The sequence below is a fragment of the Leguminivora glycinivorella genome, chromosome 9 (genome assembly GCF_023078275.1).
Source record: "Leguminivora glycinivorella isolate SPB_JAAS2020 chromosome 9, LegGlyc_1.1, whole genome shotgun sequence".
NCBI classification, from domain to species: domain Eukaryota; kingdom Metazoa; phylum Arthropoda; class Insecta; order Lepidoptera; family Tortricidae; genus Leguminivora; species Leguminivora glycinivorella.
This window is the reverse complement of record NC_062979.1, coordinates 4,281,289-4,353,377: the sequence shown is the minus strand read 5'-3', so window position 1 is coordinate 4,353,377 and position 72,089 is coordinate 4,281,289. Positions and strand designations below refer to the sequence as shown.

Sequence of the window (72,089 nt, the reverse complement as noted above, 5' to 3'; positions counted from 1 at the left end):
CCGTAGTGTTCTGAAAAAGTTCCGCTTCCATTTTATCGATAAATGAGAACTGTTTTCGCCATAACGTAAAACAAAATAACTAATATTGACCAGTTATGTTCTCGTTCTGGTTTCAAATTCTTAACATCTAATATTTTGTCCTAATTGCGTTTTCACATTATCCGACCCAATGTCGGATGTCGCATCGATATCCCATACATTACAGGCGCCATCTTGGAATTTTTCCATTGAAATCCGATATCGGATCGGATAATGTGAAAACGGACTAAGAAGATAGGATGACGACGACTGCTTCTTTGTTTACCAAATTTCTAATTCTAAAAAAACGAGATATAGTCGATCGCCCATTTTTCGTTATTTTAATAATATTTTTCCTACTCAATTATAGCTTTAAATTGTCATATATAGACCGTCAACCAAATCTTGTCACTAGAAAAAGGCGGCAAATTTGAAAAATCGCGGGCTAGCAACACTAGTTTTGAAAATCGGTGGAAGTTCGCGTGTCATTTGTCTCTTATCTGTGGAAATCTCCGTCCTACCAAAAAGAGAAATAACTAGCACATATCCGTCCCTTTTTAATACATTATCTAATTCGTAAGGAAGGAGCGAGCCCCTTGGAAAAAAAATATCTGTGGCTGTTCGACGTAAGTACATTGCTGGTTTTTGTACGTTTCATAGGGATACCATACTTTAGTTTGATGTACATTGCTACTGCCAAAATTTGGTTGACAGGCTATATATTTACACTCCACGTTTGCTTGGCAGTAATCCTGTCGGCATTTAAATTATATCTGTAAATGTGTATGCATTGCATCTTGTTTTTCGTAGTTAGTGAATGCAAAAAACTTGCTCATTAAGACTTAAATGAATTTTCTCTTGGTGCGTTAATTTAAATTTGCAAGAGTTGTTATTAAAGTTACCAGATATTTATTTCAGTTTTATTAATAGTTTTTCTTGGTGATTAGCGTTTATACTTGCACAACTTTTGTTCCGACAGGTGGTCCCTTGACCAAACTGCGCAAATATGTTTCAACTACCCTTTACTGCTTCGCTCGCGTTATATTCGAGAATTCCGGAATGTTCCATACAAACTTTTACTCTCCAGTTTATCAAAATGGGGATGGGGGGTCAAAAAGAGACAGAAAGTAGCCTATGTCACTCACCATCCGAAGGGATGATTAAGTGAAGATAGTTGAAGAACTACCTCCACTTAAAGTCGGCATTAGTAGTAGCCTTTATTTTACCTATTCGTATTTTTTACAAACATCACATTCGTAAAAACTAAAGTCTTTTATAAAAAAGTCATTAGTAACTAATGTTCTTTTTCTTGAGCATCGTTAGCCGAAAGATGCATTTTATTCAGCGTTAGGCCATACCTAATTTACTTACATGTTTTCTTTTTCCCATTGAACGAATACGTACCAAATATTTCTTTATATTACCACTTTTCGCCAGTGGGCTATACCACCACAGTGACATTGACACTTGATAAGTAACATTTTCAATATTGCTTTATTAAACAGGAAAAGAACGGCGAAATGTCAGTGTCGGACGTCAATTGTCACTGTTGTAAAATAAGCCAATAGGCTGTACTCTATAGAAATCTGTTGTCTAAATTCAGACTAATCTATATATTCCCACATAATCTGGATAAGTCTAACTTCCATTATAAAATATCACTTTTCATACATCTTCAGCCGCATTAGCTATTCAAAAGGCGCGCACCATCCCCTACTCCATTAAGTATGATGTGTCACGTAAAACAATTTCCAAGCTTCTTAGCCCACCCCGTAATATACAATACAGACCAGCTTACTTAGACCCCCATATTTGTCTGCAGTTACCAATTTAAACCTATTAAACTTTGCTTAAAGGAAGGGTGACAGATCAAGTTACGGTGGACGCAAGTTTTGAAATGATCGGTGGAACTTGGTGTAAGTCTTCTTACACGCGAAGACGAGGGTTTCATACATTTGACTTGGATGTATTTATTAGTTATGTAAATGTTTTGCTTTATTTTGAGATGGAGGTTTATTAGGGATTTAAGAATAAGGTTCTGAAAGTCATAATTAATTATGACTATTCTAGTCGACAATCAGCAAGCTTTAAATATTATGGACTTATTTAGTGATAAATATTCGTGATAAAAATAAATGCCATTTTTGTCGCATCGCCATTATTCAGAATTCGAAGGAGAAATTTAATAGTCTGTAGCCATGAGTTATTTTATAATAAAAAAATAATTCTTGTGGCGCCCCCTATCCATCCCGGAGATAGAACAGTATGGTTAACACTCTTATTTTTCTTTATTTATGACATTAATTTCAGTTTAGATTTTTTTTAAGTTTATTAAGTCCATCCGTATCGCAGCACTCATTCTGCAATTGAAGCCAATTTTGCTTACTGAAATCCCAAATCAGTTTCATCGGTTTTAATTCAATTGGCATCGGTCGCGGTTGGTCGACTAATCGAGACGATTCGCTCCGGTATTTACGTTTTGGTAAAGTTGGGGATTAGCTTGAACTAGGATTTTTTATTTGGCATTTTTAAATTGGAATCGATGTTTTTACAACGTTTTTTAAGTACGAGGATATTAGCAAGATTCAAGGGTGGAAGATGACATTGATGCAACTACTGCTGGAGAACCATTCATCAAACCATACATTGTACAAAAATGAGTGTGATATCAAAAAGACGACAGGGCCGACCTGGCACAGAACCGCCGCTTACAGAACAGAATGGAAATCCATGAAAGAGGCATATGTTCAGCAGTGGACGCAAATATGCTGAGAAGAGAAGAGAAGAGAAGAGAATTACTAGCTTTTATTTTTCTATCGAACGTGGACACTCACAATTCTTTTTTCCAATTTTAAGGCACATTTTATGCGCCTGCGATTTGCGATAAGTACATTTCAGGCTATTGTGTTTACATACAATTGAGCATATTTATCAATCAAATTCCGAAATTTAATGATACTCGCACATTGTAAATGGGCCCTTATCCCCAAACTATATTTTAATGTAAGCCCGTATTTCATTTATCTAACTTTCAGTCTTAATACCTATCAACTTTTGTACTTACATAATAATTTGAATCTTAGATAAAAAAATGTTTTTTTGATGTTATTATGCCAGACAGATACCAGTTTCATTACTTTAATGCCCGCGGGTGTAATGTTTTACCAAAAGATATCTATTGTGACATAAAAACCTTCTTTTGAATTTTTTTTTCTTTTTTAATATTAACTCTTTATTTACATGAACATATTTACATAATTGAGGAGCGTCTTTTCAAAAGGGCTTATTTCCATTTTTTTCTTTTTTTTTAAACTATGAATGCAGTTTTTTTTAGTATAGAAAATTACGTGTTGTTTTGAGATTAAAGCTCATCTTTAAAAAAAAGAGTAATATCAAAGTTTAAAACACATTTTGAAAAATGTGTAATGATTATTTATGTGGATAAACAAATGTACTTATGTAGTACAACAACATTGATATCAACTAACTTAATACAAAATCCAAAAATAAAATAAAACTATTCTAAAATAATAACATTTACGCTACAAGGCCACAACAAAAGGGCTTAATTCCCAAAAGTTCGCATCAAAAGTGCTTAATTTTCAAAAACATTTATGGTAATCAAATATTTATTTAGGTACACCTGTAACGTTTGATGTAATCATAGCATTAACGTCAACTTACAATATTACAATTTTGCAAATTAAATATTAATTTCAAAATCAATACCGTGGAATTATGTTTTTCTCGATTTCCCAAAAAAAATTCAAAGGGGAAATAAGCCCTTTTGAAAAAACACTCCTCAATTATACAGCGCGTAAAAGTAGTAGTAGTATTCAACCAGGCGTATAATTCAATATTGTTATCATTAATTAAGAGGTGTTTTTGATTTACTCTTAATTTTCACCCCATAATGAATTTTTGAAAAAAATCTCAGCAGCAATGTAATGTAAACGTGGTGGCGATGACAATCAATGACAACTGTCAACGAGCGTTTAACGGGAGTGTGTTTGCATTACGTTGCGGGCCGGATTAATTTGTATGGATAAAAAAAATATTTTAATTTTAAGTAAAAGTTATCTAATTACATTTTATACGTCCTATACTCACCACCCTTAAGAGGTTCGCCCATATTAGGTTTAAACCCTGTATAGGAAACTAAGACTAAACTTAAAAGCTAGCTAATGTCTAAAATAGGCCCTTGAGGCATTGTACCAAGGACACTGGCGACATTTCCTCGCTCGACTCGACTTTTGAATTAACTAGTAGAAATTCCCGAAATGTTTGTATAATTATGATCACGTCTCCGATTTTGATAACAATGGGTATGCTGATAGAGTCCATGATGATGAGCAAGATCCACTAGGTTTCCCAAAATGTCCCAGATAGTTGTTATGGCATCGTCGCCCATGTATTTAAATGTACTATCAGCTGCAAAAGTGGATGGTGAATTTATCAATGAATTCATTCATAATTTCTCCATGCACTTTTGCAGCTGATAGTACAGTTTGCATTATTATCGGATAACAGGAGACATGTTATACCGGTATCGGCCATTGTATAATCGCTTAGTGGTCTACATGTTGGGGCCACGAAATGGGCGGGAAAATATAAAACTGTTTCTATTTCTCGTCGTTGCATTTGTACACGATTTTGGAAAATGCATGTATGTTAACGATTTTATAAAAGCGAACTTAACATTTGTTATAGAAAGTATTTATTTTAAGTTTTATCTCTTATGAAGCTAATACTCCTGGAGTGATACGGAAGCCATCAGAAGAAGACAAGTTTGCAAATCCTCTCATACTAATATTGATATTGCAAAGTTGAGTACAGAATGATGACAGAGGCTGGCAACCTGTCACATACAATTTCGTTTACTTTTAACGCCTTATATTGCCAAGAGTGGCACTGAAGTTTTAGTAGTTTCATGTGCTCTACCTACTCTTTTATGGGATGCAGGCGTGATTGTATGTGAGTACAGAATGACCAATGTGGCGCAAACACACAACCCTACTTCACGTCACGCCCTTTAAATTACGCGAATGTGTGATGCTAAAAAATATTCTCGTATCCCACGTAACTTGCGTAAATGCCCTTAATGTCAGTAAATTGACATTTTTGACTCCACGAGACAGGCCTTGCATATGGTGGTCAAAAGAAATTTTAAACGTAACACTTTCTTTTGGCAAATAAGCTATTACTATTCTTTACTTTTATTATTTAATGTCTGCATGTCCGCCTATCTAATGGTCACACATCGGCACAAGATGCCCCAGGTGCTCGGCGTCGTGTTTGGACTTGGCCGCACATTCTCACACGTTTCCTCACCTGCGACATAGAGAAAGTAAGAATATACCCACATCGTACATCAGAGCATCTATTACGAATTTTTGACTTTTGTGCGTTTGGGCATTTTCGCGAGAACAATCACCAAAAAAATGTTTTCTAAGGTAGGTAAATTTTATGTTTTTTCTTTCGATCTAGGACAAAAAAGAAGAGACAAAAAAATGGTCCAAAAATTTTCTATTATTTTACATACTTTCCAGTTTACTTGTACAAAATGAAAAATGGTAACGAAGTGGAATCATTCAATTTGGGCCGCTGTTTTACTAGTAGGATCGAAAGGGCTCGTTATTCTGAGCAGGAACAATATTCAATTTTCCTATTGTAGACAAAAGTTTTTGAATCTATTTTCGCGAAAATGCCTGTATCTGAAAAGCGTTAATAGTCACGGAGAATAATATTGGTTGTATGGATTGAATGAACCGCGCTTTCGAGCTATTGTAATGCGATCAGTTTATAACTTAAATAATTTAAATAGTTAATAAAACTTAATTTCAATTCAAAAGGCGCATATTGTATTCTCCATGTGCAAGTGGTCCTTCGAACCGGATCCATTTTATTTTTATTTTTCTTTTACACTATTTTCTACCTGGTACGCTAAAGGCTGTAATTATAATTTGATAAACCATATTTTTTAGCTTCATGCACTTCACTAAGTACTTATTTAGTAACTATTTAGCTATTAGTCGGTATTTATCTTAAAATATACCTACTTGATGTTTTTATCTGTAAGCTTTTAAAGCATAAACAATATTTTCTAAAAATAAATTTAATGATCAAAAGGAGAAATCATAATATTGTTTCTTTCATTAACGAAAAAGGTATCCGGTTGTAAAACAATAATGTCTAATTTACAATCTAACAATTTAAAAGAAATGTAATGAGATTTTAAAATTAGCATTTTTGGCACGTGCAACCACTCTTTGATAGCCTTTGATCGCGATGTTTATTGTTTATTCTATTATAGCTACTCATTTTGGTAGTACTTTATTTTATAAATTCATAATTATTAAATTAATAATATTTATAAAAACATTTTGGCAAAATGTCTTAATTAATAAATTACGCACCCACTTTTAAATGTAAAAATAACCATTACTAAATAAAATCATAACAAACCTTTTATCCTTTAGTATTGATACACTAAATCAAATAATATCTGTCAAAGTATTGAACAATATACGATATACGTAACGGAAAAAGTAAAATAATTTTGTGTTTATAATATCAAGGTCAATATATTAGTCTGTAACTCCACTGACACTATTTTATTAGCTATGGATTATTATCCGGAATAAAATTGTTTTATTTATTTTTCATATTCATTATAATTTATTCAGCTGACAAAAGGTTGGACAAATGGACAGCATTCAAGAAGGTGATGTCGACTTAATACGTGAGTAACCCGCTTAAAATATTTTTAAAGGTGATGTGTGGTTAAAAAGGACTCAATAAATCAAAACAACTCCATTTATGTTTTAAAACACTCATTTATTGCTCGCTCTCACTCGGAATAATCCAGGAGTCTCCCTCCCTCAAAGTGAGATGGAACTTCTTCCTGGTCAAACTTAAACCCAGGCCCGTCCAGTCATCCACAACGGAGTACAGCTCATACGTCCCAAACTAGGAAGTGGGTGCTCCTAGGATACCGATCCCACAACTCACAAAAGGTTGGACAAATGGACAGTGTAGTGTATAGGTGTCTCGAGTACATATGGCAGTCGGTGTCCGAAATAAAGGAAAATGAAACAGGACCATCGATAAATATTGTATTATGGAATAGATAAATAATGCTCTAATATTTTCGGGGCTGTAAGCTCTCTATACCTATAATGTCCACTTAGCAAGTTTTGTTGAAGTTTTGCTCCCATAATTCCGATCACTGCACATGTAATTAAATGTGTGAGTGAAACAGCCAAATTTTTGTTTTTAATTTCAGCAGTGGTCCCATAATAAAAGTTGTTCATTATGACCTCTAAAGTCACTATGAAACTTTGACGCTCATAAATATCTGAACACGGTTCCATTTTCAAGGCGATAATTCGTTTTCAGATATTTTTGCGCGCTCCGGCCGCTCAGATTTATCCAATCAGGTACAGGCTTTGTTTCACTGAATAACTTGGACAATACTCACATGCAACCAATGACCGACCCCGTGGCACCGTGTTGTCCATGACGGTCAATCCAAGCACGACAATGCCTGGTTCTCCTGCTTAAATGATAAACGCATGAGGCGTCACGAGCAGGCCTCTAACCCCCGCCCATCTGAGGGAGCATACACCTGCCGTGTGTGCAGACGAGGGATCCTCTCTCGAATTGGGCTATACAGCCACGAACGTAAGTGTCACAAGGATGCTGCTTGAATCATCTGTTATAGATGCTAAGGCCTGTTATTATTATTATTACTCACCAAGTTTCTATAGAGCCAATTCGAGTCTCTCATCTGGGCAGTGTATCTTGGATCGAATTAATAACAAGTCCGGAGGCAGCGTCTGTCGCCATAGTTTAGAAAGTCCCGTCTGCTCAACTTTGACGCAGAGGAGATATAAACAGATATTTTATTCTGGTCTCAGTCTGAAATTATGAAAGGTAGAATTTTGAAGGCTGTTGAAAGTTGGTTGATGATTGATTTTATCAATTGGAGGTTTCGCCATCATTATCATCCTCCTTGCGTTATCACGGCATTTGCCACGGCTCATGGGATCCTGGGGTCCGCTTTGACTACTAATTTCAAGATTTGGCGTAGGCACTAGTTTTACGAAAGCGACTGCCATCTGACCTTCCAACCTGAAGGGTAACTAGGCCTTATTCGATCCGGAGGTTTTACCATCTTTCTTTATAGTTTTGGTAAACGGTAAAAAAAAATACACTCTAAAATGTTGTTTCCTTTCAACTGCATATTACCAACATTGGCACTAAAACTTGAGCAGTTGCGTGTCCTTTACTGTCATTAGGCAATACAAAATGTAAGAGGAGAATGTAAAAAAACTGTTTATTCTTTTTCTTTGCGCTGTCCCGGCATTTTTCCGCAGCTCATGAAATTCAGGGATTGGTAACTAATTTGGCATAAGTACTAGTTTTACTAAAAAGTTTCTTCAGGATACATTGTTTTCAAATGGCGTAAAATCAATTGTCCATTTTTTTATTTGAAGAGTAGACCAGGTATTAGGCCTCAAAGATTCACTAGATCTAACAGTATTCCCGCTGCTTTTATGCCCTCTGTAGTTTCGAGTAGGTAACTGTGCTTAATGCAGTTTACCAAGTCCCTGCCTCGGGTGTGACAGGCAATACGTGTCCTGTTTTCTACACGATAATAAGATTATTATTTTTTTAAGTTGTAAGGTGATGGTTAATGAAACAACGACATGTCGGAAGTGTTCTTTATTGTATAGGTTCGTCTCACTCGCACATTCATGCTTTATACATATGTTGTCTCATTCATTCTACCTGGGTTATTACCTATCTAACGGTCGTATTATGGTTCGATCCGAATATCGACTTTTGCCCTTACATGCCCTTTGAAATTTAAATTGAAAATGATATTTATATTGTTTTTATTTTAAATTTCACATCTTATTCCTTACATGCCATTATTTCAAAATTGCAACAAACTATAACATTACTAAAAAAAAAATTTACTATTTACTTTAAGTTACATTAATTTATTTTAGGGCGGGCCTGAAACTGAAACTACTTTACATTACAATGTCATGACTACTGTTGATATTTCTGAAACTTATTACTGTTACATTTGTTATTTAAACTTCTATTATTGAGATTCATGTTACACTTCTTGTTGTAATAATCATCAGTATATACATAATGTACTTTAATTCAAAACATACTACATTATAAATCAACTTTCAAGCAAATTATATACAGCACTCTTTTATTTATTTATTTTTTTTAGACTTTTTATGTTTTGTGAAGCAATGTACAGCGTTAATCATTATTCTAATTCTAGTTATTATTTACAATTATTTATTTTAACTTATTCTACTTTTCATGCAATAGTTCATCACCTGTATATACAAATTTGAGAGAACTCTTAATGTACATAGATTTAAATATTACAAATACATCTCAGTCATTGGCTAGGAATTTTATAATTTATTCGGCAGTAAGTTAAGTTCAGTGTGTACTATTTACAGTTTTATTTCATGCAAAATTATATAATTTACAACAATTTGTTTTTTTTTATTTACCTCCTTAAGTTTTATTCTACTATACACGCCTATATACACTTAAAACTAGTTATGTACATATTTATAGCAAATTCTTTTTATTTACACTTTCTGGCGCTACGCAACTATCTTTTCATTCCCTTCTTTTTTTTTTTTTTTACATACTTTAAACAGATTTACTTTAAAAAAAATTATATTTACTTAACGTTTTACAGTAAATTTTGAGCAAATTTTAAATTATAGTTAAAGAAAAAAAAATTGATATCTAAGACCCTCTGGTACATAGATTGTATACTATCATGAAATATAAGTGAAGCAAATAAATATAGTTATATTGTCAAATCCGGTTAATAATCATACTTGTCTGGTTTCTCAGTGATGCGTCCTCTACTGGTTACATACTGTCTTCGGGCTCCACTTTGGCTGGTCATTCCAAACTCCCTGGTATTTGTCACGTCCGTGGTTTGAGGATCCTCCTGTTGCTGGTCGCTGCTGGAGTTTACATCCTCATTGTCATCATTGTCATCATTATTGTACTGGTTGCTACATACATGGTCATCAATTGGGTTATCTGAAAAAGCTGAAAAAGAATCTAAAGCGGGAGGTGGTTTCAAAGGTTTCAAAAATTGTACATGTACTATCTTCTTCTTTGAGGGTTGTGTGACATCCTGTATTTCATAACATACTGATCCAACTTGTCTGATTATCTTGAATGGTCCCTTGTACTTTGGTGTCAATTTATGGTCTTGCTGCTGAGGCCATTCATATAAAACATATTCACCTTCCTTGAAGTTATGGTCTAGTTTTCTGAGATCAAATCTGATTTTATTCTTGTAATGTTTTTCTTCTATATTTTTGTGTGCTATGGTTCTTGCATCTGATAATAAATCTAACTGATGTGTCCGGTCCATATTGTTTTGAATTGTGCCAATGTGAATTTCATTTGGTGGTATTCTAGGGTGATATCCATGTAGTAAATAAAATGGTGAATATTGTGTTGTTTTTTGTTTTGATGTATTTATTGCCAACAATGCGTTTGGCAACATTTTGTCCCATTCTGTACCATTTTCTAATGCCATTTTGGTCAGAGTTGTTACAATAATGGCGTTTCCGCGTTCGAGTAATCCATTGCTCTGTGCAGTGTATGGTGTTGTAGGCAGATGTTGTATTCCATATTTTGTGAAGAAACGTTGAGTTGCCTGACTCATGAAACATGGAGCTTTATCTGAAATGTAGGTCAATGGTGGTCCATATATATATATATAATGTCTTTATCTATGGTGTCTATGACGTCACTTGCTGATAAAGAACTTGTAGGTTTTGCCATCACATATCTAGTCGCATGATCTATATGTACTAACATGTATGTATTGCCAGAAGTAGTCTGTGGCAATGCTACTATATGGTCAGCTGATATTACTTCCATGGGTGTATGTGGTATTGGTCTTGTTCCCATTAATCCATATGCTAATTTTGTTCTTCTATTGGTTCTTGCGCAAACAATACAAGCCATAGTATATGCTTTAACATCCTTGTGCATTGTTTTCCACCAATATTTCTGCTTAATGCGTGCTAATGTTGATTTCATGTCCATATGTCCACTGTCATCATGTGCTAACTTTATTATTGAAGACCTTAAACTTTGTGGCACTACAATTTTCTCTTTGTTGAAAATATCTTGTTCATTGATATGTATGAGAATACCATTTTCTATTTTATACTGTTGTCTAATTTGTTGTAAATGATGCGTTGTGGGTTCTTGACTTAATTTTGTGCATATTAACTTAATGAAATTGTCTTTATTTTGAGCTTGTTGTAATTTTTCTTCATTGCTGGTGACTATCATCATACATAATTCTTCTAATGGATATCTTGACAAATGATCTGCAATACAGTTTTGTTTGCCAGGTCTGTGTACTGGTGTAAAATCAAATGGGGCTAAGTCTACAACGTATCTGGCGAATTTTCTGTTCATCTTTGACTTATTTATAACATATGCTGTTGTATAACTATCCGTGACTAACGTAAACTTTGTGCCTAACAGATATACTCTGAACTTCTGTGTAATAGCCCAATGCACTGCCGTTACTTCGAGTTCATTAATATGGTATCTGGTTTCTGTATCCTTCAATGATCTACTTGCGTATTCAATTACTTTTTTCTGTCCATTTTGAATTTGAAGTAAACATGACCCTATTCCACTGTATGAACTGTCTGTTTCCACTATCGTTTCTTCTGCATCATGTCTAAAATATGATAATATTGGTGACGATGTTATTAAGTTTTTAATTTCCTGAAATGATTTCTGTTGTGCTTCTGTCAATGTCACTTGTTTTTTTTTTAACTCTTGTTTTTTTTCTATAGACAAATTTGCGTTTCGTTTCAACATATCTGATAATGGCTTTACAATTGATGCATAATTTTGAATATATTTTCTGAAAGTGTTAGTGAAACCTAAAAATGATCTAATTTCTGATATTGATGTTAGAGTTTCATATTTGTTCACTGCAGCTGTTCTTTGTGGATCTGGTTTCTCTTCATTGTGGCCTATTATTCTTCCAAATAATGGCAGTTCTGTCGCTAAAAATACACACTTTTCTTTGTTTAACTTCAATTTCTTTTCCCGTGTTGCAATAAATACCTTTTCTAAGATTTCTAACAACTGTTCAATTGTGTGAGCGCCTCCAGAAATATCATCATAATATAAACGTACTCCTTGGTCATATAAGTGTCCATATGTTAAGTTAATTACTTTTGACATTATTGACGGTCCTCCAACCATTCCGAACATTACCCGCATGAACTCTACATGATGATCTTGTGTTATTACCGCTGTTTTATAAATATCTTCTTCCTTGATTTTAATATTATGATATGCATGGTAAATGTCAAGTTTAAATTTGTAAACAAACTGTGAAATTACATTTATTATATCTTCCATTCGGTCTATTGGTTGCACATTATTTTCTGTAATCGGGTTGATAGTCTTTGAATAATCTACTACTGGTCTAAAAGGGGTTGTACTATGAAATGGCTGTTCTACAACAAACATTGGTGCCGCATAGGGTGAATCTGAATGTCTACATATTTTCTGATCAATCCATTCATCTATTGTTTTTCTTAAAAATTCTCTTTCTGGTTGTGGCAGTCTGTATGGTTTGCATTTAATTGGTATGTTATGTTTTAACTTTATTTCTAGTTCTACATCCTTAAATTCTCCTATGTCATTCTTGTCACTTTTAAAAATATCTGAATACTTGTCAACTAAATTTGAAATTTTATTTTGATCATCCTGTGTAAATAAATTCTCCTGAGTACTGGTGTTTATGGTTCTCATACAACATGCAGTTAGGGTATTTTCCTGTGTCAAATTATCAAAATATTCTGTATGTGTAGGCGTCACGATACATACTTTACCATCTGGCTCATGAATAATTCTTGCATATACTGCGTTTTGCCAATCTTTTCCTATTATCATATCTACTGGTAAGTTTTCACTAATGGCTATCTGTGGCATAATATAATCAATTTTTCCCACCTGTAATCTTGCTGTTATCCATCCAATGGGTGTGATCATGCTCCCTGCTACCTTGTATGATCCTTTCTGCCATGGGTACACTTGCATGTCACTGGGAAGTAGCTTTTTATCCACCATGGTTACCACTGATCCTGAATCTGGTAGTGCTTGCATGTCTATGTTGCTGTTAAGGGTAATAGGTATTAATGTTACACTGGGTTCTTCATATTGTATGCAGTTTACTTGTTTTTCCTTACTTTGATTGTATTTCATACCTGTTGACGTACTTGGGTTACTAACTGGGGTTGAATATGGCTTTGTAGGTACTTTTTCTTTTGATGGCTGAACATTGGATTGTTGTGCTTGCAGTTCACAATTGTATGATACATAGCCTTTACGTTTGCATCGGAAACAGGTAACTTCTTCAATTTTGTCTGTACTGGGGTTATATTTTGGTATAAAATTGCTTTTAGACTTGTCAAATGATGGTTTACTTACAGTTTCTTGCTGCTCGGTCATCTTACGCTGTGTCCTCCTGATGTTATCAATTGCTGTTGCATGTGTGATGAGTTCCTCGACATTCTTACAGCAATGTGTGGCTAAAGGCGTTGACCACCGCATATCCTGTATTCCCTCTAGTATCAGCGATACTCGATCTGGCTCTGGAATCAAACTTGGTGACTTTTCAAGCATAGCATTTTTAACATAAATATACTCTGTGACAGTTTCAGTAGCTCTAAGTATCCTTTTACTTTGGTATTGTATGAATTCCGCAAATGACATTCTGATTTTAAATCTATCTATAAGCTGGTTTTTCCATTCGGACCATGATTCTATTTTCTTACCACAAACCGTGTTCCAATTGTATGCTGGACCCCTTAACCTCATGGATGCGTTTACCATAGTTAAATTATCCGACCAACTAGCTAATGCAGCTATACGTTCTACCTGCCTAACCCATTCAGTGGCGTTCTCAGTCCTATTGCCTCCAAAGAGTGGTATGGCATTGCTTGTGTCACTAGTTGAAAATACTTGGAATGTGGGTGACATTTTCTGAGCAATTATTTCTTGTGTCTGCGCTAACTGAGTTAGAACTTCAGCTAAGGTTACATTTGTGTTGTCAACAGACATACCTGGGTTTACTGCTGGTGACTGGCGTGCCTGTAACTCTCTAATTTGCTGCTTCATGGACTCTATTTCCAACATTTGTGATGCACGACGTACCTTTTCTTGCTTAAGCGACTCCATTGTACCGTCCTGAAGTTTTGACCTATTGTCCTCAACAAGTCTCGATATCAAATCTTGTTTCAATCCACTAGTTGCCAAGAAACGTAACATCAGTTCTTCACGCAACTGTGCTACCGTAAAACTCTGGAAATCTTCCTCGTTTGTCCCTTCCATTATGCCTTAATAATGAATTAGACCTGAAAAGCTGAAAAATATAAATGTTTTGCCGGTGTACCCAAACGTGGCACTCGCAATTAATCGTATTGCGTGCTATCCTTGTACGTAGGACAATCGCAATCCGGCTACATCCGTTTTATTCTTTACGATTTTGCAATTTTTCTTCGCTAATTATATGATATTCACTGTTCGTTAACTAAATATACCATTATTTTGAACTTTACTTTGGAATAACTACATATTTTTTAATTGATTTGGCCGAGCGCCATGTAAGGTGATGTTTAATGAAACAACGACATGTCGGAAGTGTTCTTTATTGTATAGGTTCGTCTCACTCGCACATTCATGCTTTATACATATGTTGTCTCATTCATTCTACCTGGGTTATTACCTATCTAACGGTCGTATTATGGTTCGATCCGAATATCGACTTTTGCCCTTACAAAACGACGGTCGCGCGAACGTCGCCCACGCAAGACACGGCGTTAGAATCGTTCGTTATTCAACATGACCATGACTATAATGAACAAAGTTTATTATGGGGCCATTCAATTATGCTGAAATCGCGAAAACAAAATTGGCTGTTCCATAGAAATGATTGGCCTCATGACAGTTGATATATGTGTAACAATTTTTTTTTTTGAGATTTCGGCAGTGGCCCCGTTATAAAAGTTGTTCATTATGACCTATAAAGTCACTATGCAAAGTTTGAACGGTCCTTTTTATGTCACCGTGTATATATTGGAGCGGTCAAGATGCTCATAAATATCTGAACACGAGTAATTCGATGGAGAAGAAGAAGAATCACATAACGGCGAAATTAAATACTAAGTATTAGTAGAAAAATCATTGGCTTATGACCCACCTCATAGATTAAATATAAGAAGATCATACCATCCCATACATCAAAATGCGACCGCCTAAGAACGCCACTTACTCGTAAAACTTACATAGATTCATGAAGATGAAGACAATGACTGTTTGTTGCATCACTTGCATCCCAATCACCTTTACTTTTTATTATATTATTCTCAATTGGAAAATAAACTTTGCAGTTTTGCTTATATTACCTACTAACGAACATACAGGTGGCCCAAAATTACGTTATATATATATTGTATATTTCTACATTCACCATGGATATTTCAACAGCATTCATGTCCATTTTGCAAAGTTTGCAATGTAGACCAATTGTGTAAAGACATTTTTTTAGATTCATAAGTTCGTTACGTTCCAACGTACTTACGTAAATTCACCTAACTTAAAACTATAAATTATAGTTTGTAATCAATCTTACAACCCTAACCTGTTTATTGATTACAAAAATTAGGATCTTTTACAAGCTATACGTGCAATAAGTTAGACGGAAGTCATAGGTACTAGAGGTGCAGCGGCATATCGTTAATTTTTTTTTCTAATATTTGCGTTTGTACTTCAAAGGATGATATATTTTGAAGACGATTCGATTTATTTGGTCAAAAATTATTATGGTTTCATATTTTAATTTGTAGGACGATCATTCGTGTAAGGACAGAAAAATAATTATACAAACATTTGTCAACGTATTTTTGGGCCACCTGTAGAAACACAGTAAGCTCATTAACAATTTTAAAAGTAAATTGGGCCAACTTAGACGCCAGTACCTTATCAATTGTTATCAAAGCAAATATTTTAAACCAGATTTATGAAGATAAAATCATTCTGAAGAATTGCTTAGATAAAAGAAAAAGTACTAAAACCGGAAATCGAGGTAGATCCTCAGTAGTGCTTGCTGCACCTGGCGCCTTTGACTTTGTGCAAGTTTTTTAATTTTTTCCGATGTCACAGCCAAGACTCTACTAAGTTGTTTGTAAATTAGATGTACCAAGAAATCTGTACCAAGCTAGTTCGTAGTAACTAGAAATGTAGAAATAGAAAAATAGTTAAACTGGGAAATGAACTGTCGCCTGCGATGTTTCCGGACCAATAATACATTTTTTATACTTTCAAGAACAGTAAACGCTTCTGTTATGATTTAATATAGAAAATCCTTATCTCTTGCCTTTTGCATTTCAAACGCAACAGAAACTAAACACTATGACGACCGATCTGGCTCAGTCGGTAGTGACCCTGCCTGCTAAGCCGCGGTCCTGGGTTCGAATCCCGGTAAGGGCATTTATTTGTGTGATGAGCACAGATATTTGTTCCTGAGTCATGGATGTTTTCTATGTGTACATATAAGTATGTATTTATTTATCTATCTAAGTATGTATATCGTCGCTTAGCACCCATAGTACAAGGTTTGCTTAGTTTGGGGCTAAGTTGATCTGTGTATATAAGGTGTCCCCAATATTTTATTTATTTACTAGGTATATGTATTATAAAGTATACCAATAGGTAGGTATAAAACAATAGGTTGCCAATAGGTTGACAACGTGCGTAACAGCTATGATTATAACAAAAACTTGCAAATACATACGACTACACGTCATCATAATAAATATTATGGACACATGATGAAGCTCGGTGTACTTAATAGAGCGAGGGGATACTTTACTCCGGGGCAAAGACTGCTCTTGTTCATGTCACAATCAGAACCCACATGGAGTCTTGATGTCACCTTTGGGCTTTCTGTGGTAGGACACAGCACAGCGGATATCGTCTCGCTCGAATCTGGAGCAGAGCCCAACTGGGGAAGTACCTCCGCCTTACAGAAGACCGCAGCCAAATAGCACTAGACCCTACTCATAGTGTTGTGTTCCTGCCGGTGAGTAAGGCTGCCAGAGCTCAACGAGGGTGCGGGGTGCTGACGACGGGAGGACTTACGGAACTAATTTGTTCCGTCTATTGTCCTTTGAGTCGTCGGCAACCCAAACCCTCATTTGAACTTGTGCACTCCTTTTTGCTGTGTACTTATACTTAACACAGCAAAGGGGAGTGTACAAGTTTCTAATGGGGTGGCAACGCGCATGTGACACTCTTTGAGTTGCAGGCGTTCATAGCATAGCATCATGCTTGTTTGCCACCGACGTAGTATAAAAAAAAGAGCACCTGGATACTAGCTTGGACCCTTTGACTCGGTCCATGCGCTGTGCGAATTGTCCACGATCCAAAACTTACAGGTAAGTATACACAAATAATTTCAATAATTGAAATTGAAATTCAATAATTGAACCGTTAAGTCTGAGGAGAAACTTCGCCTCCACTTAGTTAAAAATGTAATAAGAATTAATTCTTTTGAAGACACTTTTTTCCTAACTCTAATACTTATTTCAAAAATGAAGAAAAACCGTAAACCGAGACCTATTTCGTGCTAAAAGGGGGTGCTGCGGCAGGGGGACGGTAGGGGACGCTAGTGTGCGCAAAGTACCTTATCTTAAGGTATCAAACCGCATTTCTTATTATTTGGATTTATTTATTTTTTATTTTTTTCAAAAAACACTGACCGAATCGATTGAGACGTCTATTTGTGTAAGATGTCTGGTCTGTATTATTTATTTATTCACTGTTTTTCTTCTTCTATTAGGTACTTTAATAGTGTTGCAGGTGGTAATATCACACATAACGCAAGGCAAGGTTGATCGTATATTCCCGGCAACGACGGTTCATGACCAAAACTCTAGTCGGGGATTTACGTTTATAAACCCCTTTTTTATTTGCTAGGGTGTTCTGAGAATGTCAAGAATATAGTTTCCACCACGCCAACTGGTAAAGTCTCTCTTGAAATCAAATACTGACATAACAAAAAAAAAATGAATTATAGAAAACGGTCACTACGAAAGGGGGCAAACTATAAATGTCAAGTTACTAGGCCAAACGGGGTATCGTTAGAAAGAGCTCAAATTGTACTTACTACAAAGTTTTTATTACTTTTTTAGTTGGAGAATAATATACTTCAAAAAAATACATGAAATGGCCTTCAATCTATAGATTATAGGAAAACCTATTAAAATCAACAGTCAAGCGTAAGTCGGTCTTAAAAGAAAAAAACTCAAATTACGAATTTCGCTCACTGCCGCTGCAAGGAGTTACCAAATCTCTTGAAATTGCGTGAGCGCGTTTTAATATTACATATAAATTCATTTCTGTTTCGGTTTTTTTAGAAATTGATCAGAATATCGATTATTCGCAAAAATGACTTAAGTGCCTTCAAAAAAGGAGGCGCTTAAGCCCTTCTTGAGGTGTATGGAACCCTTGCAACGCAAGTACAACTCGCATTTGGCCGGTTTTTTTATTTCTTCCCAGACCACCCTATGAATTTTATAAATTATTAAAACTCCCTCGGTTTTATTGTACAGGGCGCGTAAGTTGCGTGAATACACATACAGAATGAAATGTGATTTTGTTTTGGCGCGTTACAGACTTTCGTTGCTTTGGGACTCTTCCGTGTTTGTCAAATGGATTCACAAAGAAAATATGAGGGCTCGGCATAAAAGTTTCGGAATCATTACTGTTTATTATGATTCCTGAGTGTTTTGGATCGAGGTAAAGGACTGGAGTGGAAAGACAGCACACGATATGAAATAGGTATAGACCAAGATTCAAGTTCATCTTGCGTTTATTAACTTATATAATCAATAAAGTATTTATTATATGCGTGTAATATTATGGCTTTAGGTATTTATCAAATCTATGTAAGACCTGGTAAACTACCTAATTAAAAGTTTCATTTTTTTTTGGCGTTTTCAGTATTTTTTTTTGATGTAATTTTCTTCACTCGCTTTGTGTAACGAAAGTCTTAGCAAAAATATTTTTTTTACCAAGGACATTTCAAATTTAAAAAACCTTCTTCAGATTTTATTATTATTGACGTTCTCATTTTTCTACGTCACTCGTGTGTACGTAATTGTTTATTATTTTACTTGAATCAAAGTCACAATTGTAAACACAAAACACTTTTAATCCGAACCCAGAAATAAAAAGGGCGCCGTCAAAAGCATCCGATCCGATTGTCATAATTTGTACAACCCTGTTAAGTATTATCACAGTGGAAACCAATACAGAAAGTCCGATTTATAAACAAACAGGTCAAACGTGGGCCTTTTTAGGGTTCCGTACCAAAAAGGTACAACAGGAACCCTTATGGTGCGACTCTGTCCGTCTGTCTGTCCGTCTGTCACATTCCTAAATATCTCGAGAACTACTAATGCTATCAACTTGAAATTTGGAATAGTTGTGAACATTGTAAACCTCTACAAATAGAAAGTATAATTTTTTTTAATATATTAATTTTAATTAAAAATATTTTAAGCGGGTTACTCACGTATTAAGTCGATATAGCGTTCAACATGTTCAGGTTCTCGAAATTGAACCGAAACATGTTGAACGCTATATCGACTTAATACGTGAGTAACCCGCTTAAAATATTTTTAAATATGTATAAGTCTCACGGGAGTTTTATAATTAATTTTAATTGTAGAAAATGGCCAAAATGAAAGGGGGGCAAACTGTAAATTTCAAGTTAATAGGTCAAGTGGGGTATCGTTGGAAAGAGCTCAAATTGAACGTAAATAAGCTATTTTTTATAATTTTTTTGTTGTGGAAAAAAAAAATTTGAAGGAAAATGTAAAAAAAAATACTTTTCCCCCCTTATCTCCGAAGTTTACCAATGAAAAATTATGAAAATTTTAGTAAACATTGGTTTTATGCTATATATTACAGGAAAAATATAACCGTGTTTGTATTTTGAAACTTTTCAGATTTTTACTTTCAATTTACCCACCCTTGCGGATGTATATCGTACTTCAAATTAATACGAGATGTTACGTAAACCATCTTCTGTCCAATAAAGTAAAAACTGTTTAAATCGGTTAACATTATAAAGAATTATCCCTGAAAAACCAGGTCGCGCAAATTAGTTAGCAAATTGACCGGGAGATGGCGCTATACACTATAATACTCATTAGTGCCTATACTTTTGTCTTCTAGTCAAGTCATTAGAGTTATATGAAAATATGAGATTATTTTTACTAGGTAGTTTGAAAGAAAGTTTGTACGGAACCCTCGGTGGGCGAGTCCGACTCGCACTTGGCCGGTTTTTATTTTTTTATTTCAAAGTGGTCCATCCCACTTATATTGGATTTGGAAATTTTTATGTGGTTTCCACTCAGAATTGCGAGCTTTTTCAATCCTAATAGGAGAAAAAAAGTGTCTCAAGATTTCTGTCGATCGGCGTCAAGCGTCAACGTTTGACATTTCGGCTAGGCCGGCTGTACCGGCGAGCCTACTGTAACTTTCTCCTGTAGTTTAAACCAGTGTTTATCGTTCATTTTATTATCGAATCCCCAGTTAACAGCAGAGACCAACGTAAACCTCGTTTACACCAAACAACTCGACAGTTTGACAATATCTCTCATTGTCGATGCTAAATTGTTGACAGTTTGTATTATTTTGTTGGAAATATTATGTAAGGTTGCGTAAAAATCTCGCTTGTTACTGTTTAATTTCGACGGCGATGCGACGCATACGAAATCAAACCTCAAATATGGAAGTAGCAAATGATTCAGGGCTAAAATGGACGGCGACGGTCGCGCTGACAAGTATGTCGTGAAAAGTATTTCATATAATTGAAATTGCTTACATAACATACCTAACCGTCGATTATATTGTTGTTTATATCATAGATTAAATATAAGAAGATCATACAATCCGGCCTAAGAACGCGCATACACTACACCACACATAGATGGCGCCACAAAAATGCCTTGCTGCCATCGATTATTTACAAATTGGCGTTAAGTGTCACTTTCGAGCCATAAATCTATGTCAAAAGTGACACTTAACGCCATCTACAAGTATAATCAAAAGCTACAAGACATTTTTTGTGGCGCCATCTATGTTTGGTGTAGTGTATACAAGCGCGTTCTTAGGCGGTCGCATTCTTATATTTAATATATGGTTATATATATATCAAGGGGGAAAATATGTGTTCAAGTTATAAAGAGTTTACAGTGAGTAGTATCTTATCTTGCCTTATAGCTTTGTATTTACAAAGGACAGACAGAATAAAGTAAATTTTCTACTTCAAAACGCGTAATGACGGAATAGGAAAAATCCGTATAAGCATTTATTATATTTTATGATATGACTTAAATACTTGCGAGGACCTAATTGCGATGGTATCTGCAAAACCACATGGGAGCGTTGCACAAAAGTTGGCACGAAACCTAGAAATAATCATAAATTAGAACTACTGCGACTTGTTTTTTTTTTACATTTTCAGAAATATTGGTTTCTGAGTTATGCATATAAAATGTTCGTTTATTTTAAATATCGTTGTTTGAGTGCAACACAAGCTTTTGGAGCTTATAGTGGACCCCAATCAATCTATTTGAGAATTCCCTAAACTCTTTCTTTGTTCATTTTACCGACACATAACACTACTACTCACTATAAATAGATGGTCCAACCAAGTTAATAAGTTTTTAGCAAAAATTTCATTTTTGGCACAAGCTTTTATCGCGGACTGTAACATTCTTTCAACAGCCATCTACTACTCTCTGAGACGTTTCTAAAAACTTTTTACTCGATGGGGATACGACGTTTTATGACAGAGTTCCTATGACCACCTTTCTGCTCCATCATCAGATCTGCTCCATTATACCATAATATTACATTGCCAAGTGATTTACATAAGTGTGCAAAATTTCAGCTCAATCGGAAACTGGGAAGTGGGTCAAATTTAGCTTCTACGTTTTGACGCACACTAACATACTAACAAGGCAAGTTGAATAATAAACAATAATAAAAGCTTGTAAAAAGGAATACTCAGACAAGTTCCAACAATCGGTCAATGGAAAATCGAGGCCAATGAAGACATAAAACTGGAGCTGCAGTGCTGGAGGTCATGAGCAGAAATGATCCCTGATAAAAACACTTAAAATTTGGCGTTTTGTAGGTACGTATTTAGTTGTTTTAACTATAAAACTCCCGTGGCTCAGACAACAAAATCAGTCGGAAATGGATCGAAACCCGCTTAAAATATTTTTAAATACATTTAGTTGAATTAGTTCGTTCCATAAATAGGTGTACCCGTTTCCCCTGCATAGTTGCCTATAGAAAATTTACATTTATAAGGATACCCTGAACACAAACCTAAAGTGTATCAAAATACTTACACAAATGACGCATCTGACAATCTAGCTACCATAACTATAAAGTATAAACCCGCTTTTAGTTATGTTGTCCAGTGGTGATGTACCAATTCAAAGATAATCATTCTTAACTTTTTTGAAAACGCTGGTGGCTAGCATTACGAGAGAGACTATAATCCGGAGATCGCGGTTTCAAACACCTTAAACTTTTTCGGAACTTATGCACGAGATTTTATTCGATATTTGCCTATTGTGTTTTGTTAATGGAAATCTACGTAAGGACTACTCCCCCCTAGTATGAGTAAAAAAGGTCAGATGATATGAAAAACAATACGCAGACACGTCCAAATCCTGGCATTAGTTGTCAAAGCGAAGAAACACATGAACAGTGGCAAGATGCAGAGGTAAGATAACGTAAGTAACTAGAATTATAAACTTTTTTGCTTCGTAAAAGCAAAGTTGCAAAAAACCCGCAAAACACCTGGCTCGCATGACCTAAGCTGACAGAATACATCAGCAGGAACGAGCAAAGTTTGATTGCGAGCACTTCAGAAATTCATTAGGCGGTCGGGCCGAGGAATTACGTCTGATAAAAAGTTTGCTTGGAGCGTGGCCAGGCGATACTGGTTAGTAGATATGTTAGGTAACATAGGTACTTAGTATAATGTATCGGCAATGAGCGTTTCTTTTTAACCCCGGACGCAAGAACGACGGGGTGTATAAGTTTGACGTGTCTGTCTGTGTGTGTGTGTGTGTGTGTGTGTGTCAACAAAAACAAAAAAAAACAAAAACAAAATCGGTTCATCCGTTAGAGAGCTACGATACCACAGACAAACACACACAGACAGACAAACAGGCAAACATATAGATAGGTCCGGATAGGCAGCAACCCTATTTCCCGCCGACAGATAGACAGACATGGTATGAAATAAATAAAGACTGAAAATAGTAACTTTGGACATCTCCTAAACGGTGAGTCGTAGCGCAAAAATAATTTTGCGTCTTTGATGGGGTTAAAAATTGTATGGGGCAATATTTTTACCTATTAAGGTTAATTAAGCTAGTGATTTTGAGTTGAAATAACATAAAATGTATCATGAAAAATTTTGGAAAAAAAAAGTGGCAAAAAGAAACTCTCGAATACCAATCTTTTTTATTCCATTGCCGCGGAACGAATACATGTTAGACAGATAGATAGATTTAATATCTTTATCGTCAATTTCTCACCCACAACATAATATCTAAAATGCGTAGAACGTTTTTAATGTTTACGACGAATAAAATATTTATTTACAAAAAGATACAAATATTATAAATATCAACAAACAGGGAAATTTATCAAGTGGAGGAAGGATTGGGTAGGGCTGCGCCATCATTTAAGCCAAAAGTTTTTAATGTTTACTGGCTGTACTTTAGATACATGTCTAAAGCACCAATGTGACGATATAACAACCTGTGAAATTCAAATAAAAACTTTGCAAATTTATAAAATTCAATATCTTACCTTAATAATGTAAGTTTATATTAATTAGTTACGGTACAACTTAAGGGCGTTTCTCCGGGGTAATAATACCTAATAATAAATATTGGGGACACTCTATACAGGTCAACTTAGCCCTAAAACTAAGCAAAGCTTGCATTATGGGTGCTAAGCGACGATATACATACTTAAATAGATAAATACATACTTATATACATAGAAAACATCCATGACTTGGGAACAAATATCTATGCTCATTACAAAAATAAATGCCCCACCACAGTGCCAATAAGTCACCATTATTTCCATCATATCAAGATTCCCCTCTCGAAATTACCCGAGCATTTCTGTTCTTCGAAATTACCCCAATTCACCCTACAAGTTATGCGAAGAAAATGCTAGAACGACTGGTTATGAGAAAATAAAAAAGCTAGTATTTTATGCAAAAGCTATAAAGTCAAGCTTTAAAATGATGTGTATAGTAAAACATGGAATATATCCTCTTTTACTGGACACGTATGAAAAACAGCCTTAAAATGTACAATATTAGCGACATTAAAGTTTACGCCCTTTTTAAAACGTAATATAATTTGCACTCCGCTAAATGTATGAAGGTAAATGTATAAAAATATGCACCCATTCCATTATCATAAAAAAGTGTCGGTTTGCTGTACAGGTGTGGTAGAATATAGATTCGAAGCAGTACGCTAATCGATTTAATTTTTGCACATAAAATATCTTGAAAAAAAAAAAGACTTTAAAATGTCCATTATTTTATTCTATTTCCATTTTTAAATGCTGATGCCCCGTTAGATTTACAGTATCTCGATTATGAATATTAACACTATGTTGAAAATTCAGATTTGAATTTAGACAAGATGTCTTCCGGAAAATCTAAGGACTTAAAATTAAATACGAAGTACCTACTAAGTACCTACTACTATTTACTGCGCTGGCCTAGCAACTAGAAGAGGATCTTGGTCCTAACGGTATCCCTAAATACTACGCGAACTTATAAAATAAATAATCCAAAATTGACGACCGGTCTGGCGCAGTCGGTAGTGACCCTGCCTGCTACGCCGCGGTCCCGGGTTCGAATCCCGGTAAGGGCATTTATTTGTGTGATGAGCACAGATATTTGTTCCTGAGTCATGGATGTTTGTATGTATATAAGTATTTATATATTATATATATCGTTGTCTGAGGTTGCAGGTAACACAAGCCTTCTTGAGCTTACCGTGGGACTCAGTCAATCTGTGTAAGAATGTCTTATAATATTTATTTATTTAATTTAATCCAAAATAAATTACATAAAAACTTCGCTGATAACGGAGGACCATGATTAAACCAATTTGTTATATTGTAAAGGTCTAAATGCCACAAACTCTAACGTCGATATTATGATTCTTGACTTTGACATATCGTCACTACTTTGAAAAAATCTCGTATCTCACGCTGCTCCTCAAAGTTAAAACGCAGTAAGTCTATATACATTCCATAGGTACATACTACAATTTTATTTTCATTGACAGACGAAGATACAAGTTTTTTTTTAAGTAGTGACGATATCCGATAAACGTACAGAGATAATAAAGTGAAAGTACTCGACGTCGAATACTAAAGTGCAGCGTCGAGCACTAAGTAGTACTTTCATTTTATTTGACGTTATTAAAATTCGTTTCGTGCCTTAAGCGTGCGCCATACCTTCAGTTTTCACCTTACTGCTTTTTTTCTCCACTGTGACATCGAGCTTTTGCCGCTCCTCAGAATTACGAAGAAATAAAACTTTTATAATACCTCGTCGTTTTAGGGGCAGGTTTTTCGTCGCTTCGGGAATGTTTGTCCTTGTTTATTTTCCTTGTCGGGAATGTCAGGATTGTCAGTAACTTTTACTATGCTAGATGACATAGGTATTTCAAAATTTTATTGGGCGAAGACTGGATGACTAAGCCTACCTAATAACTGAAAGAAAATAGGTAAGCTTATAATATTATACATACAATCATACAATCACGCCTGTATCCCATAAAGGGGTAGGCAGAACACATGAAACTACTAAAGCTTCAGTGCCACTCTTGGCAAATAAGGGTTGAAAGAAAACGAAACTGTGACATTGCAGTGACAGGTTGCCAGCCTCTCGCCTACGCCACAATTTAACCCATATCCCATAGTCGCCTTCTACGACACCCACGGGAAGAATATATATTTAGATGTATGATGTAATTGGTTAGTAAAAGATTATTTTAGTAGCAATATTTCTTTATAACTAATGTATCAATCTATTTTACATGGGAGGCATAAATGTAAAAAAATCTAAAAAACTTCTTAATAGAAACTTAGGCATGAAGTAAAGTATCTTTATCTACATATTTCATTTATATTTATGAAACAATTTCAGAGCATTTTCTTCGTATACACTGTTAAATTTGTATAACCTTTCGTTTGTTTATTCTCTGCTTTAGTGAAGTAAGTACCTACATACCTATTGAATAACACCTCATAATATAACCTAACCACTAAATTAAAATTTTGAAAAATCCCATAGTGGACCGATTTTCATAAAACATGGCTATGAACACTCCCGACTAACTCAGCTTTCAAAAAAAACTATTAAATCTAAATCGGTTCATCCGTTCGGGAGCTACAACGATGCCACAGACAGACACAGACAGACACGTCGGGGGTTAAAAATAATAATGTTACATTTATTTGGTTTTTTTATAACACCCCGTCGTTTTTGCGTCAAACGAAAACGAAACGGGGTTAAAAATAATACTACTTGTTACTTACATTTATTTGGTTTTTTCCTGATTACAATAAAATTCTAAGACAAATCCTTGATCAGTTCTCAAAATTTTTAACAAGCCTAACAAACTAAAAGGCACAAGTTACACGTAACCAAAACCCAATCAAATGTACTTGAAACGACAAAATGCTACTAAACAAAAGGGCTACTTGACCTCAAATTCTAGTTTATTCATAGTTTAGTGCAACCAAATACAACCCTTGTAACAATGCGATAAGGGTTTAAACGACTGATAAATAAGTTGGTAGTTCGATAACAACCAACTAGAAAAGGATGTTGAAATGTTAATTGAAAGTAATTGATGAAAAATGTATACTGCAAATTTAACTTTGATTGTTTTGTCTTAGAGTTTAAATTTGTATTAAGTAAGGGACAAGATACGAGTTTGTCAAAGTTTGTTATGTTATTTTATTTGTGTCACGTAGTGGATTTAACTTTTTGACTGATTAGAGGCAATATTGACTTTTCACTCGCTGACGAACGAGGTTTGCGCACTGATTCAATTTGTTTGGCGTCGGTTGGGCTCAATATTAAATTTAAACTAGCTTTGCCGGCGGATTTTCTTGCGTAAAATCGAACTCACCTCCCCACCCCTCACACTATTTTTTGGGAAGTTGTGGATTATAAAGCGACATAAACCAGCCTATGTCACTCTCTATCCCAAAAATCGATGGAATCAGGCGTTACTTTGCGGAAATCCATGTTAATCGTAAACTAGAACATTCCTTTGCTAATCCGCAAATTAATAACGTGCAAGTCAATCAGTGCTAACCCGTTATACTTACTTGCGTATTTTTTACATGCAATTAATTTTCCCATCCTCCCACCGCAAAAATAAAAATAAATACGCAAATAAATATAACAACCCACCACCAACCGTGTCGAGTTTTGTATTTTTGGTTGTGGGTTGTTATATTTATTTGCGTATTTATTTTTATTTTTGCGGTGGGAGGGTGGGAAAATTAATTGCAATTAACGGGTTAGCACTGATTGACTTTCACGTTATTAATTCCCGGATTAGCAAAGGAAGGTTCTAGTTTACGACTCTCTATCCCTTCAACTATGTCCATTTAGAAAATCACGTCAATTCCCCGCTCCGTTTTGCCGTGAAACAAATAGGCACAAACACTTTCCCATTTAGAATATTAGTATGGATCATTATTTTTAAAATCGGGACTTAATCGCGTATAACTTATATATTAAACTGAGCCTCCAACGTTTCAAGGACGGCGTTGAAACCCCGTGGTCTCGCTGAGAAGATGTGGGTTTTTGAAATGACATCTACACTTTCTGACAGCCGCGCGAATTTTCGAGTTTTCACTACTTTGCGCGCACTTGGTAGTTTGATTATCAACTTGAACTGTTTCGGTCGCACTAAGGATATTTACAAAGACTAGTCGACATACAACACGAATGAAAAATACGATATTGATGATCGATTTAATAATGATGTGTAATAATCGTGAAAGTTTAAATCAGTGATTAGTATGGATGTTCGACAAGTTTGTTTTGAAGTAAAAATCTGCAATTTAATTGGCAGCTGCTGATAATTTTCAATTTAATCAGGGACAATCTCCTTTCAAACTTTTCTATGTGATGCAGATATCTTGAATTACCATAGAATAAAATAAATAAATAAATAAGGTACTTAATTGATAGCTAATTAAGTCATAGTTGATAGTTAATTAATTGATAGATACTTAATTGATAGCTAATTAAGTCATAGTTGATAGTTAATAAATGTTCTTAATTGATAGCAATTCCCTTGTCAACTTTGTACAAAAATTCTTTTTAATAAAAAGTTAAATTTTTTTTATTAATTCCTATTTTGTTACCATAAAGATTTTTTTATTGATGAATTGAGATTTTATTCGCCGAAGTTTTATTTCGTCAGTAAGTGGAGAATTCTCTAGTATCTATAGGTAATTTACTATATTAATTATAACTAATTATCCGAAATTCTTGACAAAATGTTTTATTTGTTATATCTTAACGAAAGTAACAGCATTTAATTATATTCTACTTTAAAAATATGTTGGTAACATAAAAAAATAGGATCAATTAAAATTTTCGGACAATGTGATTCGTGGCGATTGTGACAAAAAGTTGACGGGAAAATCAATATGCTGAGTTGATAGTTAATTAAATGATAGGTACTTAATTGATAGCTAATTAAGTCATAGTTAAGAAAAAAAAATCACAATTCAGTGTTGCCCCATTATGAAAGTTGCTCAGTGTGACCCTCCCCAGTACCCTGTTCACTCCTGCTCACGACTCATGAATCATCCGGTATACGTCCCAATGCTAGGCTTCCAAATTCGTACCCGTGGGGGAGGGGGTCACGTGGTAAAGACCCAGGCCCCGGGGGAATTAATTATTGGGGGAATTTCATATACACCTTCGAATTCCTTCGCATACATCTGCAATTCCTCACGATAGTCATATTCCTTCACCGAAAAGTATCAATTGGGATCGATAATTACATACCTAGGTTTTACCACAGAATCTTTAATAGTACAAAGACAGAAGGCTCACTCCTTTGATGTTGGCAAAATGCCGCCATTCTAAATTTTCACCTACATTAACACACGAACCGCACCTGAGCAGCCGACCTTGAATTCTATTGCACCGCGCGAAGGTCGGCCACCACTGAACGGGCCGGGAACTCGCGGCCGCCGGCATGTAGGTACCTGTACCGCGGCGGCGTTAGTACTTATACCTGGTTTTACGTTACTAAGCCCGACGTAACAAATACAAAAACAAATAGGTAAGGTACAGCGGGGCAAATCTCGACCGGAGGACAAATGTAACTGGTCCATTTTTTCCATGTTTTACATTGTTTCCATTATTAAATAGAGTATCCACCAGTTACATATGGTAGGCGTGTTCAGTGGATACATGTAGAACTCAACATCATAATGTATTAATGGAAAAAATGGATCAGTTACAATTTCCCCCCAGTCGAGATTTGCCCCGCTGTACCTTACTTCTGAAAAAATACACACGAATGGTATTACTAACATTTCTTCTCTATAGCGGGCAAGAGGAATTACCCATTAATTTCAGTATCAAGCGACGGTTGCGACATCTATGTGCAAACTCCACGCAGAAATGTGATAACAGGATAGTCTAAGAGATAGTGATGAAAACCTTGAGTGTATGAGGTCTGTGGTAGGTAACAATAATGGTGCCTATTACTAGTATAACTTAGTCCATCGCTTTCACCCATTAGCCCCATTCATTTTTTATTCCATGAACCCTCAGATAGGTATATCTGCAAAGTGTCAAAAGGGTCTTTACGTGTTGGATTCGACTCAGCGCACTGCCGCATTTATTACGTCATATTGGGCCAGAAATATTTTTGTTTAATTTTAAAGTATGTTTTACGAACTCCCAGATGACCGGCTGTAGGCCTGTCGTGACATTCCTTGAATACCTCTTTCCGTAAAACTTCCGGTACTACTAGTTTCCACGCACTTAACTTTGGGTACATTTTCAAACTCATTTTCTTATACAACTGCGAAATAAACGTGGCGCGTAATAAATGTGTCGAGAAAAAATGATACTATCATTATATACAAGAGTTTCGACGAAGCAAGGGATTAACAACATAGACTGAAAAGTTTTAAGCCTCCACCATTCATGAGTGTAAAAGTTACAAAAAAAAGACATAATTATTATAAGTGTATGAAAACTTTAGAGAAACTTACTTATTGTTAATCTAATTTTACTCTGCAACTTAAAGTTAAGTAAGTTATTTTTGTGTAGGTTCCATATTGTTTCTAATTTCTACAAAATATCAAAGAAATCTAAATTCTAAGAAAACACGAACCTACCTCTTGGACTATTACAAATCAAGCTGCCTGTTAACAGCGTTGTCCAAATTCAGGACACTGTTACTATCAAGCTATAGGGCATTTAGTGCATATGCAATGCACTACGCAGAATACGCTACTGATGTGCAAGTTTCGGAAATTTTCGACACTTCGAGAAAGTCTTAATCAGTAAGAAGACCTACTATATAGGGTGCCCGGTAATTAATGGACAACCTTTTATCCATCAAGAGGGCACCTTATACTGGTCCAGAAAATCGACTTTAAGGTTTAGTAAAAGTCGCCTGGTTTTCGAGATTTTCACACTTTTTAAAATTTCAATGGATATTAATGGACAACCTTTTAACCACCAAGAGGGCACCTTATAGTGGTCCAGAAAACCGGCATTAAGGTTTAGTAAAAGTCGATTTTAATACTACCTAAAATTTTAAAAAGTGGGAAAATCTCGAAAACCAGGCGACTTTTACTAAACCTAAAAGTCGATTTTCTGGACCAGTATAAGGTGCCCTCTTGGTGGTTAAAAGGTTTTCCATTAATTACCGGGCACCCGGTATATTATTTAGGTTACCAGAAAACTTTTGAAAATTTTATAATGAAGAAAACCTATCAATAAACTTTAAATTACAAGTTTTAAAATAACTGTCTATAAAATACCGTTGACGGTAAACAAATTGTAAAAGTAAATATATTTACGTATTATTATGTTAATATTTAAATCGGACCTTTTTAAATTTCATATTTCCTGTGCGAGTGCTTTTACAAAAAAAAATCTAAAAGCCATTTTGAATTCCTCTCACAATATTCGAATGAAACCACTCACCGAAGGCAATTTCCTTTTTTCGAGTAAAATGGCTTCCTCTCACACCGGAAGTTTTCGTACACATTTATAAATTCAACTGAATTTAACATTATCATCCTTGCGCTATCCAAATAGCAAATGATATTTCGCACAGTTCCGAAGAAAACATTTTTAAAAGGGTTTTACCTAACCTACACAATAGAAAGTCACGTTTTTGGCGCCAATGAATTAATTGATCGTACCTGCCGGCGTATCATGCTGCCAATTTTATCACTTATCCACGTGGATAAGATATCGTCCCCTTACTGCAAATACCGACTATGTGCAAAAAAGTGATTTTGAGATAATGCGATTTTAATGTTTGAAGGTACGATTTCATATGAAAACATGAAAAAAATTACTATTTGTATACAGCATTCTACAGCCCGTATTGTGTTGTTTAATACTTAATCGTAAACAATATCCAGGCTTGATTTGATTGCCGATAAAACTACGATTTAAAAAAAATAGTAGCAAACTTAGTTGGTTTTTCCTGTAGAAATAAAAATTTGTATATTTCTCTTATTAATACATATAAAGCAGTGTTTCCCTTTGATTAAGCTTTGCTTTTAATACACTTTACTTATGATTTGCAAAAAAAGAAAAAATATACAAAAGTTTTGAACTTATTTCAAAATATATCGTCCCCTTACTGCAAATACCGACTATGTGCAAAAAAGTGATTTTGAGATAATGCGATTTTAATGTTTGAAGGTACGATTTCATATGAAAACATGAAAAAAATTACTATTTGTATACAGCATTCTACAGCCCGTATTGTGTTGTTTAATACTTAATCGTAAACAATATCCAGGCTTGATTTGATTGCCGATAAAACTACGATTTAAAAAAAATAGTAGCAAACTTAGTTGGTTTTTCCTGTAGAAATAAAAATTTGTATATTTCTCTTATTAATACATATAAAGCAGTGTTTCCCTTTGATTAAGCTTTGCTTTTAATACACTTTACTTATGATTTGCAAAAAAAGAAAAATATACAAAAGTTTTGAACTTATTTCAAAATATATTAAATATTCTCAATGACATAGGCGGTTTTAGTTGCAGGAAATATAGCTGCTCTAATTTTATGTTACAAAACTTCACTTATCATTGTTAATTTAACTGGTACATTTGTAATTAAAAGTTTTTTAACATTACTAACGATTAATAATACTTTATTTATGGTTTTGAAGAGTTATTCTCAAAAAAAAAATTTTGAAAAAATCCTCTTCAACCGGTTTTAGGAGATTTTTCACAAAATACTTTAACCGATTTCAGTAAAATTTAACAAGAAGTAACGCAATAGCATTCCCTTGAAATCACAAAAAGAATTTTACAAATCGGTTAATGCGTTTTTGGGTAATAGCATAATATGCATAGGTACTTACTACATACTAGTTCACTGTCTCAGCAATCCGAAGTCCGCCATAATTTATGTTCGAAATTTCACTATCTACACTGTTACATTTAGTATAGGTAAATAGTTTTTGTACGCTCAATAACCTGAAGTAATAGTTTATTTAAAGTTTTGTAGTATTCGCCAAAGTCACTAAAATGTAGGCGTAGATGAGGTAATAAGTAAGAAAAAGTAATGTGTAACGGTAATTACATCGGTTTCTGGGGCGATTTAAAGCAATCATGCTTGCAATATTCTTACGCCCCCAGTTACACGCAGTGTTTTTCATCACACTTGCAATAAAAAGATAAAAAAGTGTTTATGGTAGTCCAAAATACAAATTTAAACACTCTTTTGGGAAAAAGTTTTTTCTTTTACTCCTGATACGCCTTCGTGCGATTGCACACTTACTGCGCAAGAGTGATAAAAAGTTATTAAACAACATCTTCATCGCTGGTGGAATTGGATACAAACACGTCCGTAACACGGCTGACAATGCTAGACTAACTAGGTATTAAGTGATTGTAAGCACTCATGGTACTATTTAGTTACGATACCTTTGTCAAAAAGTCTGCGTAAGTCCATTTTCTTGAACGCAGAGATAGCTAGTTGTTTATCGAGCTTTAGACCGAGATAGAAATATGATATGATACATTAAGAGGTTTGAGGTGGTTCTACTGAACTGGAGTTTAATTTGTGGCGTTGATTTTCTTGCCTTGTGCTACGTCCAGATCTCGACATGAACTTAAGCCTAGTGCCCACTAAGCTCGCCGAGTCGAATCTCATTAATTCGCCTTCTGCATTTCTTATGAAACTACGTCCATTAGCGACGCGTCGAATCGGATTCATCGTTCATTGTAAATGTATGCAGGGCTCGATTCGACGTGCCTCGACTCCACCTAAGTGTCCTCAAGACTTTATTCAGCCTTTGTGGCAGAGATTTAATACCTAAAGGGTACCATGAGTGGTTTCAACCACTTAATACTGCAGTTGGTGAAGTGGTACACAGTTGTGACATCTGAAGTCTACTCGTACCGTAGGTATGCTAGTAAGTAAAGTAAAGTAAAGTTTATTCATTGTTAACTGTGTACATAAGATGGTATGATATACAGGAAATACAGTATCAACAGTGCCCATTTCGAGCGTACAATATTCTTAAAAACTACTGACTATATATTAGCTTACTGGCTAACTTATAATTATTGCCCGGTATATTTCAGAAAAAACTCATTTAGGTTGTAGAACATCGTATGAAAAACGAAGCTTTATTTAAGACAAACAATGGGTTATAATTATGTATAAAGAAGAGAAATATGCAAACATTTATTTCTACAGGAAAAACCAACTAAGTAGGTATTCGACTGTTTCATTAAATTGTATTTGATCATCAACTAAATACATTCTGAATATATATACGACAAAGTAGTAAACAAAAAAATATAGGGTTTAAAATGCCATACACATAACGTAAATTTCTTCATGTTTTCATATAAAACGTGCCTTCAAACTTTCAAACCGCATTATCTCAAAATCGCCTATTTACACATAGTCGGTATTTGCAGTAATAGACCGTTATCCTTTCCTTCGTCACACCACATGCAAAACCAATTATAGTCCCTATACAACTTTTTGGTAGAATGAAATTGCTGATGTTTGTAAACAAACATCTTCTGGAAAAACATCTTAAAGACATTTGGTGTATTTAGCCTGGCTTAAAATAAAGAATTTTGTTGATAGTTTTATTTGCAAAAATCAAATATGTACACATTAAACTTTTTTGTAGAACATAAGATGGCTACTTTAACAAAATGTTTAAATGCAAAAAAACACTATACACCATTAAAAGGTTCTACTGGGCGGATAAAGCATAAAAGTTTATATTAAATATTCATATTACATTCTGGCAGTTTATAATGCAACAAATTGACCATTAAATAACTTTATGCGGAAGCTATCTTTTGAATGCAGCGTCGTATCAATACATGGGTTTTAACATATTGTAGCCCTTGAAAACCTTATTCTATAGGTGCTAAAAACTCGATTTCGTCAAAAAGTCACTTAGTCGGTATTTGCATTAATGGGACGATATATTAGCTTACTGGCTAACTTATAATTATTACCCGGTATATTTCAGAAAAAACTCATTTAGGTTGTAGAACATCGTATGAAAAACGAAGCTTTATTTAAGACAAACAATGGGTTATAATTATGTATAAAGAAGAGAAATATGCAAACATTTATTTCTACAGGAAAAACCAACTAAGTAGGTATTCGACTGTTTCATTAAATTGTATTTGATCATCAACTAAATACATTCTGAATATATATACGACAAAGTAGTAAACAAAAAAATATAGGGTTTAAAATGCCATACACATAACGTAAATTTCTTCATGTTTTCATATAAAACGTGCCTTCAAACTTTCAAACCGCATTATCTCAAAATCGCCTATTTACACATAGTCGGTATTTGCAGTAATAGACCGTTATCCTTTCCTTCGTCACACCACATGCAAAACCAATTATAGTCCCTATACAACTTTTTGGTAGAATGAAATTGCTGATGTTTGTAAACAAACATCTTCTGGAAAAACATCTTAAAGACATTTGGTGTATTTAGCCTGGCTTAAAATAAAGAATTTTGTTGATAGTTTTATTTGCAAAAATCAAATATGTACACATTAAACTTTTTTGTAGAACATAAGATGGCTACTTTAACAAAATGTTTAAATGCAAAAAAACACTATACACCATTAAAAGGTTCTACTGGGCGGATAAAGCATAAAAGTTTATATTAAATATTCATATTACATTCTGGCAGTTTATAATGCAACAAATTGACCATTAAATAACTTTATGCGGAAGCTATCTTTTGAATGCAGCGTCGTATCAATACATGGGTTTTAACATATTGTAGCCCTTGAAAACCTTATTCTATAGGTGCTAAAAACTCGATTTCGTCAAAAAGTCACTTAGTCGGTATTTGCATTAATGGGACGATATCTGTCACTCTCACACTGAAATACTTGCTAAAGCGTGACGGATGATTTATCCACGTGGATAAGTGATAAAATTGGAAGCATGATACGCCGGCAGGACAAAATATATTGATCAAACTATGTGCAGTCAGGTGCAGAGAAAAGTAGGGGGGGTATAAAAATGTGTATGGCAGGGGGTCTACTTTTCTCTGCAGCTGACTGTACCTATCTTTCTTGTTCTACATTGTTTATGTTTATGATGCAGCCTGGCTCTGTCGCGCCACTACAGGGTACTTAGCCGAATGGCACAAACGCTTACGAAACGCTCGTACACATCTATCTCTATCGCTCTTGCGTATTGGCGCGACAGAGCCAGACTACCTTTCGCGGCGTTTCGTTTTCGTTTCGAGTCGCAGAAATGCCATTCGGCTACGGCACCAGAAGAGCCTCAGAGAGAGCTATTTCTGGCTCTCTCGCGCCACTACAGAAGAGCTATTTCTTTACGCGTACGATAACGATATTATCGCTAGTGCATTTGGCTACGTAATATGTAAGTCTTTTACGCTTCTTCTGTATGTTTTGAGCGACTTGATATTGACACTACGTCGCCATTGCACCGTAGCTTTCCGTGAGCGGTTTAGACTGTGGTCTAAGTACACACACATTCTCACTTGGTCGGGACATCGCATTAGCGATTTTCCTTTATTACCTTACACTGTTTACAAAACTGGACGTTTACATTCAAACGTTTAAATCCACCAACACTTGTATTGTTTTTGACTCGTTGCTGTTTAAGAGATCGGTTAGTTTCTAACAATTCTAAAGCTTCACAAAAAATATTTCTATATCAAGAATACAATGCTTCGGTGTAAACTCATCCGCCTCTTAAATGTCGACCCAACAAATGCTTGTAAAAATTGGTCCAGTTGATAATAAAAGGGCAGCGTGTGTGCCTTTACCTGCCCTGAATACCTAGCCGACGTCTCACCTGCTTACGTTTCATAGCTAGCTCTTCTTCGCTTTTCTGTAGAAGCGCGACAGAGACAGACTGCTTTTCAATCGCCAAGTAGCGTCAACGATTGTCATTTCTGCTAGCCTGGTTGCCCAGCACTCGAGTCACGATCCAGAACTTTTACAGTTGACGGCGTTTGTGAAGCTAAGTGGCTTTGTAGTTGTGTCGGGTAGTGCGGGAGAAAAGGGGGATGAATTGGTCAAATGTGCTAGTGAAAGTATGGATAAAATTTGTGGTCTACGTGAAACGCATACATTAAAACTGTATCAAACATGCATACTGGATGGTACCTAAGCAGTCAGAATATCGACGCCTGCAAATTGTTATGCATCTTCGCAAAAATGTGCACACTCCGGGTTTGAAACAACCCTGTTCCGTATTTTTGACAATTAGCGCTACTCTTTGTATGAATAGAGTGGCGCTGATTGTCATAAATATACATCATATGATGGGCATGCACAAGGTTAATGACGGCCGTTGGAACTAATTTGCTATCATACAATTTAATATGGAAAAGACGACAAAATGATGGCAGCCCCAGTTGGTATTGCATATACCGAATACTGTAGTAGTGCCTGAATACCCTCCAAATTTTTTTTCAATACAGCTTAAATAGCTGAAGCATCTGCAAGAGGAAAGGTTTTGGTTCTATGGTATGAGCACAGTATAATAAAGAGCTGTCGTACATTATGGCCACTCCCGCTCCCCGCTAAAAGTGTCCCCCACCGGCCCGCTCTCGGTTACCGCCTGTCGAAAACGCGAACACTCGAACAGTCGACCTGTCATATCTCACTAATACAAGCATGTTACGCGTTCACCTAAACGAGCTTAGAATGTGTGCTAGGAGCGCGCCTCTTTTATATATTTGATGATTGCCAGTGTCCGAGATGTGGTATGAGGATGAACACGCTGACGAAAATGGTTGTTAGATTATGTGAAACAATTCTTCAGAACACAGCTCATTGTACATACAAATGACATACAAACACGACACAAGTAAATATATTTACTTAACAAAAACCATACATCAGCTCAATCCAATTAATTTGTTACGCAATAAATATTCTAGTTAAGCCAAGAAAAGAAAACATTTTTCGCCTTTCTTATTATTATAGAAAAAAAAAACACTTATTATTCTAGACAACACTTACTTAAACTACTTTAGTTCAAGGAAAAAATTGGTCTAATACAATTGTATTCAAGGGATTTTAGGCTTTATCATTGAAAGGATACAGTATACTCATTAGGTCGACTATTGTCAAGCGAAGTTCTAAGAGATATCGTAAATCATCTTAAGTTGGCGTGAGGGAAACTTCGTTAGTATGAAAAACTGCTGCTTTTACCGTTAAGAGTTGCGGTATACACATTATCTTGGTAAAAGTTCGAGAATCATCTATCTATAGCATTGTGTTTGGTAGAAATTTACCAAATAAGCAGAAAATAGGGATGACGACTACATAAAAAAATGGCATTTTGTTTAGTCCGTCAGTCCGTTTTGTTTAGTGCAATTCCTCACGATAGTCATATTCCTTCACCGAAAAGTATCAATTGGGATCGATAATTACATACCTAGGTTTTACCACAGAATCTTTAATAGTACAAAGACAGAAGGCTCACTCCTTTGATGTTGGCAAAATGCCGCCATTCTAAATTTTCACCTACATTAACACACGAACCGCACCTGAGCAGCCGACCTTGAATTCTATTGCACCGCGCGAAGGTCGGCCACCACTGAACGGGCCGGGAACTCGCGGCCGCCGGCATGTAGGTACCTTTACCGCGGCGGCGTTAGTACTTATACCTGGTTTTACGTTACTAAGCCCGACGTAACAAATACAAAAACAAATAGGTAAGGTTTCCATTATTAAATAGAGTATCCACCAGTTACATATGGTAGGCGTGTTCAGTGGATACATGTAGAACTCAACATCATAGTGTATTAATGGAAAAAATGGATCAGTTACAATTTCCCCCCAGTCGAGATTTGCCCCGCTGTACCTTACTTCTGAAAAAATACACACGAATGGTATTACTAACATTTCTTCTCTATAGCGGGCAAGAGGAATTACCCATTAATTTCAGTATCAAGCGACGGTTGCGACATCTATGTGCAAACTCCACGCAGAAATGTGATAACAGGATAGTCTAAGAGATAGTGATTGAGATACATCTTACACACATCTTATCACATGATACATCTTATCGGTCGTAAACGCTGTATACTTTCTAGATTCTTTGTCTAAAGCTAGTTGGTAATAACCTTGAGAAAGATCAAGTTTTGAAAAATATATACTACCTGCAAGGGAATCTAAAATTTCTGTTATATTGGGTAGTGGGAACTTATCATCCTGTATCTTATTGTTTAGCTGCCTATAATCAACAACTAACCTCCACTTCTTTTCTCCTAACTTATCACATTTTTTGGGAACTAGCAAAACTGGGCTGGACCACTCAGAGGTGGTCTCCTCTATTATATCGTTATCTAACATATTTTTAATCTGAGTTTGAAGTTCATTACGTAAAGCATGTGGTATTCTGTATGGCTTTACGTATACTGGACTTGCATTATCTTTTAACTTAATTTTGTGCTGTAGCAAGTTAGTTGTAGTTAGCTTGTCGCCGGGCAGATGAAAAACATCTGCGTATTTTGCGCAAATTTGTTCTATGCTTAACTGTTCCTCTTTATTTAAATAAGTCTCTAAATTTAAAAGATCTAATAATGTTTTTACTCTATCAACACTAATTTTCCTTGAATCAAAATTGCAAATATCAAAATGACATAATCTGTGTACATTCAAACTTGATAAATCTAAACTGACTGGCTTATCTGTCGTATTTAATATTCGTACTGGTATTTTACCTTTCTCCGGTCTTGAAATGACACCTGCTACAAAAACGCCTTCTTGCATTTCTTCCGATAGTACTACACAATCATCGGTCAGCTGTGACGCGATGTGAGTCATAATTTCGCAGCGAGGTGGTATGTTTTGAATAAAACTACTTTTAGAATACACGTTCATAGGTATTGAGACAGTTTGACCTTTGTCCTCTAAAAATAATGCATTATGTTTATAACTTATGTCTGCATTGTAACGTAAGAAAAATTTTTCACCTAAAATAGCTTCAGCTGAGCATTGCAAATTCTTAAAAACATGAAACTTTCCTTTGCAAACGAAACCGTTAAAGTCTAAATCTAAATAAATGTATCCATCTGAAATTAAATCTCCACAAACTCCCGTAATAGTAATGCTATCTCCTTGCACTCGTTTAAGGAGATCGGGTTTGTCTTGCAAATATTCGTACCTAATAGCACATAGGCCTGCTCCACTGTCGGCCAAAAGTTTTAATTTATGTCCATTACCTACAATACAAGTTACCGTACTATAATTATTTTTGTTATAGTTAAATATCGCACTATTCATGTTAGTCACGAAAAAACTGCTTATTTGGCTTTACGTCCTCATTTGCCGATCGTATGTGTTGTGCACGTGAATGCGCGGGCGCGGGCCGCGGCGGGGTCGCGCGCGTAGGTCGGCGAACGCTGGATGCGCGGTCAGCAAAAGGCTGTGGCCGCGTAGCTCTATTTGTCGGGAAATGTTGCGAAATACTTGCATTACGGCTATTATTAGAATAATACCGTGTTCTAAATGTATTTCTGTCTGTATTATAACTTTTACTCCTATCGTAACGATTAGAATAATTATTCCGGTTCCCGTTATTATGATAATTATTACGAGAACGTCCGCGTCCGTAATGTAGGATCTGATCGTCGCGTGGTGACGAGCTATACTCATCAATGGCTGTCCTAATAGCTTCGGGCAAAGATGTAAATTGCCTAGAAGATATTATTGTGCTTAATTTTGGGTCTGAAAGACCATCTGCAAAGCGTTTAATAGCTGACTTTTCGTTCAGTGGACGCAGTACGTCATAACTACTGTCATTACCGTCGGCCTGTGAAATAGTCAAATTGACAAAAAGATCCTCAATTTCAGCTCCGAAAGCTTCTATTGTTCTCCTACCTTGTCTTGCTCTGTAAAGCTGAGCCTGAATTGATTCGGACGATTTTTTAGGAAGCAAAAATGTACGCATATCCGAAACGAGAGACTCTACGCTAACGTATGACGTCTTTAACCTGAGCTTAGCGCTAGACGAAAGTCTTGTTTTTAAAACAAATTCTATCAATGTCCGCTGAGATTCGGTATTAATAATCGTACTGTACATAAGAATACCATCTATTAACTGTTTAGTTGTATCCTCTTGCCCTGTCATGACGGGCAACAATGCGATGGCCGTTTTAACATCAAAACTAGGTTTAGCCATTTTTCCGTCTGTTTGGGAATCCGTATCAAAGAATTGTAACGATAACTTAATCCTCTCGTAAGTGTCTTTGACTTCGCCTATAAGTCTATTACCTAATTCTATTTCTGAAGAACTAAATTCATCCTGCTTTTTCTTTAACTGAGACACAATATCCGCAAAATGGTTATATAATTCATTTGATTCCTCTAATTTCCTTCTACCTATTTCTTTCCGTCGCCTCTCTGGACCTAACTTAGAAATATCTTCTTTTAACTTATTTAGTTTATCGCGTAAAGACTGTAATTCTAATAACATAATAAATTTGTCACCTCAATTAATTAATAAAAAAAAAATACTGCAAAAAGGATCCCTATAAATTGCTAAATAACATGACAAAATAATATAACTAACTTACATAGATAGCGCAATGTACTTCGCTTAGTAGGTCATGTTGAATTGTTGACGCTGCATTCCGCGCTGGCACGGGCGGGCGGTCGGGCTGTCGCGTGACGCTGGCTGGCAACGTGAGTCTTCCATGTGCACGTGACCGATGCTCTGAAGATGATGCGGGCCGGGATAACCCTGGACTCCCTCGAGCTGGGCCGGGATAACCCTGGACACCTCTTGATGATGGGCCGGGATAACCCTGGACACCTCTTGATTCGCGAGCCGGGAAACCCTGGACAACGCTCTTCTTTCTTCGTAGGCTTATTTATATATAGAACACATTTTCTTTCTTCTTTTCTTCTTTAGTTTGCTGAGAGGCTTCTTTCTTCTTAAAAATTATTTCTTCAATGCTGATCTTCATAAAAGTAATCTTGTATCTTCAGTGCCGATCTTCATAATGGTGATATCTTCGTTAGGGTAATCTTGAATCTTCAATCTTGAATTGGTTTTCTGTCTTCATTATTGCGCTCCGTGGTGAAATCCGTTTCCTTGGTTCTACTGGTATGGGTCGCCATGAGATATGATGAAGTTGGAGGGTTGAATGGAGGTTAAGTAAAACCGGTCATTGTGAATGATGTGTGTTGTATTGTCAATAATCAATACAGAAGAGAGAGCAAGTAAAACTAAACATACTTTATATAGTAAATTATTGCTTACATGCTATTTTATTCACATACGTGCGTCACATGTATGTTGCAGACAGTAACGTTAAGTTACTGTTAAAGTGTTAATTAGGGATATACTACATGATGAAAACCTTGAGTGTATGAGGTCTGTGGTAGGTAACAATAATGGTGCCTATTACTAGTATAACTTAGTCCATCGCTTTCACCCATTAGCCCCATTCATTTTTTATTCCATGAACCCTCAGATAGGTATATCTGCAAAGTGTCAAAAGGGTCTTTACGTGTTGGATTCGACTCAGCGCACTGCCGCATTTATTACGTCATATTGGGCCAGAAATATTTTTGTTTAATTTTAAAGTATGTTTTACGAACTCCCAGATGACCGGCTGTAGGCCTGTCGTGACATTCCTTGAATACCTCTTTCCGTAAAACTTCCGGTACTACTAGTTTCCACGCACTTAACTTTGGGTACATTTTCAAACTCATTTTCTTATACAACTGCGAAATAAACGTGGCGCGTAATAAATGTGTCGAGAAAAAATGATACTATCATTATATACAAGAGTTTCGACGAAGCAAGGGATTAACAACATAGACTGAAAAGTTTTAAGCCTCCACCATTCATGAGTGTAAAAGTTACAAAAAAAAGACATAATTATTATAAGTGTATGAAAACTTTAGAGAAACTTACTTATTGTTAATCTAATTTTACTCTGCAACTTAAAGTTAAGTAAGTTATTTTTGTGTAGGTTCCATATTGTTTCTAATTTCTACAAAATATCAAAGAAATCTAAATTCTAAGAAAACACGAACCTACCTCTTGGACTATTACAAATCAAGCTGCCTGTTAACAGCGTTGTCCAAATTCAGGACACTGTTACTATCAAGCTATAGGGCATTTAGTGCATATGCAATGCACTACGCAGAATAGGCTACTGATGTGCAAGTTTCGGAAATTTTCGACACTTCGAAAAAGTCTTAATCAGTAAGAAGACCTACTATACAGGGTGCCCGGTAATTAATGGACAACCTTTTATCCATCAAGAGGGCACCTTATACTGGTCCAGAAAATCGACTTTAAGGTTTAGTAAAAGTCGCCTGGTTTTCGAGATTTTCAAACTTTTTAAAATTTCAATGGATATTAATGGACAACCTTTTAACCACCAAGAGGGCACCTTATAGTGGTCCAGAAAACCGGCATTAAGGTTTAGTAAAGGTCGATTTTAATACTACCTAAAATTTTAAAAAGTGGGAAAATCTCGAAAACCAGGCGACTTTTACTAAACCTAAAAGTCGATTTTCTGGACCAGTATAAGGTGCCCTCTTGGTGGTTAAAAGGTTGTCCATTAATTACCGGGCACCCGGTATATTATTTAGGTTACCAGAAAACTTTTGAAAATTTTATAATGAAGAAAACCTATCAATAAACTTTAAATTACAAGTTTTAAAATAACTGTCTATAAAATACCGTTGACGGTAAACAAATTGTAAAAGTAAATATATTTACGTATATTATGTTAATATTTAAATCGGACCTTTTTCAATTTCATATTTCCTGTGCGAGTGCTTTTACAAAAAAAATCTAAAAGCCATTTTGAATTCCTCACAAAATATTCGAATGAAACCACTCACCGAAGGCAATTTCCTTTTTTCGAGTAAAATGGCTTCCTCTCACACCGGAAGTTTTCGTACACATTTATAAATTCAACTGAATTTAACATTATCATCCTTGCGCTATCCAAATAGCAAATGATATTTCGCACAGTTCCGAAGAAAACATTTTTAAAAGGGTTTTACCTAACCTACACAATAGAAAGTCACGTTTTTGGCGCCAATGAATTAATTGATCGTACCTGCCGGCGTATCATGCTGCCAATTTTATCACTTATCCACGTGGATAAGATATCTGTCACTCTCACACTGACATACTTGCTAAAGCGTGACGGATGCTTTATCCACGTGGATAAGTGATAAAATTGGAAGCATGATACGCCGGCAGGACAAAATATATTGATCAAACTATGTGCAGTCAGGTGCAGAGAAAAGTAGGGGGGGTATAAAAATGTGTATGGCAGGGGGTCTACTTTTCTCTGCAGCTGACTGTACCTATCTTTCTTGTTCCACATTGTTTATGTTTATGATGCAGCCTGGCTCTGTCGCGCCACTACAGGGTACGTAGCTGAATGGCACAAACGCTTACGAAACGCTCGTAGATATCTATCTTTATCGCTCTTGCGTATTGGCGCGACAGAGCCAGACTACCTTTCGCGGCGTTTCGTTTTCGTTTCGAGTCGCAGAAATGCCATTCGGCTACGGCACCAGAAGAGCGACAGAGAGCTAGTTCTGGCTCTCTCGCGCCACTACAGAAGAGCTATTTCTTTAAGCGTACGATAACGATATTATCGCTAGTGCATTTGGCTACGTAATATGTAAGTCTTTTACGCTTCTTCTGTATGTTTTGAGCGACTTGATATTGACACTACGTCGCCATTGCACCGTAGCTTTCCGTGAGCGGTTTAGACTGTGGTCTAAGTTCTAAGTACACACTGATTCTCACTTGGTCGGGACATCGCATTAGCGATTTTCCTTTATTACCTTACACTGTTTACAAAACTGGACGTTTACATTCAAATTTTTAAACCACCAACACTTGTATTGTTTTTGACTCGTTGCTGTTTAAGAGATCGGTTAGTTTCTAACAATTCTAAAGCTTCACAAAAAATATTTCTATATCAAGAATACAATGCTTCGGTGTAAACTCATCCGCCTCTTAAATGTCGACCCAACAAATGCTTGTAAAAATTGGTCCAGTTGATAATAAAAGGGCAGCGTGTGTGCCTTTACCTGCCCTGAATACCTAGCCAAAGTCTCACCTGCTTACGTTTCATAGCTAGCTCTTCTTCGCTTTTTTGTAGAAGCGCGACAGAGACAGACTGCTTTTCAATCGCCACGTAGCGTCAACGATTGTCATTTCTGCTAGCCTGGTTGCCCAGCACTCGAGTCACGATCCAGAACTTTTACAGTTGACGGCGTTTGTGAAGCTAAGTGGCTTTGTAGTTGTGTCGGGTAGTGCGGGAGAAAAGGGGGATGAATTGGTCAAATGTGCTAGTGAAAGTATGGACAAAATTTGTGGTCTACGTGAAACGCATACATAATAACTGTATCAAACATGCATACTCGATGGCACGTTAGAATATCGACGCCTGCAAATTCAGAGATGTTATGTCATGTGTCTTCGCAAGCTTGAAAAATTTGCGTACTCCGGTTTTGAAACAACCCCCTCTCTGTGTTTATGACAATTAGCGCCACTCTTTTGTATGAGTGGCGCTGATTGTCATAAATACACATCATATTCTGGGCATGCACAAGGTTAAAACTAGTGACGGCCGTTGGAACTAATTTGATACCATACAATTTAATATGGAAAGGACGACAAAATGACGGCAGCCCCATTAGGTATTGCATATACCGAATACTGTAGTGCCTGAATACCCTCCATTTTTTTTCAATACAGCTTAAATAGCTGAAGCATCTGCAAGAGGAAAGGTTTTGGTTCTATGGTATGAGCACAGTATAATAAAGAGTCCTATCGTACATTATGGCCACTCCCGCTCCCCGCTAAAAGTGTCCCCCACCGGCCCGCTCTCGGTTACCGCCTGTCGAAAACGCGAACAGTCGACCTGTCATATCTCACTAATACAAGCATGTTATGCGTTCACCTAAACGAGCTTAGAATGTGTGCTAAGGAGCGCACTTTTATATATTTGATTGCCAGTGTCCGAGATGTGGTATGAGGATGAACACCCTGACGAAAAGGGTTGTTAGATTATGTGAAACAATTCTTCAGAACACAGCTCATTGTACAAACGATATACACACGCGACACAAGTAAATATATTTACTTAACAAAAACCATACATCAGCTTAATCCAATTAATTTATTACGCAATAAATATTCTAGTTAAGGCAAGAAAAGAAAACATTTCTCGCCTTTCTTATTATTATAGAAAAAAACACTTATTATTCTAGACAACACTTACTTCAACTACTTTAGTTCAAGGCAAAAAATTGGTCTAATACAATGGTATTCAAGGGATTTTAGGCTTTATCATTGAAAGGATACAGTATACTCATTAGGTCGACTATTGTCAAGCGAAGTTCTAAGAGATATCGTAAATCATCTTAAGTTGGCGTGAGGGAAACTTCGTTAGTATGAAAAACTGCTGCTTTTACCGTTAAGAGTTGCGGTATACACATTATCTTGGTAAAAGTTCGAGAATCATCTATCTATAGCATTGTGTTTGGTAGAAATTTACCAAGTAAGCAGAAAATAGGGATGACGACTACATAAAAAAATGGCATTTTGTTTAGTCCGTCAGTTAGATCGTCCAAAAATACTGAACACATGTTTTTCGCTTTTTATAATTAATGAAAAAATACAAAGATATAGAGCATCAAAGTTCCGAAGTGGGGGCTTGTCAAGTCACTACTAAGTAAAAATTGTAACTAGACGTGACGTCACGCGAAACATCAACGCACTGTAACGTCGTCATCTTTGTTTACGATAATAAAGAAAAAATACGTGTCTAAAATTCATTGATAATCTCACTGACGGACTAATTAGTTTTTTTTTAGTCGTCTCGCCTATTATGCTCTGATAGACTCTGGTAAATATAGTACCTACATAGGTGGTCCTTTGTAGGTACGATATTAAAATAGAACATTTTCATATTTTAGTTTTTGATGATTGATCCAGACGGATTCTGCGGCACACAATAAGCGAATGCGCAGCAGGCCAATGAATACAAGCAAAATAGCGATAAGTTTAGTGATTATAAACTAAGGTAGGAGTACCAGTGCTCGTCACTGTAATGACCAATGATAATAGATGATACTCTTTTCTAATAACTATTAATTCACAGTTTAAACGTGGTATCTACTGAGACACAGTTAAGCACTTAAATTAATTCATCAAGACGTCAAGAATATAATATATAACGAAGATATGCAAAATAGTTTCTCCGCCGGCAAAAACTTAATTTTGAACAGCTAGACGAACTTTATGTTTGTGATATTTGTATAAACGAGGACCAACATACTTTCTAAAAGGAAGTTGTCTCTAAATCGTCCCAAAATATAACCCAAGTCCCAAAAAGTAAAAAATGACACCAATCCACAACCTCGATCTAACACATCCGATTCATGTAAGATAACATAAGATATATCACCTAAGAGGCCTCGTAGGTTATAATAGACTCGTAGATCATACTTTAAAGAAAAGGGCTTTTCTTGCATGCGGAGTTATGAAAATCTGCTTCGTGGGTAATGAAAGCGATTTTTCTCTTTTAGAGGAATATGCAAGATAAATTTGAATTTATTTTCATACAAGCCAATGTTTGGCCTTTGCAATTATGTAACTTAAGCTTTTGCCTGCAATATTATCTATGTAAATTTGTACTTACATAATTTTATGTACCTACCTAATAAAAAATATGTCTCGTCATAAATTAAATATAACAAGATCATACCATCCCATACATTAAAATGCGACCGCCTACGAACTCGCTTACACTCCACCACACATAGATGGCGCCACAAAAAATGCCTTGTTGCCACCGATTATTTGTAGATTGGCATTAAGTGTCAATTCCGAGCCGTAAATCTATGTCAAAAGTGACACTTAACGCCATCTACAAGTATAATCGAAAGCTACAAGACATTTTTTTTGTGGCGCTATCTATGTGTGGTGGAGTGTAAGCGCGGTCTTAGGCGGTCGCATTTTAATGTATGGGATGGTATGATCTTGTTATAGTTAATTTATGGTCTCGTTAACACAGTCTCACTGCTACATGGGCAGAAATAATTTATTTTTATTAGGTATTACAAAACTTTCGTTCCTTATTCGTTGCACCAAACCGTTTGTCACCGAATTTAGCGTTCGCAATTTTTTGTATGGGACTTTACTTAGACTTTGCTGCGTGGTATTGACGTGTATGTTACCCGTGGTTGATGCAACCGGCCCTAATTCCAATAATATCATAACCAACGAAATGTTGTATCATAATATTCATAACAAAAACAGTAAAAACACTAACTGTGAAGTATATTAACAATGCACCTATTAGCTAGGTATATTCCGAGCCTTTTTGTATTGAAAAGTGCATTCGAGCTTGCGAAAAATGATTCCATATTTTGCACCAATATTTTTCCGGAGTGTGTGCATAGCTCTGTGTTATTTATTTTTGTTACCGGACATGATATGATTTATTTTACTGGTACATTTTACCTGGATGCGAGTGATGCGACGTTACAATGTTTGTTTTTCGTGGTTTGCCTATTATTTGGTATCTTTATGTACGAAGGCCCGATAGCACCTGACCCGGTCATTAGGCGCTAACAAAAGGCTTATTGGAAACAAAAGATACCTGGCTTAAGTTTGCAAAAAAACGGTTTTTTTCTGGCTTGAAAAAAAAAACCGTGACAAAAAAAACTGTTTTTTTTCTGGAGTATTTTTTTTAAATGTTTTCTCGAAATCTCAAAATTTGCAAAACCGTGAGTAAAGTAATTTGACCTTGAATAAAGTCAAATTAACTGCTTTAAAAAAAAAGTAAGTGAATCTGTAATAAAGATGACTTACCACCTTTACTGACTAAACGCATTTTTTTTTGCGTTGTAGTTTCCTCGCTATAGTGAGGGGAAAAGTTTTGTGTTACACTCGGGTGCAAATGTATTTTACTTCTCGTGTGTTAAAAAACTCGCAAGTTCAGTACTCGCTTCGCTTTTTTATGTTTTCTCGAAATCTCAAAATTTGCAAAACAGTTAATACTTTATGTTAGCTATTAAACGAATTTAATTTAATAACTTTAATTTCTGGTTTAATAAAACTAACATTTACACAATCTGTAGTTAGTAGTTATCGCTATTTACTGTTGGCAACACCACCGCCTCTCCACACAGTCCACGCTCTACGCCGCATCGGGGATTCCCCAATAAACGTTTGTATACTGAATGTTTATCGAATTAAAATGTACGTTATATATATTGAAACGATACAAATCACGAAAAACCGTTATTGTCGTATTATTTGTTCATCTGAAAAAAAAAACATATTTAGAAAAAAACCATGGTGCTTGTTTTTTTTCATAAAACTGAAAAAAAAAACATTGGTTTTTTTTTCTATTTGCAACCCTAACCTGGCTAGACCCTTTTTTGGTGTGACATTTTTCTTACACGCACTTTCGCTTTAGGTGTGTGCAAACTAAATAAGCCCTTTTGTTAAGAGTTAATTACTACTGGGCCTTCGTATTTAAAATGGAGTATACACACCTCGTAAACTAACTACGAAAATAACTTCTTCTTTCAAAACGAGAAATCGAGATTTGCTAACTTAATTTCAAATTTTAATGACGTGTTAAAATTGACATTTATACGTTAAAAACCCTCACGATCGTATCAGATCGTACTTAAAGGGTTATATGAAAGAGACAAAAAGTAGCCTATGTCACTCTACATCCCTTCAACTATCTCCACTTGAAAAATTACGTCAATTCGTCGCTCCGTTTTGCCGTGAAAGATGGACAAACAAACAGACACACACACTTTCCCATTTATAATATTGGTATGGATATAAGGTACTTGCCTCCTCATCATCACCTTGAGATACTATGATCTATGTATGACATGAACCCGTGTCGTATTTGATCAGCTTTATCGGAGAATAATTTTCATAATTTTGTTTATTTATTATTAATTCATCTGAAAGTAATTATAAACCATGGGAAATTACAATAAAATTTTTTTGTAAAGGGAGTATCAAAACTTTATTAAAATAAAGCGAAATCCAATGATACAAATAGGTTGTCGACCATTTTAACAATAATATGTACCTATTGTACTACCTACTTAATATTAGTTTACAAATTAATCAATAATGTTAACTTTTACTTGTTCTAAAAGTTTCGATTTCGTTCGATTTATTTTCTTATATTTCGGATTCGCTTTCACTGATCGTCTGACGCTGCTTCTAGTCATAACTCTGTCGAAAACTTCTTCACTGGTGTCTTCGCTTCCATCATCAGAGAAATGGTTATTCATGCTGTCATCCATTTTCTTTGGCCTAATTACTAAAGGTTCTATGACACTATCAGAAAGCACTGGATCAGCCGACAAGTACGAGTCATCGTCACTCATGACTCTTTCACTACTTAGTTGTCTAGTCAACCCTTTATCTGTGTAAGGGATATCTAGACTTGTTGTTTTCTTTTCATCTTTCTTCTTAGTGCACTCACGGTTACATGGTTTATATTTCATAGGCGAAAAATCTACTCTTCTCAAAAAGCTTATTGATTCTGCGAACCTTCTACTATATTTTCTAGTTGTTTTAGCTTCAGTTTTGTTCGTGTCAGACTTCAAATTGCTATCATCCATTGCTACTCCCGAGTCAGAATTCGAATCGACAGGTGCAACGATGTTTATTTCTGGTAAACTTAGTTCTTCGTGGAGTTTTAATTTTCTATTGAGTTCTTCTATAACTTCCGTCTGCTTCTGTATGATATCATCTTTCTCTGCAAGTTGTTTTGTAACTGTCTCTTTACTAATTGCTAAGTTCGCTTCATAATTTTGAAGTTCACTCGACAAGAATTCAAGTTCCTTTTTTCTATTTGCTTCTAATTTCTTTATATGCGCTGCTTGCTTCTGCAGTGATTCCTTCAATTTTGTTATTTCTTGCTTGTGTGATGTTGTCAAAAATTTAATTATATTGATGGCTTCTTGTAGCGTTGCAGGTTGCATGATGTTTTCTTTATTCGGGGTCATTTCAATTCCCAAATTAGATCTGTAACAATATAAACGATCAATCAGTGTGATCATTATGGTGCAACAAATTCGTAATGAAACTCAACTAGTTCGTTTATTCTTGTGCAATAATTTGTTAATGAGAGACGATTCGGGAACTAGTTTTTGTCTATGAAATAAGAAAAAACACTAATCGGTTGTCCCATTTACGTTTCGACGTAGTAATTATTGATTGCAGTTTAATAATGTGTGAGAATAAAAATCTAATTAATTATTATGCTATATTTCATATTAACATAATTAATAGCTTTGTTTATATTACTGGTATCATCATGACGATACAGCAAGGAAATGTCGCCTCCTTGGTACAATGCCTCAATGGCCTTATTTACCAGCTAGCTGTTAAGTTTCATGCTTAGTATTAGTTTCTATACTATGGATGATGAACATTGCAGAAAATTGATAGTTCACATAACATTATTATAAATTATGTGATGCATAGTCGGTTACAAAACGTAACGCATAGCTTACACAAGTGATGTTTGTTATAAGTATCTAAGTACCTTCACACTGGCATCGGAACCATAATATGATCTTATTGTTCTCTGGCAGTTGTAATGGAAATAAAATATGTGCTATTTTTATATCACACTCCCACAGTAACAATACAGTGTTGATACTTGATACATATATGGAAATATAGATCCGTTGCAATGTGAAATTAAACAATGACCCTCTTGATTCCTACATAGAATAGTAATCCTACATGATTACTGACTTTGTGTAAGGTGATTTCAGTTGAATTTGAAAGTGTAATAATTTTGAAAATTTACTGTAGCTCTTCCAATTGCAATTTCGTAAATTATCCCATTTTTAAAGCTACCGCAAACATTTTATTCCTCATATTGCTAGTATCAGGGATGAGTTAATCAAACCCGATAAATCAAAGTTATTCTTCATTAAAATAAGCACGTTGCACATAGTTCGAATTTCAAAATTGCGCAAAGTTAAAATTTCAAAAATAAATTTCCTCAACTTATTTGGTTTGACCACTTGCTGCTTGAATTATTTTTTTACTCCAAGGAGGTCGTAAACAGAGTGACTAAGAAAGATACCTACATATTCCTAACTTGAGTGTTCCTGGTATTCCTTCGAACCTAGACCGTTATAGAATGAGACACTATTTAATCCTATTTCATGTGCCTGAGATCCAATTAAGAGCATAACTAAAGATAAATTATTCTGTCCAAAGTAACGAGTTTATAAACAAGTTGGATTAACCGTGGGATCCACAACTGAAACAGTAACAAAAACTTTACAAACACGTGTCCGTAAAAGGAAATGGCTTCCCGTCTCATCACCTGACCAATCTTGTTTAAATGCCCGTTGGAACGTGGGAAACTATCTCGATTAATTATAAAAGAACATACATAGAGGTACATACATAAATAATGTAATCTCCTTTTAATAAGTGGTATTATTATTATAAATACATAATAAATTACCTCGCCTGGATTCCTAAGCTGGGTAGACAGAGCATACCTATTATAGAGAAGGATTGAAACACACACCTATTGCCCGCACCACAATTGAACCTATGTCCATATACCATAGTCGATTTCTACGATATACACGGGAGTAAAGCGGCTGGCGAAGTTCCCAACCGTCATCATAAAAAGAATAGGGGATAAAGAACAATTTATATAAGAACTCAAAAATGTCAAAAAAATGTGCATTGCTGTAATTATACCCTGTATAATTTCCTTATAGGCCACGTTTTAAATTGTCATAATTATTTGAAGTCAAGTAAATGAGAAGGAACTTTACGAAAAATTGAAAAATTACGGCCTCTGCAAATTACAGTATGAACTAAACCTAGATTTTTATTAGCTTGTTCGAAACTTCTTTTAAATTTGCTTAATTGATTTCATAATTCTTATTTCAATATAATACCTAGAAGTGACGTTTCTTTGCAATAAAGAGGTAGTAAAATATAAGCAACAAGTTTTTTTTTATTTTTTGTCTAAGTAAACATGTAAGTTTCTTGTAATTTCTGTCACAGTAGGCTTAGCACATGATTGCTGGGAGAGTATGTCGCCGCAAGATATGTGACGACTTCTTCTAACTGTATTAATGACATAAGGACGGGGAGTCTATCTCGCGGCGACATACTCTCGCGACAATCATGTGCTATAGTCATAGGGCTTACGGAAAAAAACTGCATTTTATGCAGAAAGCAAGCCACTTTGCACAGTGATACTAGGGACCAATACAAATGATTTCATCCGAGGAAACATGATTTTCATCCACTAGAATTCAAGATGGCGGACATTTTTCAAAATGGCGGCCGCATATTTTTGAAAATTTATAGAATCGTAACGCACCGATTTTGATGGTTGGGGTGTCTATCGTATCGTATTGAAGCGTTTATTAATATAAAAAATTAAAATTATAAAAATAATTAATATGGCGGCCGAATAATAAGTAAAATATGAAAATATCAAACTTTTTTTTTCATTCTCGTGCAATTTACCAATAAATTTTCTATGATATGGCCACATTTTTATGTGCTTAAATTAAACCTGATAATATTATCTACATAATAAAATAAAAATCATGAAAATCCATTGAGTAGTTTTTGAACTATACCCATTTCAAATGGAGCGCGCGGATTTGAAAGACGTTTTCGCACGTGATGTAAACAATTTTGGAATCATAACGGCTGCACCGATTTTAATGGTTGGGGTAGCTATCAGTTTGTATTAAAACATTTATTTACATAAAAATTAAAATCATTTAAAAAATAAAGATGGCGGCCGAATAATAAAAAAATATGAAATTTTCAATTTTTTTTTATTCTCACGAAATTTACAAATAGTTTTTCTACCAAATGGACACATTTTTATTTATTTAAATAAAATCTGATATTAACATCTGCAAAATAAAACAAAAAACATTAAAATCCTGTTCAGTAGTTTTTGAACTATACGCATTGAAAATGAAGCGCGCGGGTTTGAAAGACGTCTTTGCACTTGATATGTGATGCATCGTATCGTTTGGTACCGCTATACAGGCAAGACTGATTATTTATTTTGGTCACAACTTACTATATTACTATTCAGAATCAATGTTTTTAGTATTTATATACATTATTAGTTTTTTATTCCGAGTTTAGGTATATTTAGATAACCCCCGTAAACTTGACCATCACATAATTTTTATTTTAATATGTAAAAGAACTTAAATGCACATAACATAACATCTGTATTAATAGCAATTGCAGATGTTAATATCAGATATTATTTAAATAAATAAAAATGTGTCCATTTGGTAGAAAAACTATTTGTAAATTTCGTGAGAATAAAAAAAAATTGAAAATTTCATATTTTTTTATTATTCGGCCGCCATCTTTATTTTTTAAATGATTTTAATTTTTATGTAAATAAATGTTTTAATACAAACTGATAGCTACCCCAACCATTAAAATCGGTGCAGCCGTTATGATTCCAAAATTGTTTACATCACGTGCGAAAACGTCTTTCAAATCCGCGCGCTCCATTTGAAATGGGTATAGTTCAAAAACTACTCAATGGATTTTCATGATTTTTATTTTATTATGTAGATAATATTATCAGGTTTAATTTAAGCACATAAAAATGTGGCCATATCATAGAAAATTTATTGGTAAATTGCACGAGAATGAAAAAAAAGTTTGATATTTTCATATTTTACTTATTATTCGGCCGCCATATTAATTATTTTTATAATTTTAATTTTTTATATTAATAAACGCTTCAATACGATACGATAGACACCCCAACCATCAAAATCGGTGCAGCCGTTACGATTCTATAAATTTTTAAAAATATGCGGCCGCCATTTTGGAAAATGTCCGCCATCTTGAATTCTAGTGGATGAAAATCGTGTTTCCTCGGATGAAAACGTTTGTATTGGTCCCTAGTATCACTGTGCAAAGTGGCTTGCTTTCTGCATAAAGTGCAGCTTTTGACCATAATTTCGCCGTAAGCCCTATGACTACTAACCCTGCTGAGATCATTATTCTGTTTTTGTTACTAACCTCTGATAAAACGTTTAAGATATATACCCACGTGTTTTATAATTAAATACCACGTGGATAGGATACTTCATAAATAAACTAAGAGAATTCCAACTTTTTACCTGTATTTGTTATGTGAACAACTATTATATACTTAACATGATGTCTACAATTCTACCAAACTTAGAAATCATAACGCCGATAGTTATATTTAATAAATTCTTCGAATAATTGCAACGAATGATACGTCGATACAAAAACTCTACTACATAAACATACTTGTAACTGATATGCATCTTGTGAAGGTCACCAAACATGAAAACAAAGGAACTGAATTCTTCAAATTCCTTACAACGAAGTCAAATGTCAATGCCAGTAATACATCTGTCAAATTGAGATGCGCAAAGAATTTACCAATTATAGACATGACTCTTGTTACAAAGGTATTTCTCGACATTCACTATGTCACATACGACCATGATACAGAGACTTATTCATCGTTGAAATACTAACATATATGGAGGTCGGGTTAAACTGGTACTCTATTGAAGTGTATTGCGTGCGCCAGAGTTGATTTTGTGAATTGCGGAGTTCTTTTGAATGCCAGAAGTAACTCTTTTGAATATAAATGCTACAAGACTAAAAGTCACTTTGAAAATCTCAAGAAATTATATTCGTACTTACACTTCCAATTTATATGTATGTATGTTAATATAAGGTAAGCGTTTCACCTCAAACAATCAAACAAAATACGTAACTATAATTAAACTAATAGTTAATGCAAAGTTTGTACTTAGAACTTTAACATGCTATAATTATGTTAAAGTTCTAAGTTCTCTATATTTAGAAATTGAAATCAATACTTGTTCAAACATAAATACTTGTAACTGACGTCTCAAATTTCAAAATACAGAACTTTTTATATATGTATGTTTAAATTCTTGGCTAACTACATCCATATAATATACAATAAAATGTGAGTGTGTTTAGTAAAACGTCTCACTTTGTCGGTTACCATTAAGGCGAGATTTACTTGCATTTTTATATGAATAAACTGACAAAGCGGCTTTATAGCAATCGACAAAGTGGGACGTTTTCCCGTGCACACTCACAAATTATCTATAAGAAACTGCAGCAAAAGTTGCACAATTACACATTTAAACTTACACAAAGTGAATGCACTTCGTTAAAATCTATAAAAAGATCGGATTGCGGTCAACCGGGTATTAAAACTCGTATTCATTAAACTGAATAAGAAAATGTTGAATAGGACCTACTTTACTTTCTTTTACATTGAATACTAAACACGAAAAAACTTTTTCATGTACCAACTTAGATTTAGTACCCATTTTTGAACTGGACCTATAATAAACTGGTATAAATACTATAAATTGAAATGATAACCTACCTGCTAATAAAAGATCCAAAACACCTCACAGACAGGCCATTGAATCCACTACACAGGTCACAGTACTTTCACCACCGGCGTTCGAACACTGACTGAACACACAGCAATGCAAGTGTCAAAATGCTGTTAATCACCACGCAGTACTGCCACTTTGGGATTACCACCCGCTAATGAGTTGCCAGGTCATTTTAAACCGTAGTTAAACGGATTAAAGTGGCATAACAAAGGGCAAAATGAACACGGCGCGAGAGCAGGTATAATTTTAATCGCTTACAGAATCTAAAGCTGATAAACCAAGTTATACTTGAACTCTCAAAATACCAGGTTTCTTATGGGCCATTTTTTTTTCAAAGTTGTCCACCCGCTTTTTTTGGATTTGGTAATTTTTATGAGGTTTCCACTCAGAATTACGCGCTCTTTCAATCCTAAAAGGAAAAAAAAATTTTTTTTCATTCCGTTACCAGTTTACCAGTTTCGTACATTTTGTATGACGGTAACGGAATGGAAGGTTTGAAAAATGTATGGAAATCATGGGACAATTTTTCTCCTATCAGGATTGAAACACTTCGCGATTCTGAGTATGAATCGCGTAAAAAATATCCATGTTACAAAAAAAGTGGGGAGGACAACTTTGAAAAAAATGGTGCCTATAGATATTCATAACATAATGGTAAAGAAGATCTAGAGGTGTAAGGGCGTAAGGGCCTTTACTCGCATAGTCGAAATGGACTCTGCGCCAGACCAGGTACAGTCAGCAACCAAGCTCTAAATACACAGTGCCAAAAATATGTACTAACACACTAAGGTGTGTGCAGGCAATAAAGATCTGCATACATCTTTTTGGCACTTTGGCTGTAGTCATAGCTTTGTTGCTGACTGTACATAAAACTTTAATTGCTTTTGGGCGCATCTTGAGATGATATTAACCAGATATAAAATAAGCTGACCAAATATCTATAATTCCTATGTATCTCCACAACTTATAATGGATCAGAGATATCGCTTTTACTCGCGTAAGAATAACAAGATGTGGTCAAGTCTCTACCGGTTAGCTAATGGCGTTCCCACCTGCTTCTTTTGTCATTTTTGTGAGATCTTCAATACTAGTCGGAGCCTGTTCAATTGTGGTTATAGTGAGTCATTTGTAGTGCATACTTGGAATTCATACAAATGTCACATACAATTAATGTTATACATTCAATTATTAAAAATTACATTTAGAGCCTTCATTGCGTATTATCATACTTTTAAGTTTACTTTTGCCTTACTACTTATCATTATTATTGTTAATATTTAGGATCGATAAGGCATGTGGTATTTTAATTCTCACGAGTTTTTTTTTATAAGTAATTATGTAACTCTTTGACTCTTTTTGACGTCATGCCCGTCGTGTGCACGGGTTTTCGCAAATAAAATCGGCTACGTGAGCCACATGCGAGCACATCAACGTACTCAACAAAGGAGTTGAAAACAGTCACCATGGTCGGATCCGGCCGGGAGATATATATCTTTTGATATCCTTTTACGAGGACTAATAAACACACTGTGGGTATTATAGTTAGGTAATTCTAACAACCATTGACTAGTGAGTAAGAAAGAGAATATTCTAATGACACACAACCATACGCTACTGCTGTTAAGCCAGTAAGGTTATTAAACCTAAAAATAGGTACACAAAACACAGTACCGACAACATTTGGTAGCTATTCGGACAGACATCCTTTGTGCGTCGTCAAATCGCTACAAACTTCGCCATTTCTAACACGCTTTCCCATTTCCACAACACAAAAGTTTTCTACCAAAAGGCATTCTTCCATTCGGTCCTAAACTATGCGATTTCTAGCTATAGCTCTTCGAAAGTTAGATTTCCGGTTGAAAAGAAACGAAATACCTGCGTTGGCACCGCAGGCTTTTCACTTTAGAATTCTATCGACAGAATGTCACACTCAGTTGGGAGGTAAGTACAAAATTGAAAGAAATGGTGGCACGTAGCGGTGATGTTTGCTTACCAGTGCTATAAAAATATACTTAGTAACATCGATTTATCGAAAGAAATAACGCAAAATTCAAGTTGTGGCCCCGGGCGCCCTGTCCACTCATGGAAGCGGTCCGTCGAAAATGAGCTACGAGGCTGGTTTGAGCTGGAGCGAGGCCACAAGGGTCGCTGAAGATAAGAAGGCGTGGCGCGAGCTGGTGAAGGCCCTTTGCACCTCTGGGGTGCCTTAGGATTACCACAACGACAACATCGATTCTATCTGTATTGAGGCTTATACATTTGGAACGCCCCGCCTAGTGACCCTATCTGATAGGCCGCGATCCGGGGTTCGAATCCCGGTAAAGGATTTATTTGGGTAATGAGCACAGATATTTTTTCCTGAGTCATTAATCGTAGGCCACGTCTTCGCCTTGGCAAGTCTGTAGTCATGAGTAAGACCATTTACAACAAAAAACATACGTATCTTAGCACTTGCAAATCCGGTTAATTTGTAATTTTCTTTTTTGATAATATCTGTTGATAAAATACCAAAATCAATACCAAAGCTTAAGTTATATGCTACGAATCTTTTTTTCCATACCTACATACTAATCCCTAATTATATCCACCTTTTTTCCTTGCACTAATAACTGAAATAAAATGCCACGTGGAGACGGAGATAAAATCCACCGATTTCGAGGAACTAAGACACGACTAAATAGCAAAATCAAAAGCAAAAAAACAAAGGTAATGTAACAATTACATAATAGCGTTATTATATGGGTGTCATTAGGAAACAGCCCGCAGCCCATCGGTCCCAACTTAGCCAATTATAACTTGACTGACTTTTCTGCCAACAATGAGAACCGAAAACCCACAATTTCGGGCAAAGTTATTGTGAAACTTGATAATAACAAGCTAACAATGGGTTAATAGGGAACGCCGGTATTTCTATTCTAATATGCTGAATATGCTGATAAAAAAATCTGATTATATGAGGAGATGGTCGTCCCTCTTTCTCATAAAAAAAAAATTGTCGTAAGGAGGATGATTGTAGATTCTAATACGCTTCACTAAAAGTAATTCTCTATGCTCGGCATTTGCTACGGCTCATGGGAGCCTGGGGTCTGCTTAGACAACTAATCCCAAAATTCGGCGGAGGCAATAGTTTTTACGAAAGCGACTGCCATTTGACCTTCCAACCCAAAGGGGCGAAGGGCCTCACTCCGGTTTCCTCACGATGTGTTCCTTTCCAAAAAGCGACTAGAAAATATTAAATGACATTTTTCGTACCGTACATAGATTTCAATGTACGAACTCATTGGTACATGCCGCCGCCGGGGATCGAATCCGCGACCTGCGGATTGGAAGTCACACGATCTTACCGCTAGACCACCAGCGCTTCACTAAAGTACCATAATACGATTATTTTCTAGTAGTCTTTAGTAAAATAATTGCATCATTAAAATACACATTTGCTGGCATAATTGGTAATTTACAATGAGTAAATTTATGCTGGCCGAAAATAAATTCATAAATCTTATTAATGGAAGCAAAACCTCTTTGCGAAATAAAACCTTAATACTTAGAAAGCTCCATCGAAGAGAAGGATTAAAATTAATTGACGTTAATATGCAATTAACAGTCTGTAATTTAAATTTGCATTTACGAATGCCCCGAAATAACACAGACTTGATATGTAGAATAAATAATATCTTAAGCGTACACTATTTTTGTACTAAAGGCATTTTCAGAAATTGGGACCAAAAATTAGTGACAGTTGTTAACAAAAAATAACTCGATGTCGGTTTTGTGACGACAATTTAAAAAAAATGTCCAAAAACTTTTTTCATGTTTTAAATGTAGATTATTGCTTACGTAATCAATACAAAAGCATTTTCTTTGAAATTGCAACTCAATTTTTGAAAATGCCCCTAAACGTATGTATGTATATACGTACAAACTCTTTATTGTACAAAACACAAATATGATAGACAGTACAAAGGCGAACTTATCCCTTTAAGGGATTTCTTCTAGCTAACCTTAAACGTCTGGCGGACGTGTCAGTATAATTGTGTGTGCAATCTACAATCAATATTTTTAATACGCTTTTATTAGGTCGACTTGTATGTAACTATGTAGTGGAATCTAGGGTGACTAATTTACAAAACCAAAACAAAGATCGTAGCGTAATGAAAATTGGCAGCTGTAAGTTCTGATGACAATTCAATAATATGGTACTACTGTCGAACTGATCTGATGATGGAGCCGGAAGATAAGAACTGGACCTTCATGATGGAACATGGACAGATTGAGTTGTTTTTGGCTTTCTTAGAAAAGTCTAGTAACTGTTGAACTTTGACCACGATTGGGTTTTTAGTTCGATTGCTCATAAAGCACGTTTTTTTAAGTTTTATGTTTTTATCTCGAAGTTGCATTTTTCCCCCTTTCATCCCGTGGGTGTCGTAGAAGGCGACTGTGGGATATATGTATGTATGTGTATTTTTTTACTGAGATATCGATATATCAGATATATCGATTTAATTTAATGCTGTGATGTGGATATCATTTTCATGAGCATTTTATTGTACCTAGTCTAAAGATCAAATAAATAAATATTAAATAAATATTGGGGACACCTTACACAGATCAACTTAGCCCCAAACTAAGCAAAGCTTTTACTATGGGTGCTAAGCGACGATATACATACTTAAATAGATAAATACGTACTTATATACATAGAAAACATCCATGACTCAGGAACAAATATCTGTGCTCATCACACAAATAAATGCCCTTACCGGGATTCGAACCCAGGACCGCGGCTCAGCAGGCAGGGTCACTGCCGACTGAGCCAGACCGGTTGTCAAAATACACTTGCACTTTTTTTTTTTATTTAAAGTATATAAGTACCTATCTATTCATAAAATAAACTCAACAGGCGCTTCTCGGCATCCGCTTGACAACGTAATTTTGTACAAAAGAACAGACAAAAACTTAGTAGCAAAGTTACTCCCGAATTTAATGAGTTTCAAACTGTTCGGTAAAACCTGGTTTTAAAGTCACGGTCAAAGTACAATTAACGCCATTTCATGAAACTGAATTTGGGACAGGTAAGCTCTTAAGCGTTTATAGTCTTTTGTTCAGAATATACAGGCTGTTAGAACTTGTGAATATTATTATACCTCACAATACTTTATTGAGTACCTAGTAGTAAAGCATACAGTTTAATTTTTTGCTTTTGTTACAGGACCTACCCGGTATGATATTGATTATTAAAATCAATGGAATTAAGATGGAGAGACGTATGTAGGTACATACACCGTGTTTTTTTTTTGTTTTCCGTTAAATTCGACACGTCGCTAGGTTCATTATCAGGAACCAGTCTGTATATCACTTTTAGTTAAATTCGCAAAAAAAATTTTTCATCATTTTCATACATAATAAATAAATTTATTAGTGTGAGAGACTTTTAAGAATAACATTCAAGTTAGTGTCAAGTGATTGACGGCACATGTAAAAACAAATAACATTAGGAATTGGTAAAGGTTGTCACACACGTGTGAATTATCTTTATTTTTTTAATAACACGATGACCGTAAGAGTTAACACGCTAGTTTCTAAGAGAAATTAATTATATTTGATCTGAAGAACCTTCCCCTAAAGTTAACGGAATTCAATAAAAACAGGTTGTATAGGTAAGTACATGTTTTTTTTTATTGGATAGGAGGCAAACGAGCAGACAGGTCGCCTGATGGCAAGCGATCACTGCCGCCCATGGACACCCGAAACACCAGAAGTGTTGTAGGTGCGTTTCCGGCCTTTAAGATGGGTGTACATGTGGTGCTAAAAGACATGGCTGACTGCAAAGTGTCCGACGACGACTTTAAGGATAGGGCGAAGTGGAAGCAAATGATACGGAAAGCTGACCCCACTATGTGGAATATGGTAGGTAGGTATATGAACGTTGTCTGCAACAAAAGTCTTTGGTTTTTAAATTTTGTTTTAACAAATATTCGACCTTGAATATCGTGCATGACATGCACTTTAATCACCACGAGGACCAAAGTCGTATCAAAATTATCAGGAATTCTCAAATTAGAACTGATTTAGAATAGGTATATCCGAGTAAATGAGGTCAAGCATACTTTAGCGCAGGGAGTAATTAATACATACATTCCCGTACCTACACGTATGCACTTAAATCTTAGATACCTTCGTAGGTAGTTTGAGGTAGGTACACTGAGAGAAAATACAACCAGTTTTCATGTTCGTTCAACAAGTATTTTGGTTAAAATAGCGCCTACGTGCTCTTTGGTTCAAACAACAAGCTACTTGTCATTTGAATCGGCAATATATTTAAATCAACAAGTCGATTTTATAAAAACAACCTGACACATATTGTTTTAAACATACGTTTGGCTGATTCAAACGGATAAACCGCAACAAGTCGAACTTGTTAAATTCACAATGCAAATTTCTCTCAGTGTATCTTTGGCTGAGTTTGTTGATGTCCGAATACCATCGAGAATCGAAACTATTTAGATGTTATCTATGTATTTTATAATAATGGATATAGTTTTTCAAAACCTTCCTACTGTGGAACAATTTAGGAAAAATTGAACTAACATCGATCGTAACAATGAGGTATCAAGATGAAGCAGAAATATGTAATGTACTCTGCTTCTTTATGTTTATTTTTTGTCTCACGTGATGAATTAAATTTCTCCCGGCAGGTTTCGGTGTAATTTGGAGAGCATAGGTCTCTGTCTCATCTACAACTCATGGTTGTGCATGCTGTGTGCTGCGTAACGAAGAACTAGTTGCTTTTGTTAATGCACACCTAAGCTCTCCGAATTTATCCGAGCGAGTGACTAAATAAAATCACGTGTATAGAGTCTGGCTAATAAAGTTGAACCCGCAAATTTAGAGCAGGCAACACATTGATTACATGAATTTACTTTTTATTATTTCTAATTTATTTTCAGCACTTATTTTACTATTTTTTTTATTCATTTAGTCATTATTCTTTATACATAGATTAGACCGGTACGCATTATGCTGTTAACTTTTACCGGAACTCGTCAAAGTGTAAATGTCTCACACTGACAGATGGCAAAGAATATGTTGCTGTTTAAAAAAACTACTGGGTTCAACTTTCAGTAGCCAGCCTTTCTAAGTACCTATATCATTCGGTTTCAGCTCACTAAACATTTTTAACATTTTCCCTTCCTATGATAGCAACGGCACCACATCGCATACGGACTGCATTTAGAATAAACTGGCGCTAAAACTTTCCCCAATACGTGCAAGTTTATTCATGTATTCGCGGACTATGGATCGATTTTTACGAAGCCACCTGCGACAGAACTTGGCAGATTCCGATATTTACCGCTTGTGAACTTTAGAGTTACGTAAGGAACCTGATATGTTTTCACCTGTAATCGTTTTTACTGGAATAAGGTTTATTACAAAGCCTCGCCAAAATTATGTCCCATGTAATTATCTTGCTCAAGACTAGTGTATGTATGTACATTTTAAAGATGTTATTCTTTTCTAATCTTTGTTTGATCTGCCCTTTAAGTCCCTCTACCTTTAGTTCCTAAATGGTATTATATTTTAGTAGTGGTCAAAATGCTTACAAACACAAATCATTGACGTTTAATGAAATAATTCGATTTGTAATAGCAATTGTAGCATTGAATTAGAACGACCTTTTTATTCTCTTGCATAAGCTCCTAATTTAATACACTTAGAATAGAATAGAATAGAATAGAATAGAATTCATTTATTACACTTACAATTGCTGCCTACTTCACTTAAAAATCATCGTTCTAACATTAGATGAGATGAAATCTGTGTATTCTACGAAAGACGAACTTACCGTGCCAACCTAAGTTTGCTTACCAAGAATACAAAAACCTAAATTAATGCTTTTATGTTCCTTTCGCGTTCGTTCGATCCGAATTAAATATGTCACCCTCAATTTCATTCTTATACATATATCTCTTTGCCATTACAAACTTTCCTCACATTTCTTATCAGTTCTTTCTTTTTATTCGCGGAAGACGCTTGCTTAACCGAATTCTGGCTAATGTCGGGAACTATACAGACAAGTTCGCAAACTACCGACTTAGTTACAATAACGAAAACGCGCAATGACAGGAGAAAGTTACAGGACGATTCCAAAATGTACTGATATCAGAATGGTATTTGAATTGCTTATTTAGCTGTTTTATTTCGCATGTACCTTGTTTGAAGTGACGGATGCAGAGAAAAGTGGCCTCCCTGGAAAGAGTCATACTGAGTTGCTGACTTTACATGCTTGAGGCGTTGTCAGATATTTGTGTGCACCTGGGACGCTCATATATCTGATGGAGACTGTACGTGTACACATACATAAATATAAATGAATGTCATAGAAAAGGGTCCAAGGCCTCCAGTGCCCAAAGCTATTGCGTCAGATACCTGAGTAGGTACCTCAGCCAATCAAGGTCATGGTGGTATATATCAAATTTTCCAAGTGTGTACATGCATTTTATTTCGTGCTTATGGCACCCCCTTGACATCCCTAAGCTATGATTCATTCGAAAGTTTGCATGAAGGACGAAGAAGCTCTATAAGGCGCAGGTTCGCCCACACATGGAGTACTGTTCTCATCTATGGGCAGGGGCGCCTCAGTACCAGCTTCTCCCTCTGGACCGCATCCAACGACGAGCGACTCGAATTGTCAACTGCCAGCATATCTCCGATCGGCTAGACCCCTTGGCCCTGCGTAGAGATGATTGTGGCCTCGCTCTGCATTTTCTATCGCATGTATAACGGGGAGTGCTCCGAGGAATTGTACGGATTAATCCCTACCGCTTCTTTCCGCCATCGCCCTACGCGACAACATTTCCATCGTCATCATTTAGATGGCTGGCAGTCCTCAACTGTGCGTTTCTCCAGAAACTTCCTGCCCCGCACAGCTAAACTGTGGAATGAATAGCGATACGCCGGCGGTATTTCCGGACCGATACGACCTTCAAACCTTCAAGAAAAGAGCGTACACCCATCTTAAAGGCTGGCAACGCACCTCCAACACCTCTGGTGTTTCGGGTGTCCATGGGCGGCGGTGATCGCTTTCCATCAGGCGACCTGTCTGCTCGTTTGCCTCCTATCCCATAAAAAAAAAGAAATGGACTGACCTGCAGCGGCTAAATTTCTTAGTTTAAATTACATGTATTGGCGCAAGCGAGACGAACAATAGTGACGTTATCTGGGAAAAAGGACCTTATTATCGATGGCGCTTACGTCCCGCGGCATCGTATTTGTTTACATCGCTCGTAGCGCCATCTACAATAAGGTCCATTTTACCCAGATAACAAAAGTTTAGTTTATTTCAAACTAAAGTTTTTCTAACACCATTCAGTTTGCAACCGAATTGGCCTGTTTCTTTGAGTAACAAACGTCGGACTTCTGGAACTTATCAATAATGAAGTGGCTGGTTCTGTGGGAGTAAACATCCATAAATACCTTCTGTGGACAGCTCATGCCCTATTAGGAAATTATAGGTAGACTGGGTGTCAATATTTAGACACTCAATTTGCTATCCCACGTTTTTTTGACCGTTATGTCTAGTCCACGTTATCCAAAATAGTGGCGCTGCGCAATTTTTGCAATAATTCAGCAGTAATTGAAAATGAAAATAAAATGAAATATTTATTTTTCAAGTAGACATATTACAATGCGCATAATATGAACGTCAAATAAAGCTACGCCGGCTCTAACCCTACGCCTCAGCCTCGAGAAGATTTCAGTCCCCTCTGTCAGTTGGAGGGGGTATCCACTATGGGACCGGCAAGAAACTCGGCCACTTCGTTCTAAAACATTACAGCTTATAATTAACATGCATTAAATAACAAGATACAATTTAACATGCAAAAGTATTCATTAAAAAATATATTAACAAACTAGGTACCTACTCTATGGAAATTAATTTAGCCTCCTAGTTCACAAACAGTCCTAAAATAGCCGGCAACGTAGCCGGCAATTATCCTTAGATATATGTCATCTCCAAGAGTGAAAATCCCATGTAATTAAAATATTAACTAAAACAAAAAAACAAAAGAAACAAACGAGAAACAAAGTTTTAAGTTCCATTTTATTTAATTTCTATGTATACAACTTAATGCCACACACTATACATAATTATGTATATACATGTCATGTAAACATGTAAAATAGGCCTAAACCAAGGATTATTTATATTTACAATCTTGATACTACATAAGAATCGTACCTCGATTTTTTAGCGCCATTAAATACTATCATAATTACACTGATGATGCCTACATTTTTTTTTTCAAAATATTGACGTGATAATTATAATGATATTCAAATAAAGAAATATGTCATTTGTTGTTATAAAAAATAATGACACGCAAAACTATTTGGGAAAAATATGATTTTGCCCACTTCCAGGCCGCGAAACAGTGCTATCTAGTTTTAAGCCTGAAATATCCATACATTTCAGGGGTACGCTTTTTTGTATTGGCTTTGCCAGTCCCGTATTAAATCATTCTTGGCCTAAACATAAGAAGATGTATAAGTTTAAAATCACTCTAAGCAACAAACGAACATTTTAGTACACACGAGTATTATACAAGCTTTCTTACAGCACTTTGCTCACAAAATAAATCCTTTGCGCACTTAAAAACTACGCCATTTTTGTTGTACCTGAAAATGTTTGTTCGAAAGCAAGGAAATTCCAGAAAACGCTAGACTCTAATAAACTAGAATTCAGTAAGACAGGAATTCTAGCAAAAGAAGCTTCATTAAGTAGTATAAAGTGCCTGCAAGAAAATAAATAAAGCTAAAAATGACTACTACATTTTGAAATTAGTTTTAAACTTTATGCTTACGGGAGTCTTTTATTTATCATTCATTACAGGGTCTTGAATAGATTTTTAAAACCCTATATAAAAGATGGCAAGATAACTCATTAGTCTATTCCCCAAAAATGCATTTATAACAGTATAGACAGTTTTGACTACTACCTGTACAGATTCATACGTATTTAGAAAAGGTTATTCAGGTCACTTTAGGTGCGTTATTTCATCTTCGACTACTATTGTAGACTATTATAACTTTACGTAGATATTTAAAGCATGTATTCTAGCTGTGGGCGCCCATAGCTAGTATAGAAACATCTGCCGGCAGCATTTCTGGCAACTATCGGACGTAACAAACAACTATCACAAACTTTACCGTATATATGTCACTGTCAAAGTCCGAAATTCGGTAAAACCTAGGTTATACCAAACTTTTTTTTTTAAGCTTTTTTTTTGATAAATCAACAATCACAAGTTTTTAGGGTTCCATACCTCAAAAAAGACCCTTAGGCACTGGTCCCACCTCTAACTAAGAGCCACCACCTAAGAGCTAAACGGCTATAAAAACGAACAAAGGATCCCATTAAACACTCCTCCCGTGTAAATAAAAGAGACACGGCGATGTTTATAGTTACTCGCCCAGCGGTGAGCTACCAAAATCGCCGTGACTCTTTTATTTACACGGGACTGCTTATCTTTTGTTTGTTTTTATAGCCGATAGATAGCTCATAGGTTACTAGCTCGTGGTGGGAACAGTGCCTTATAGGATCAGTCGTGCCTCTGTCTGTCCGTCCGTCACATCCAATTTACTCTGAAACTACTGAACCGATTAACTTGAAATTTGGCACACGTATGTAAAACTGTAACCCAAAGACGGACGTATAATTTAAATAAAGAAAATTTAATTATGTTTTTTTTCTTTTTTAATTGTTCAAAATATCGATAATTTGAAAAAATGACTTAAGCTCCTTCAAAAGTGGAGGCGCTTAAGGGTTTTTTGTGATGTGCGGAACCCTTGCAGCAGTTGCAGCGCGAGTCTATCTCGCACTTGTTTTACGAGTAAAACTACCCCAAAACTTCTGCCTGATACAGCATTTACCAAATCAACGTTGGTAAAAGCCCGAAGTAAGCAACAAATCTTTCTCACTTCGGGCTTTTATCAATCGGCATCGGTATCATAGGTTTTACCATACTTCGGGCTTTTACAGTAACATCATATACATTGTAGGTCCACTACTGCAGATACAGTTGAATTTAGTTCTTAGGTCGATTTCAGTTCATAAATTTATTTGTAGCTTTGGGCTGGTTACTGACATTTCCCATAGTTTGGGACTGACATTTGGGGCATTTTTGTTCTATGATACTGTGATCAAATACGAGTGACCTGATGCGACGGTGTTTTGTATTTAACCCCTTGAGCAAAAATTTACAATAATAATAATAATTATGCACAAAAGTGCTGCACTGAAATAGTCTTTACACCTGGCGGGGACCGTCTCCGGATGTGTCATATTGTGCTTGGTATCTGCCACGTGTATCCCTTGCCTTTAGATTAAAGTGTCTAAAAAGGCCTCTGTGATGTTGGCTTCGGCCCCACATACGCCTCCCAAAAGTCCAGGACCCCATGGTCCCGAGATATGGTAAGACATACTTACAATAAGTAATAATAACTAACTTGGCTGGCCGTCCAGAGTGGAGTCGTTAGGGCTATATGCTTCAGGGGTGGAAGTGAAAATTTGCATAAGACGCGAGTTGGTATACAGTGGCTTGGCAGCCACTGGGCAGAAAACGGTGTACACCTCTCGACACCCTTGAGTTCTCACACCGGTGTTGCCCTTGAGCCGTCTTGGATGTCGCTTTTTGTGGGGGCTCATCTTTAGTCCATCACTTTCATCAAAAATAGCCCAGTTCATTTTAGATTCCATTAACTCTTGAATAGTCCTTACACCCTGGCGGGTGCTGCCTCTGCGTGTGTCCCATGATACGGGCAAGGTCAACATCCGCTCGGTGTACCCCATACATTTCATTAAAGTGTCAAAAAGGCCTCTACGCGTTGGCTTCGGCCCCGCGCACGCCTCCCAAAGGTCCGGAACACCATTGTTCCGTAATGGGAAAGACATACAACTAATATGTTTAATGTTATGAATTTCTGAAACAAAAAGTTATTTCATGGTCGAAACTTTCATATTTGGTGTGTTCCTTTACACTTTTTGACATCATCATAATTGGTTTTTCGATGTGTTTAATGACACTTTTTGATAACTACCAGTAAGGGCCGCTTAACTCAAGGTTAGTGGGCTATCAACTGTCATTACTGTCAAATTACATATAAAAATATAGTGGGTTAACCTCTGGTTAACATTCTATTTTCGGCGGTTCAAGTGACCCTAAGGATATTACATAGTTAGATTTTGGCATTACAAGATACTTTGAGCGTCTACAGGATTTCAAAGTAAAGGCTAACATTAATGAAAACGGTAATGTTTACCTAATGGGTCAATCCGCAGCAACAGTAACATAAGTCACGGTTTTATGGCATGTTCCATTTATTCACGATGCAAGTTCAAGTGATTTTCTATCTCTAAATAAGTGTTATTTTCCCGATATATGCACAGATCCTTTCATTTGCAGCTGTAGTTCAAATAAACACTCAATGAAGTCGTGACTCACGTTACTTTTACGTGGATTCACCCTAATTCAAACACACGGCGCTCGGTCAAAAGCGATACGACTTTTCTAAAATAAGCTATGTCTAGCGAAATTGCTTGAATATCCTTAATAGTTATTACGCCGTATTCATTTGCTAATTGAGTAATAGCAATTGTATGTGCCATTTATGAAGGCGCGTGTTTTGGTTCTTATTCTCATACAACTAAAGGTTAGATTTGATGAATTTACGCAACATCACGAATGGCACAATCTTTAGTGGATGATGGTAATATGATTATATTGCAGTGTTGGTTGCTATGCAGTCGCTTTATTATGGTATATTGTGTTAAGTAATTGTAGGTACTGTAATTATAATTATCCGGAAATATTATACTAGTACTCTATGGAGAATATCAATAGTGGGTGTGTAGGTTTTTAATGAAAATACCACGTTAAGTTTTAAGTGCCTTAGGTACAGTCAACCAGTTAGAACCCTTGTACATAGAACTATGCCATAGTGACGTAATAAATCAGATTGTAAGAAATCTCTTACTTATATGATGCGGGTTCAAGTCCCGCCGGAAGCGTAAATTTTTCCATTTTTTCCTTTAATATAAAAATGTTTAGAATCGTTAGCAGACGTTTCTTTTTCTTTTCTTTAATTTAGTATGGGTTAGCACATTGTTACTGGTGAATTCTCAATATAACTTGAGACTCCAGTGCCGTTACAAGATGTAATAGTCTGTCGGTAGATGGCGCTAGACGTCACCCCAAGACGTGTGTACATAAGGAAAGGCATGGAAAGATTTGCGATGTCCGGCGCGGCTTCCGTAGCTCAATTGGTTAAGAGCCTTGCACGGATTGCAAATGATGCGGGTTCAAGTCCCACCGGAAGCGTAAATTTTTCAATTTTTTCCTTTAATATAAAAATTTTTAGAATCGTTAGCAGACGTTTCTGCTTGTTAAAAATAAATCTCTTACTGTTGGTAATTTTCACATGGTTGTAGAGTGGCCAATGGATTGACTGTACCTATTGTTAGAATTTAAACTATTCTAATTAACTGCTGCAGGAAATTAATGCGCCACGATAGTGCTGTCGAGTAGGTACTGTCGCTGAGCGTTTTTTTAAGTTTAGTTTTTTTTTAGTTTGCCACTTTTATGAAATGTGATATTGTTGATAAATTATATGTTATTTCTACCCAGAATCACTAGCTTTTTCAATCCTAATAGGTAAAAAAATTGTCCAATATATATTTTATATTATTTTGTTGACTGACTGAGCCCCACGGTAAGCTCAAGAAGGCTTGTCTTGTGGGTACTTGGACAACGATATATATAATATACAATGACTTATATACCTACATAGAAAACGTCCATGACTCAGGAAAAATATTTATGGGGTAACAAAAGAGGAAAGTAACAAAAACGTATGAAAATTCTAGGACACTTTTTGTCTCCTGTTGAGATAGAAAGTGCTCGTGATTTTGAGTACAATTGACTTAAAATTAACTAAAAATGTCAAAATAAAAAAATGACAAAAAAATTAGAACCGCTCAGCTTTCAAAAGAACCAGCATTCAGAGTTTGAGTGTTTATGGACGTCTATGTAAAATGATATAGACAATAGATTCTCACTTCAAAAACACATTTGAAATAATAATCACCAGGAATAATTATCAAGAATCAAGGGTCTCTTCTGGGCGAGCTCACTCCATCGTAGGCCAAGTCTTTGCCTTCGGCTAGTCTGTAGCAAAGAGTAAGCCTATTTATAATTATAAAAAAAAACATTGGTTTGTCCATATTGATATGAACTTGTCACATCACACTGCAACGTGAACTACAAGTAAAACAACATCGGTTGTTATTACAAGACCAGGTGCTGACAAATGGACGTCACATGACGATGTTATAAAAATAATGGACGACCAGACAATGCTGTTGCTATTTCCACGCATAGTTCATTACTTATTTATGATAGTAGGTAAGTACCTGTACTAATGATATTTAGTCCATCACTTTCATCCAATTTTCATCAAAGACGCACGCAGACCTCTGCGTGCGTCCCATGACACATGGCATG

At 35.7% G+C, this 72,089-nt stretch overlaps 1 protein-coding gene across 1 annotated transcript; it reads right to left on the bottom strand.

The window, feature by feature from the left end:
• Positions 1-50,060: 50,060 nt before the first annotated feature.
• Positions 50,061-56,618, bottom strand: LOC125229651. Its single transcript, XM_048134536.1, has 2 exons — positions 56,514-56,618; positions 50,061-51,088 (listed from the first exon to the last, which is right to left on the bottom strand). The coding sequence occupies exon 2, from the start codon at positions 51,067-51,069 to the stop codon at positions 50,176-50,178; it is 894 nt and encodes a 297-aa protein (XP_047990493.1). The 5' UTR covers positions 51,070-51,088; positions 56,514-56,618; the 3' UTR covers positions 50,061-50,175.
• Between the last annotated feature and the right edge of the window lie 15,471 nt (positions 56,619-72,089).

Excerpts from the sequence above, each read along its gene's own strand:
- LOC125229651 (XM_048134536.1), bottom strand. The coding sequence starts at position 51,069 with ATGACCCCGAATAAAGAAAACATCATGCAACCTGCAACGCTACAAGAA.